General features: G+C 44.4%; 1 protein-coding gene across 1 annotated transcript; it reads left to right on the plus strand.

Moving 5' to 3' along the window:
- Positions 1-5,246: 5,246 nt before the first annotated feature.
- SNX8 (sorting nexin 8) lies at positions 5,247-58,164 on the plus strand. Its single transcript, XM_068244489.1, has 11 exons — positions 5,247-5,378; positions 9,951-10,120; positions 17,585-17,702; positions 29,389-29,510; positions 32,558-32,638; positions 33,406-33,566; positions 33,656-33,788; positions 37,004-37,072; positions 41,124-41,273; positions 44,458-44,607; positions 48,157-58,164. The coding sequence occupies exons 2-11, from the start codon at positions 9,980-9,982 to the stop codon at positions 48,268-48,270; spliced, it is 1,239 nt and encodes a 412-aa protein (XP_068100590.1). The 5' UTR covers positions 5,247-5,378; positions 9,951-9,979; the 3' UTR covers positions 48,271-58,164.
- Positions 58,165-72,089: the final 13,925 nt, after the last annotated feature.

Genomic DNA, 72,089 nt, shown 5'->3' on the forward strand with positions numbered 1-72,089 from the left:
TTTATATGTACCTGGGGCCACCTCCAGTCCTTTTTAGGCCATGGGCTCCCTCCCCATTCTCCCTGGCCATTTCCATCCTCTGCTGGCCGGCTAGATAAATCCTTCAGTCACGATCTACTGTGCACGCGCAGCCCCAGGGCCGTGCAGAGGGTCCTTAAGTGGAGGGTGCTCAAATTAAAAAAAGGGGCCTGGCAATGCCTTCCCCTGCATGCCCCCCCCCCCCCCCCCGCATCGTTTCTGGCTAGGGGGGTATTGATTGTCATGCTGCTGAATGCAGATGATGGGTGCCATGTGGGTTCTGGGTGTAAGTACTGAGTGTCATGTGGGTTCTGGCTATGGTTGGGTATCGAGTGTCATGCGGGTGTTGATTGCAAACACTTAGTGCCATGTAAGATCTGGGCGCATGTACTGGATGTCATGTGGGTGCAGGTACCGAGTGTGACATGGGTGAGAATACTTGGTGCCATGCCTGTACTGGGTGCTGACTATGGGTGGGCTTTGGGCATCACATGGGTTTTGAATGCAGGTACTTTGGGTGCGGGTACGGGTTAAGTGGATACTTGGTGCAGATAGTGGGTGCCATGTGGAAGCTGTGTGCAGGTGTGAGTACAGGGTGCAATTTTAGGCCTGGGTGCAAATACTTGGTGTCATGTGAGTGTGAGATCTGGGTGCCAGCTATGAGGGGAAGGGGTGGCTGATGGGAAAAGTAGAGGTCAGTGTGGGTGCTGCAGGAAGGGGCAGGGTCATGCAGAGGAACCTCAAGGGTGTGGTGCTCAAATTTGAAATCGTAAATCGTGCTAAATTGTGTATGTAATGCCCCCTCTCCAGAAAGCATAAGGCAGTCTTAACCCCCCCCCCCCCACACACACACACACACACACACACCTTTATAGCAGTATCAGGTAGACTTTGTCTCTCCAACCAACTCTTTTGGTGCTACCACCCTCAAATCAGCAGTGATAGGTGCCCACTGTTAGTGGGTTAGAGTGGGCACAGTGGAGCCCACTGTGGAGGCACAGACTCACCTTTCATTACTGGGACCTCTGTCCCTCTTGATCAGCATCCAAGCTTTTCAGGCAAAGGAGTGGTTACCAATATGCAGTGGTTGCTAAGCATTAGTAGATGCAAAACTGCAGTAAGTGCCAAGGTGCAGTGGGTGCCCAGATGCAGTAATGGTAAGACACAAAGGTTCACTTTGTGCTAAGTTGCAGTGGGTGCCGAGATGCCAAAGTAAAGTCTGTGTCAAGCTGCTTTGGGTACCAAGGTCCAGTTTGTATTGGGTGTTTATTTGCAATGGGTGCTATGCAGTATTGGGTGCTGAATGAGTAGCAGATGGTGATAAACAATAGTGGGTGCCATGTGAGTGCTAATTGGTACAGGGAGCCATGTGAGTGTTGGACATGAGTGAGTAGGGAGTGCCATGTGTGGTCTGGATGTGTGCCATGGGAGAGTATTGTGTCTCATATGGGTTCGGACCAAGGATGGGTACTGGGTGCTATTTGGGTGCTGGCCATGGACAGGTACTAGGTGCATATAATGGCTTTGGAACTTGGTGCTGTGTGAGTACTGTGCCATGTGGTTGTTGATTATGGCGGTATGTGGGTCTTAGGTGCAAATACTGAGTGCCAAGTGGGTACTGGGAGTGAGTACATGACGACATATGGGTGATGGGTGCTGGCTAGTGGGGTATTTGTTGTCATGTGGGTGCTAAAGGCAGATGTTGGGTGCCATGTGGGTTCTGGGTGCTGGCACAGGGTGTCATGTGGATTCGGCTGTGTGGGTGTGTATCAACCATCATGTAGGTGTTGATTGCAGGTACTCAGTCCCTTTTGGGTACACACGTACTGGATGTCATATGTGAGTGCTTGCTGTGGGTGCTGGGCACCAAGTGGAGGCTTAGTGCAACTGGAACTACTGCAGATGAAACATGTGGGTATTGGGTGCAGGTACTGGGTATCACATAGGTGCAAATACTTGGTGCCATGCCTGAACTGGGTGCTAACTCTGGGTGGGTGTTGTGTGTCACGTGGGTTCTGAGTGCAGGTACTAGTGCTAGTACTGGTTATGTGAGTGGGTGCCATGTGGAGGCTGTGTGCAGGTGTGAGTAGTGAGTGACATGTCAGAGCTGGGTGCAAGTACTGTGCCATGTAGGTGTGAGTACTGGGTGCCAGCTATAGGGTGAAGGGGTGCAGGTATTGGGTGTCTTATGGCTGTTTGATGCAAGTACTAAGTGCCATATTGAGGCCGGATGTGAGTATTGGGTCCTGCTTGGTGCAAGTACTGGGTGCTTGCTATAGTGGGGGTTACTGGTTGAGTGTAATGTGGGTGCTGAATATTGGTGGGATTGCTGTGGGTGCAGTGGGTGGGAGATCACTGTGGGTACTGCTATGAATGGCATAGTTGCTGCTAGGGGAGGTCGAGGTCAGTGTGGTTGATGGGGAATGGTAGGTCACTGTGGGTGCTGTGGAAAGGAGAGGTCAGTATGGGTGCTGGAGGAAAGGGAGGTCACTGTGGGTCCTTTGGGGGAGATCACTGTGGGTCTCGGGAGGTAGAGGTAGGGTTGCCAGGTGTCCGGTTTTACACCGGACAGTCCGGTTTTTGGCCCCTGTGTCCGGTGTAAAAAAACATGCTAAACCGGACAATTAAGTTGTCCGGTTTTAGCGCCCCCCGCAGCGCAGGAGGAGAACAGCGCAGCAGAGAGAGAGCTGGGAGCAGCGGTGGAGAAGGGGGGCAATCTCCCCCCCCTTCCCTCACCTTAGGGTGCTCTCTCTCCCCCGCTGTCTCCTCCAATATGAAGTGCAAGCTGGCGGGTGGCTGCGGGCGGAACTTACCTCTGTGTCGCTCCAGCGCCGGAAGTTCGGGTCCCGCAGCCGCTGAGAGAGATTTGACTCAAAAAAGATCCGGATCAAAGATCCGAATCATTCATGAGCCGGACAACACTATCAGTCTGAATAGTGTTGTCCGGCTCATGAATGTTTCGGATCTTTGATCCGGATCTTTTTTGAGTCAAATCTCAGCGGCTGCGGGACCCGAACTTCCGGCGCCTGCGACAGAGGTAAGTTCCACCCGCCAGCCTGCTGCACATGATGGAGGAGACAGCAGGGGAGAGAGACAGCACCCTAAGGTGAGGGAAGGCAAGGGGGGGGGAGATTGCCCCCCTTCTCCACCGCTGCTCCCAGCTCTCTCTCTGCACTGTTCTCCTCCTGCGGGGGGCACCTGGCTACCTATTCTGGGCACATATAGCCCCTGGCTACCTATTCCGGGCACATATACCCCCTGGCTACCTATTCTGGGCACAAATAGCCCCTGGCTACCTATTCTCTGGGCACATATAGCCCCTGGCTACCTATTCTGGGCACATATAGCCCCTGGCTACCTATTCTGGGCACATATAGCTCCTGGCTACTTATTCTGGGCACATATAGCCCCTGGCTACCTATTCCGGGCACATATACCCCCTGGCTACCTATTCCGGGCACATATATACCCCCTGGCTACCTATTCTGGGCACATATAGCCCCTGGCTACCTATTCTGGGCACATATAGCCCCTGGCTACCTATTCTGGGCACATATAGCCCCTGGCTACCTATTCTGGGCACATATAGCCCCTGGCTACCTATTCCGGGCACATATAGCCCCTGGCTACCTATTCTGGGCACATATAGCCCCTGGCTACCTATTCTGGGCACATATAGCCCCTGGCTACCTATTCTGGGCACATATAGCTCCTGGCTACCTATTCTGGGCACATATACCCCCTGGCTACCTATTCTGGGCACATATACCCCCTGGCTACATATACTGGGACATTTACACCCCTGCCTACATATACTGGGACATATATACCCCCTGGCTACATATACTGGGCACATATATCCCTGGCTACATATACTGGGAACACTGGCTGTTTGTCATTATGTGCATTTAGTGGTGAAAAGCTGTCTCTTTTGTGCATTTACTGGTGAAAAGCTGTCTCTTATTATGTGCATTTACTGGTGAAAAGCTGTGTCTTATTATGTGCATTTACTGGTGAAAAGCTGTCTCTTGTGCATTTACTGGGGAAAAGCTGTCTCTTATTATGTGCATTTACTGGCGAAAAGGTGTCTCTTATAATGTGCATTTACTGGTGAAAAGCTGTCTCTTATGTGCAGTTACTGGTGAAAAACTGTCTCTTATGTGCACTGGACCAGTACTACTGGTGAGGACAGTTAGTGACATGGCTATGTACTCTGTAATGTGCTGCAGAAGATGTCAGTGCGATATAAATACTATAAATTTTTTTTTAAAAAAAGCCCATTGCTTAGCCCCACTCTACATAAAAGTGCGCTTCTGACTCCGCCCCTAACTCCACCCCTAACTCCACCCCCTGTCCGGTTTTCTCCATCAGCCGACCTGGCAACCCTAGGTAGAGGTCATTGTGGGTGCTAGGTGGAGGGAGAGGTCATTGTGGGTGCTAGGTGGAGGGAGAGGTCACTGTGGGTCCCAGGTGGAGGGAGAGGTCACTGTGGGTCCCAGGTGGAGGGAGAGGTCACTGTGGGTCCCAGGTGGAGGGAGAGGTCACTGTGGGTCCCAGGTGGAGGGAGAGGTCACTGTGGGTCCCAGGTGGAGGGAGAGGTCACTGTGGGTACTGGGTAGGGAGAGGTCAGTATGGGTCCTAGGTAGAGGTCACTGTGAGTGCTAGGGGAGGGAGTGGTCACTGGGTACTAGGTGGAGAGAGAGGTCACTATGGGTGCTGGGGGAGGTAGAGGTCAGTATGGGTCCTAGGTGGAGAGAGAGGTCAGTATGCCACACTAGGATTCCTGTCTGGGCCTCTTCACTTGAAAGTGTCCCAGGTGGGGGTGGAGCTTCTCGCGGGTGGGCGGGGCTTAGCACGGTCAGGGGCGGGGCTTATTTTGCGCGGCGAGAGGGGCCTTTTTTAAGATTTTAAAAAGGGGGGTGCCTGGGCACCCAGAGAACCCCCCTGTGCACGTGCCTGATAGTAACTAACTGATAGTGACCAACTTTCACACAGTGATCTACAGGTTTCTCCCGTTATATGCATTGTACAAAGAAAACACTCTGTAAGTAGAACTGGCGTAGAGAAATTGCCACTTTCATTAACTTTTCTTACACATAATACACAAGCAGAAGTGTTCTGTGCATTCTGACCCCACCAGGCTGCCGTAGCTGGAGACAGCCAGAGGAGGATCAGCAAGTTTTCACCAGACATCTGCAGCTGCAGACAGACAGTGTGGATAGTGTCATGTGACGCGCTGGTTCAGGAAGCAGCACGGAGAGAGGGGGATCTGCAGCACAACTGAGCACAGAGAGAGGGGGATCTGCAGCACAGAGACAGCAGCAGTCACTGCTCCAGCCTGTTACAAGCCCGACCAAGTGGTAAGAGTCTGATCATACTCCTGCTTGCTGTATATGCTGTGGGTGTTTTGGCAAAGGGACAGCTTGGTACACGCTTTCAATTATGATTGTCCAGTCACCAATTTTACCATATCCATGTATTATGAGGGCTAACAAATATTGAGAACTATGAGCATGTTTTACAGGTAAAAACCCCCATAATACATGTAGGTGGTAAAATTGGTGATTGTCTAATCCTATTTGAAAGTGTGTACCAGGCTTAAAGCGAACCTGAGATGGGGGCTAAAACAATAAAATATAACTGAGACTTCGTCCAACCCCCTCCGGCCTGATCACTCCCACACCGTCCTACTCTGACTCCCTGCTCATCCACAATTGGCCCCAGAAAGTTCTCTGGTCTGGGGCCAACTGTGCATGTGTGGCCTGGCTGCATGCACACTCCTGCTGCGTTCATGCCGCCAGGAGCTTTCTGTGCCTGCGCAATTTTAATGTGCAGGTGCAAGGCAGAGGAGTGTGCCTGCGCCGACTGGCATTGACTGGAGGATTTTCCAGGGCCAGTTGCGGACGAACTGGAGAAGGAGGGCATGGGAGCGATCAGCCTAGAGGGGGCTGGACAAGCCCCAGGTATGTATACATTTTTTATGTGGCCCCCATCTCAGTTACACTTTAAAGGGGAACTGAAGTAAGAGGTATACGGAGGCTGCCACATTTATTTCATTTTAATCAATAGCAGTTGCCTGGTCTATTTCTCTGCAGTAGTATCTGAATAACACCAGAAACAAGCATGCAGCTAATCTTGTCAGATCTGACTTTAGGCCTGGTGCACACCAAAAACCGCTAGCAGATCCGCAAAATGCTAGCAGATTTTGAAACGCTTTTTCTTATTTTTCTGTAGCGTTTCACCTAGCATTTTGCGGTTTTGTGAAGCGCTTTTGGTGAAGTAGACTTCATATATTGTTACAGCAAAGCTGTTACTGAACAGCTTCTGTAACAAAAACGCCGGCAAAACCGCTCTGAACTGCCGGTTTTCAGAGCGGTTTGCGTTTTTCCTATACTTTACATTGGAGGCAGAAACGCCTCCGCAATCCAAAAAATGCCTCACCCCGGGAGTATGCGTTTCTGCAAAACGCCTCCCGCTCTGGTGTGAACCACCCCATTGAGATACATTGACCAAGCGTATCCGCAGCCGCAAGCGGCTGCAAAAACGCGACAAACCCGCTGGATGTGCACCAGCCCTTACAGTCTGAAACACCTGATCTGCTGCATGCTTGTTCAGGGGCTATGGCTAGTAGTATTAGAGGCAGAGGATCAGCAGGGCTGCCAGGCAACTGGTATTGCTTAAAAGGAAATAAACATGGCAGCCTCCATATACCTCTCTCTTCAGTTCCCCTTTAAGTGTGGGAAGGAACGGGAGAACAGGCCATTCCATGCTGCTGTAGACTTGTATACAATAAATACAATAATAGGAAAAGTGTTTTTATTCCAAGTGCTGGGAGCACAGGGACTAGCATTGAAAGTGGACCTGAACTCTTGCACAGGACAGATGGAAAACATAGAGAAATACACCCTGCATGTATTTAGAGAGTTTAGCCTGTCTGCTCCATTCTCACCTGTGACTAAGCACAAATTGTATTTTGATCCCTCAGCTGTGTCAGCTGACTGCCAAGGCATAGAGCTCATTTGTAAACCCAGGATGTTAACAATATGGCTGTTACCATGACACCATGTTTTTCTTTAAATGTTATTATGCTGTTGCTTATCTTTTAGAGCAGAGAGGAAGGTCTGAATTCAGGTCGCTTTTAAAATTATCTAAAGTGGATAAAAGATGCCAGTTTAACTTACACGGGACTTCTTTCGGCCCCCCGAAGTCCTCCCGGTCCAGTTGTGGGCTACTGCGCATGTATGACCCCGGCCATGCGCATCCTCAATCGCTCTCCTGTAGCCAAGAGCATTCTGTACATACACAGTTCCAATTTTTACAAACTGCGCACGGCCCGAGGAATCAGAGTCTGGCCTCAGAAAGTCTAGGAAGGATGGCATTGCAGTAGTCCAGATGGGAGATGACCAGAACATGGACCAAGATTTATATTACCAAGATTTATATAAGGCTGGTTTCACAGTGGGACGTTACAGGCGCACGTTAGAGCAGCCTGTAACGCAGCCCACCGCACAGTAATGAAAAATCAATGGGCTGTTCACAGTGGCCACGTTGCGTTACATTGTAACGCTGCGTCACAAGACAACGTACTGCATGCAGTACTTTAGACGCGGCTGAACCGCGTTAGACTGCTTGCACATGCTCAGTAATCTTGTGGAGGAGCGGAGAGCGGCCAGGCACATGGCTAATTAATATGCACTGCACGTTGTGACGTGCAGTGTTTACTTCCTGGAGCGGCCGCTCTGTGCGGCGATTGGCCGGCGGGACCACGTGATGCCGCATGCGCACAAGAGTGCGCATCACGGCATCACTGACGCCAGAGTGAGCTGCACAACGCGGCTCACTCTGACGTCCAGATCCAGCACCACCAGGCGTTCCGTTAGGAGGACGTTATGCGACCTTAACGCCCCCTCTAACGCAACGTCCTGGTGTGAAATTAGCCTTACTGTGCAAACTTGTTTTTGCAGTTTAAAAACTGTCAGTAACAAAGTTGTATAGCAGAAGGATTATGAAACCTGTATTGTGAGTGCATTGCGTTAAAGATCAGAGACTCGATATGTTATTTTAACGTGAACCTCCAGACTAAAAATCTACTTGGGAGAACTGAAAAGGCTTGGTGTTTCTTTATCTGTTTCACAGGAGCAGAACTTTGTTTTTCTTACCAAAGCATCATTTTTTAGCTGCATTTTTAGCTAAGCTCCGCCACATCAAAGAAAACTACCCGGTCATTTTTCCCCTGATGCTGTGCAAAGCATAATTGGATTTCTGATGTTGTTCTCATTGCCTAGCAACTGGGAGGGTTGATCAGGACACAGGACAGTTGGAACTGTGTCTCATGCTCCCTGTCACCTCCTTTTAACCAAAAAAGATGGCTGCCCTCATGAAATCACAAACTTTTGCCTGTTCTTTTAAAACAGGGTGGGTAAGCGATTATATTACCTATCTATTTTAATTAACATAACTAATGTAACTTAATGACACTATGCTTGTTTAGGCTGAAGTTCTTCTTTAAGCACACTTATGGTAATTATAAGTACACAAACACATTAGACATGCCAGAGAAAACCTGTCAAAAAGAGTCAATTTCTGACTCCTTTATAAAATGTTTGTAGCCTCGATGGAGCAGTGAGCCAATGACTAACATTTCTTCTGATTTTAAGCCTGCAGCTAGTACAGCCATAATCCCGCCCCAGGTGAGTGAGCAACAGCATTACAGCCAAGTGACTAGCACTGTCAGAAAGTGGTCAGCAATGGACACCAGAATATTTTGTTCCTGACAGGTTATTACTGTTGTTTTTATTTTGTATTGGCAGAGGAGCTATAACTGCAAGTTAAGCATTCCGGATGAGATTTTTTTCCCCAGTCCTGTCAGTCTGTATCCTGCCTGAGTGATGCAGGCATTTCTCTTGTAATGGTTTAGGGAAGTGTTGTGAAATCATGGTATCCTAGTTTAAAAGGAAGCAGTTACAATCAGCAGTTATCTCAGTAGCTAAATTACGCATTGACTGGATTAAGAGAACCCATGGTGGCATATTGAAATCCTTATAGGACCGAGAAGCATGCCGTGTGCACAATGACATGCCTCTGTGTCATTCTATCGCCGCTGCCAGAGCCCCCCACCCCCCGGCGCATTGCTGTCCCCCCTTAACAGATCGCCTGGTTAGTGACAATCTGCTTGTCGCTAGCCTGCTTTGTTTATGTGAGGCTTGTCATTCAGCCTCCTCCGCATCGCCCCCTCGATAACATGCTCTCCGCCTCTGTTAGCTTCCTCCAATAGGAAGCCAAGCCGCGACCCAGTACTCCTGGTACTGGTACAGGTGGGTTTGGCTTCCTATTGGAGGAGGCTAACAGAGGTGGATAGCGGTTGGGGGGGGGGGGGGCGGTGGTGTGCATGTTATCAAGGGGGCGATGCAGGGGAGGGGACCGATGTCGTTGGAAGCTGACATCAGTTCCCTCCGGTGCAGATGCCGGGTTGGCATCCACTGTGTCTGCGCGAGAGCCACTTGGTGCCATGCTGATGTCATCTGGGGTGTTCTGCACCGGCGCAGAACTACTGCATCTGCACAGTACACTCCAGATGACGTCACTCCCCGGGCCACCGGCTGGAAGCGGAGCTGCAAGAATCTTATGTAAAACTAGCGCATGGACTTCTTTAAATGAAATGGTGTACATCTGACATGGTCTTTCTATGAAATGTTTTGTATGTAACTGCGTTCATACAAGTGGAGATGCAGACTTTCACCTTTGTCTGGCTGCAGTGGTTGTCTAGTCTGTTAGGTGATCATTGCTGTTAAAGAACAACTTGTACTGGATTCCAGGTTTGTCCTTAGTGACGCCTTCTCTGGCTGCATTTACCAGCTTGGTTCTGTAATGAGATCTTTCGTGATGCTGCCAGCTTTTTATCCATTATACTGATATGAAACTGCTTCTTGCAGGTTGGTTGTGAGGTCCTGAATGCAGCAAGATGGAAGTGACCGCTGGGAGTCCGCTGATGCTGGGATACACTTTGCAGGAACTGCTCGGACATGACACTGTACAAGTGGAGCTAATCCCAGAGAAGAAAGGCTTGTTTCTCAAACATGTCGAGTATGAGGTGTCCAGCCAGGTGAGACAACTGGTGGATTTTATTGAAGTAAAAATAACAAACCGGTTTACTGCTTTATATGGAATTCCATACCTGCACTGCTCGGCAGTCACCCTACATATGAAGAGCTGCAGTCACCCCACATTATCCCACACCTGCACTGCATGGCAGTCACCTTATATATGAAGAGCGGCAGTCGCCCCACATCCCATACCCACACTGCACGGCAGTCACCCCACATTATTCCACACCTGCACTGCATGGCAGTCACCTTATATATGAAGAGCGGCAGTCACCCTTAGGGTTGCAACGGTATGAAAATTCACGGTATGATAACCGTCAAAAAAAATACCACGGTATGACGGTATTACGGTATACGGTATTACTCAATTATTCTCATTACAATTACCCTTATAAAAATGAGAAAATGTCAAAGTTGAACAAACTCTTCTTTATTAAACTCTTAATGGTTAGGGTCCTCCTGTCATGCTTGAAATATTTACTCTTCTACATGTCAAAAAAACAATACCAAAAGTAAATCTCAATCTCTCGTGTCACATGACTGCCTATGGCAGACAGGGCAGATAATAAGGCCATTTGAAAGCACAGTAGGTTAATATGTCGGCTTCCATAAACCAGGAAGTAGAAACTGTGCAGATTTATTTTAGGATTTGTATCAGCTGTAACAAAGAAAGAAATTGCTGTTGCATATCTTTTGAGCAGAGAGGACGTTTTGAATTCAGGTCCACTTCAAAAATGTTGGTGAAGCATAGTGAAAGTTTTATACATAACTGCGGCTTCCTCCAACCCATTATGCACATGGATCCTTCCCACGCTGCCATCCTCAGCCTTTTCTATCGCTGGTATTGAGTCCGGTAACTTGAGCCAGTCGCGGCCAGTCTGAGCATGCGCAGTGCGTTCTCTTCAGCGGAGAATAATACTACGCAGGCGTAGTACTATTTTCTGCCAGAGATGGAGGGAGTGCACTGCGCATGCGTAAAACTGGCCGCAACTGGCCAAAGTTACGGGACTCAGTAACAGCGATAGAAGAGGCTGAGGATGGCAGCGAGGGAGGGATCTGTGCGCATAATGGGTTGGAGGAAGCCGCAGTTATGTATAAAACTTTCACTATGCTGCATCTCTGGTTTCCTTTAAAGGATACCAGAGCTGAAAAATAAAATGCGAATGGGTGGAGCGGACATGAATTAGGTGAAGTCCTGTGCTAAGCCACTGCGGGCGATTTCATTAAAAAGTAGGGGGACAGAGTAGAACAGGGGGGAGCGTTGGGCATGAGCACACACACACACACACACACACACACACACACACACACACACACACACACACACACACACACACACACACACACACACACACACACACACACACACACACACACACACACACACACACACACACACACACACACACACACACACACACACACACACACACACACACACACACACACCAGACATAGCTCAGACATCACATACACATACACACACACACACACACCAGACATAGCTCAGACAACACATACACACACACACACAGCAGACATCACACACACATACATCAGGCAGACACTTCACACCCACATGCCATAGTACGTATACACACTGGCTGCATTCATACAAACACAGCACCTCTCACACAGTAGCACTGCTTATCTGGTGTCGCAAGCTTCAGCTCCCCACGTGCAGTGTGTCTCTCGCTCCTTCTCCCAGGCGGGCGGCATACTCATCATTTTCATGGGGGAGGAGCGCTGGACATTCCTTTGAACACTGATCTGTATCAGTGTTTATGTCAGCTCTGCAGTCGGGGGAGGCAGGGGGCTGCATGCATCTAGCAGAAGGGAGAACGGGCTGTAGCCTTTTCTCATTTGCCTATTTATTTTGCAGGAATGACCTGGTGACTCCCCCTCTGCCTTTGTGGTACAGTCCACAATACAAAAAAAAAAACACAAGCAGATACATTGCCGGGGAAAATCATTCGCCGTGTGCGCTCCAGCCGTGGCCGCGTCATTACAGGACGCGCATCACCGCCCAGCTCCTGCACTCATATCGGCAAGCCTCCCGCAATCAAGAACAAGCTTTGGGAGCTTGTCTTTGTTAGGAAGGGAGACACAGAGCAGGGCAATGCCGGAGCAGTGGCGGGGATGCGGAAATACAGCAAAAACCGGTATTTCATAAAAGTGCTTACCGTGATTACCGTGCATTGTAAAACCGTGATATACCGTAATACCGGTAAATCGCGGCAACCCTAGTCACCCTATATATGAAGAGTGGCAGTCACCCCACATTATTCCACACCTGCACTGCATGGCAGTCACCTTATATATGAAGAGCGGCAGTCGCCCCACATCCCATACCCACACTGCACGGCAGTCATCCCACAAATGCACTGTACGGCAGTCACCCCACATATGAAGAGCGGCAGTCACCCTATATATGAAGAGTGGCAGTCACCCCACATTATTCCACACCTGCACTGCATGGCAGTCACCTTATATATGAAGAGCGGCAGTCGCCCCACATCCCATACCCACACTGCACGGCAGTCATCCCACATTATCCCACAAATGCACTGCACGGCAGTCACCCCACATATGAAGAGCGGCAGTCACCCCACATTATCCCACACCTGCACTGCACGGCAGTCACCCCACATATGAAGAGCGGCAGTCACCTCACATTATCCAATACCCATACTGCATGGCAGTCACCTCACATATAAAGAGCGGCAGTCACCTCACATTATCCCATACCCACACTGCATGGCAGTCTCCCCACATATGAAGACTGGCAGTCACCCCACATTATCCCACACCTGCACTGCACGGCAGTTACCCCACATATGAAGAGCGGCAGTCACCTCACATTATCCCATACCCATACTGCATGGCAGTCACCTCACATATAAAGAGCGGCAGTCACCTCACATTATCCCATACCCACACTGCATGGCAGTCTCCCCACATATGAAGACTGGCAGTCACCCCACATTATCCCACACCTGCACTGCACGGCAGTCACCCCACATATGCAGAGCGGCAGCCACCTCACATTATCCCATACCCATACTGCATAGCAGTCACCCCACATATGAAGAGCGGCAGTCACCCCACATATGAAGAGCGGCAGTCACCTCACATTATCCCATACCCACACTGCATGGCAGTCACCCCACATATGAAGAGCGGCAGTCACCCCACATTATACCATACTTGCACTGCACGGCAGTCACCCCACATATGAAGACTGGCAGTCACCCCACATTATCCCACACCTGCACTGCACGGCAGTCACCCCACATATGAAGAGCGGCAGTCACCTCACATTATCCCATACCCATACTGCATGGCAGTCACCCCACATATGAAGAGCGGCAGTCACCCCACATTATACCATACTTGCACTGCACGGCAGTCATCCCACATATGAAGACTGGCAGTCACCCCACATTATCCCACACCTGCACTGCACGGCAGTCACCCCACATATGAAGAGCGGCAGTCACCCCACATTATACCATACTTGCACTGCACGACAGTCACCCCACATATGAAGAGCGGCAGTCACCCCCATTATCCCATACCCACACTGCATGGCAGTCACCCCACATATGAAGAGCGGCAGTCACCCCACATTATCCCATACCCACACGGCAGTCGTCCCACATATGAAGAGCGGCAGTCACGCCACATTATCCTATACCTGCACTGCACGGCAGTCACCCCACATATGAAAAGTGGCTGTCGCCCTACATTATCCCATACCCACACTGCTCGGCAGTCACCTTACATATGAAGTGCAGCAGTCACCTCACATATGAAGAAGAAAGGATTCCGCAGCACCACATCAGTAAATATAGCTTTTATTAGGATTAAAACAGAGAGCAGCCACCCCCAGCGACAGATGCTGTTTTAGAGCTGTGCTCTTTTCTCAAGCTGTATAGGCTATCACTAATGCAGTGATTCTCAAACTTTTTAGGGAAAGTGCTCCTTGATGGCTTTGACATGTTTTAAAGGCGCCCTTGGGCAAAAGCAACTACCAAAATCCTGTTATGACCTAGTGATGCTTATTAGGCCACATTCCCCCTTCAAGCAGTCAGTGACCCCCTATTAGGCAGCATCTCCCCTCCAAGTGGTCTTGGACCTACCCATTGGTGAGGACGGGGAGCATGAATATCGCATGGAGGTTGAGCGGATCAACAGGTGGTGCAAGAATTACAATCTCCTACTAAATACAGCAAAAACTGTGGAACTGATTGTTGACTTCAGAAGGAGCGCTCCGTCTCCCGGTCCGGTCTACATCGATGGTACTGAGGTCTCAAGGGTACACAGCGCTTGGTTTCTGGGCACCACCATCACTGACAGCTTAAAGTGGGATGAAAATACCACCGTAACTCAAAAGAAAGCCCAGCAGAAGCTGTTCTTCCTCAGGCAGCTGAGAAAGTTTGGAATGCCGCGGGAGCTAATGACTAGTTTCTACTCTGCCACCATCGAGTCTGTCCTTTGCTCCTCCCTCATTGTCTGATACTCTGGGGCAAATGCAAAGGACAGACGAAAACTACAGAGGGTAATCAGTGCAGCTGAGAGGATCATCGGGTCCCCCCCCCCCCCGACCTCTTTCACGCGTTTCACAGGTTTAGACCTGCTTCCTCAGGCAATAAAACATTAGGAGCATGCAACAGCAGTGGGTCCGGAAAACACCCGGCGCTTCTTTAAAAAAACTCAACGATTAGCAGATTTTTTTTTTTTCATCGATACAATTGTAATTTATTTCCACATCTGGAGCAGTTTTGATTCTTTAATGCTGTGGATCGTTTAAATGTAATCTTTTCTTGAAAATATGGTCATTGGCTAAAAATTGCACCGCTAATGGGCACCTTCACTCTTTGTGGCCAGCTCTGAAGCTCAGTGAGCATTAAAGCATTTGCCCCACCCCATACCCTCTTTGTGGCCAGCTCTGCAGCTCAATGAGCAATAAAGCATTTGAACCACCCCATGCCCTCTCCAGTTTATATATTATAGCTATTTGTACTGCTTATCACCCTACCCTGTCTGCAATAAGACACAATGTTTTACTGCTCTTTTACGTAACCGTTTAGTAAAGATACTGGGTTGAATGTGGGAAGGTATACATGCTTTATTACACATTGAGCCATGACAGGGAGATAGCTGTCTGCATTGCAGCACTTCAGTTCAACAGTTAAGAGGTAATCTTTCAGTGGAGATAGGAAATAGGAAGTTTCAGGTGATCAGAGGGATGGGCTGGTTGGTACTCTCTTCCATCATCTACTAGATTACGGTACATCATGTGGGTGTTGTTTGAAAGGGGGGGGGGGTAGTTTAGACAGCAACCGGAGACCTGATCTGTCCAATACCACTGCAATGTTGTCTTAAAATTTACCTGTAGAGAAAAAGTGCCTCTAGGTTGTACTTGCCTCTGGATCCTAAAGGGGCTTCCCTCGTTCTCTGCTATCCGTTCCAGTGCTGGCACCCCTGAAAAAGAGCTTGTCGGCTTGGTTTTCTTTGGAAGAAGCAGGGCCATATTAGGCGCGGCTATTTCCACAGTAAACATCTTGGTATTTTTTCTCTGGGTAGGAAGGGGAGGTGGGGCCATGTGCCGGAAGTTGGGGGTCTTCGAGACGGCTTCAGGGGAGAAGGTAGTGCAGGTGTAATGATCTGCTCAGCTGCCTGTGCAGGCAGGCAGCTTTTTGACCATTGTTTAGGTTTGCATGCTGCAGGACTCTGGAAAGGAGAGTTTCTGTCAGTTTTGCAGCTTGTGCTTGCTGAGGAATTTGCATACGTTGTCATGCAAATTGCCTGGCCACATTCATTGGAGGCGTGTACTATAAGTACTATGTGTTTCCCACAATGCTTGGCTGGTCATAAGGATTCCTTCCTGTGAAACACTCCTGGAGGAGTGTCAGCCTTACTCTTTGTTTGAAGTTCAGCTTAGAGTAATTTCTGAAACTGCGCTAGGCAGGTTTCCCTAGTGCAGTTAGGATTGCTATCTGTTTTGTTTGTTCTGTTGCGATTGTCCTGTCCCAGCGGTGGTCGACAGGAAATCGTTCTGATCTCTGTTCTTGGAGTATAGCTGGTGCAGCGGTTGCTACCAGCTATCTCTTCTGTTCTGTCTTCCTGGATCGCACTAGCCGCTTCGCGCTAGTGCTGTGGATCATTCTGTTCTGTCTGCCTGGATTGCACTCGCTTTGCGCTAGCGCTGTGGATCCTTCTGTTCTGCCTCCCTGGATCGCACTAGCATCCTGCGCTAGTGCTGTGGATCCTTCTGTTCTGCTACTCTGTACCTGGATCGCACTAGCATCCTGCGCTAGTACTGTGGATCCTTCTGTCTTCCTGGATCGCGCTAGCCATTTTCGCTAGTGCTGTGGATCCCATCTCTCGCTTGTCCCTGTTTTCGTTGGCTGTCTTGTCTGCTACGAACGCTTGCTGGAGGCTCGGTGAGGTAACCGTTAAGCAAGCGCTCGCGTCCTCTGTTACATGTTTGTCTGTCAATGGTTAGTTAGGCATGCTTGTCTCTATTGTGCTTATCACGTGGAGACTGCGCATGAACGCGTGCACTGTTACGAATGAGTGCGGTGTTCGCGTTCAGTTAGCGTTTGTTATTTTCTGTATCTCCTCATTGTATGATTTGCTGTGCCTTTGCTATCCTCATATTCTGTTCTGATCTGCCTTGTGTCACTTTTGGCAATCGCCTTTCTTGCGGTTGCGTTTCTGTTTCGTATCTGCTGTTGTGTGTGCGCTGTCGCGGGGTGGCGCACACACATACAACCTGTCCCTTTGCTCGTTCTCATTCGCAATCGCTTTTCTTGCGATTGCGTTCTGCACTTCGTACAATTCCTGTCTGGCATTTGTGGAGGTACAGAGGATTGGTTCCTCTGCACTCCTCAGCGCCATCTGCCGACAGGAATTTTCCTTTACGGGTGCGCAGCACCTTTTGCTGGGTTTCTGCAATTAAACGCTTGTGGAGGATTTCCGCCGTATCAGCGCACGCGTTGTGCACTGATCACGGAGAAAGTTCCACAATCGTTACAGCAGGTAACTAACTTTTTCAGGAAGCCTGCCGGATTTGAACTTATGGGCTGGCGATCCACTTTAACTTGCCCTTGTCACTGCCTCTGGCTGCTGCGCTCCATGTCGAGTAACCATGTTTGAATTATCTGCCATGTTTGGAAAGTCCTAACTGGCTGCACACTGTAATGTAAATGTGTTTTACATATAAATATTAACTTACATATTTGCTTGTTTAGCTTAATGTGTAAGTTATATTTTAATTGAATGTTTAGCTTTCCTTTAAAGCTGTTAAATACCATTCTCTGACAGTAGTGACGTGATAAATACATACCGTCTGCCTGTATAACTTATTAGCTTCCAGTTATTATTTATTAGCAGTGGGAGCTTGGCAGGCAGTGAGAAATGTGTTTACAATGGTTTCTTGTTTCTTTCTCTTTCAGTTTTTCAAGTCTTCTGTGTACAGAAGATACAATGACTTTGTCATGTTCCAGGAGATGTTGTTACAGAAGTATCCATACCGGATGGTTCCAGCTCTCCCACCAAAGAGAATGCTTGGAGGTAACGGAAGCTGCTGCTGCTGCCTGTAGGGTTTGAGCTTTGCTAGGCTGAAGTATTTAACACATGTCATAATAAACATGGGTACATATTGTACTGAGTAGCAGTGCAACATTATGGATAGAGTACAGATGGATAGTGTACTGGTTTGAGCTTTTGACCAGGGTTCAAATCCCAGCTCAAGCCAGTATACACAACAGTAAGTAGTCTTTGGGGAAGGCTCCTCTTAGTGGCTGCAGCTCTGGCATTTTAGTCTGTGTTGATAAAAGCACAATATAAATGTGTTGTGTTGTGTCTTGTCTTGTCTTATGTTGAGGATGACTAAAGGGATGCTGTTTCAAGTGTTATAAAATGCACATTTTAGACGCAGAAAAAGAATGGTACTGAAGAGCACCCCTCTTCAGTACCATTCTTTTTCTGCGTCTAAAATGTGCATTTTATAACCCTTGAAACCACATCCCTTTAGTGATTCAGAGACTGCCTGAATCAAAATGGAACAACCAACCTTAACCACTTTACCCCCGCGCGTACGTATTTCTCCGCCCCTTTTTCTATCCTTTAAAAACCAGGGACGGAGAAACACGTACTTTCCGCGTTCCCGACGCTGCCCGCGCTCCCGCTCGTAAACACGCCGCCCGCCGCTAGTAAAACCGCCGCCGCCCGCTCGCCCAGAGATCAATGAACGGGAAAATCTATTCCCGTTCGTTGATCTAAGCCCCGCAATGATCAGCTGCTCTCCTATGGGCAGCGCGATCATTGTGAGAAAAAACTCACGTGTCCAGCCTCCTTATTCTTCCTCCAAGCTTCCGGAAGGAAGCTTGGAGGTCGCATTAAAACAAAAAGTTACTGTGGCCATCTTGTGGCCAAATAGTAAACTACACCCTACACATTTTTCACATACAAATGACTTTTACACATAAAATTAACTCATTACCTCCCACACTCCCCATTTTTTTTTTTTTTTTGTAATTAAAAAAAAATTAAAAAATTTACAATTAAAAAAAATACATAAATAGTTACCTTAGGGACTGAACTTTTTAAATATTTATGTCAAGAGGGTATAACACTGTTACTTTATAAACTATGGGCTTGTAATTAGGGATGGACGCAAAACTGAAAAAAATGCACCTTTATTTCCAAATAAAATATTGGCGCCAAACATTGTGATAGGGACATAATTTAAATGGTTTTATAACCGGGACAAAAGGGCAAATATGTTTCATGGGTTTTAATTACAGTAGCATGCATTATTTAAAAACTATAATGGCCGAAAACTGAAAAATAATTATTTTTTTCCCCACATTTTTCCTATTTTCCCATTAAAACACATTTAGAAAAAAATAATTCTTGGCATAATGTCCCACCTAAAGAAAGCCTAATTGGTGGCGAAAAAAACAAGATATAGTTCATTTCATTGCGATAAGTAATAATAAAGTTATAGACGAATGGAAGGAGCGCTGAAAGGTGAAAATTGCTCTGGTGCTCAGGGGGTAAAACCCCTCAGTGGTGAAGTGGTTAAACAGAGGAGGGAGCCTTTTAAAATCATTTTTTCATCAACATACAATGCCATTTTTTCCTGTCTCCCTAGATGTTACAAGAAGGACAATGCACACCTTAAAGAGAAACTCCGACCAAGAATTGAACGTTATCCCAATCAGTAGCTAATACCCCCTTTTACATGAGAAATCTATTCCTTTTCACAAACAGACCATCAGGGGGCTCTGTATGGCAGATATAGAGGTGAAACCCCTCCCACAAAGAAATTCTGAGTACGTTCTCTTGGCAGTTTCCTGTCTGTGAACCTTGCTGCATTGTGGGAAACAGCTGTTTACAGCTGTTTCCAACTGCCAAAAAAGCATGCAGCAGCTACATCACCTGCCAACAGTAAAAATGGCGCCATGTAATAAATGTCAATGTAAATCAGGGATTTAAAAGATTTTATAATGGGCAAACACTGAATAAATCATTTATACATAATTATTGTAAAAATTAAACACTTTTTTGATACATTATTTTCACTGGAGTTCCTCTTTAAGCCAGACACCCAAACAGTTGATATCTGCATAATGAATGTCAATTAGCTAGACTGCTGGCTGAAGAAAGAGAACCACCTGGTACATGTATTAAATTGGCAGCGGTGGAAACCAATAACCAATACTTAGGGAAGGCAGTGTTTATCTTTGTTTTTGGACCATAAATGATCACCTCAGTCAAAAGCATCATAATTACATGTAATTCTAACTTTCCCCTTTAACATTAAATCCTTCCTGACAACCAACCTTAACACCTTCCTTTGACAGTAAACCCTTCCTGACAGCCAACCTTAAAGGGCTACTGTAGCGACAGGTATGTGAAGGCTGCCGTATTTATTTCCTTTTAAGCATTACCAGTTGCCTGGTAGTCCTGCTGATCCTCTGTAGGGATGATCACAGATATGCAAATTCTTCTGAGTTGATGCAAAGGTATGCACATTTTTATGCAAATATATGCAGTTTGAAAATGGACCAATCAGGTTGAACCTGGGTTTAAATTGATTGGTCCATTTTCAAACTGCATATATCTGCATAGAAAATTGCATAATTTCAGAAGCATTTGCATCTCATTGATCATCCCTACTCCTCTGCCTCTAATACTTTTATTAGAGGCACAGGATATTTTAGCCATAGACCCTGAACAATAATGCAGCAGATCAGGTGTTGCTGACATTATTGTCAGATCTGACAAGATTAGCTGCATGCTTGTTTCTGGTGTAATTCAGACACTGCTGCACTTCTTCTTACTTCAGTTGTCCTTAAACCCCTTCCTGTACCATTAAACTCTTCCTGACAGCCAACCTTAACCCCTTCCTTTAACAGTAAACCCTTCTTGACAGCCAACGTTAAAGAGAAACTCCGACCAAGAATTGAACTTTATCCCAATCAGTAGCTGATACCCCCTTTTACATGAGAAATCTATTCCTTTTCACAAACAGACCATCAGGGGGCGCTGTATGGCTGATATTGTGGTGAAACCCCTCCCACAAGAAACTCTTGAGTACGTACTCCTGGCGGTTTCCTGTCTGTGAACCTTGCTGCATTGTGTGAAATAGCTGTTTCCAGCTGCCAAAAAAAGCATGCAGCAGCTACATCACCTGCCAACAGTAAATATGTCACCATGTAATGTCAGAATGTATATTAGGGATTTAAAAGATTTTACAATGGGCAAACACCGACTAAATCATTTATACATAATTATTGTAAAAATGAAGCACTTTTTTTAGTACTTATCCGTTAGCCGGGCGCATCCGGCAGGTGGCGCTGTTGTAGCGAATTTCATTCATGCTTAGTTAACGTAGTGCTGTGTGAATGGAAGCGCCGCAGGGGCGCTAATTACATTGATACGGCACGTAACAATACAGTGTTAATGGGAACTAATATGTATTTCATGTGGCCGGAACTGTCATTTAATGCAATTAAAATGAAGGCGGCGGCAATTTAACAGATGAAGCCGCCACCTTCGTCTGTTCTTCTTCTTATCCCCCTTCGCCCTCCTCTCGCTTCTATTCAATGCTGTGTCCCCGACAGTCGTTCGTCGCAAGAAAACAAGCAGGATTCCCTGCCGCGACGAACTACTCTGGGGGGACACGCATGTCCCCGCAGGCTGCCAGCATTGTATAGAAGCGAGAGGAGGGCAAAGGGGGATAAGAAGAACAGACGAAGGCGGCGGCTTCATCTGTTAAATTGCCGCCGCCTTCATTTTAATTGCATTAAGTGACAGTTCCGGCCACTTGAAATACATATTAGTTCCCATTATCACTGTTATTGTTACGTGCCGTATCAATGTAATTAGCGCCCCTGCGGCGCTTCCATTCACACAGCACTACGTTAACTAAGCATTAAAATTCGCTACAACAGCGCCACCTGCCGGATGCGCCCGGCTATCGGATAAGTACCCTTTTTTTATTACATTATTTTCACTGGAGTTCCTCTTTAAAGAAAACCTGAACTGAAAATAAAAAGTGAAAATAACCATACACCGGTCATACTTACCTCCCATGTAGTCTACCCCTCAATCTCTTTCTCCTCTCCTGCATCCCATTTGTCCACTGTCATAAATGGATTTCTCCGTCCTCCATTTTAAAATTGGCCATTACCCCCTAACAGCTTCCTGGTCAGCACACTGTTAAGCTGTAATGTCAACCACATGAGCCATAGGGAAACATGAACATTACCTTGCACATTCAGTTGTAACTGACAGCTGCTGATATATAACTGACAGCAACTGGTATTTTTCAGTTCTGACAAAATCGTGTCAGAACTGGAAGGGATCACTGTAAGAAGAAAATGGTGAGCCTCTGAGAGGAACTGACAGGGAGGTTAGTATGTAATATTCATTTGCAGGTACGTCATGTGTTTATTTTAAATAATTTTCCTCGCTTCAGGTTCCCTTTAAAAAAAAACCTGAACTGAAAATTAAAAGTCAAAATTAAACATACACAAGACTTGCTTACTTCCCATGTAGTCTACTCCTCAATCTCTTTCTCCTCTCTCGCCTCCTGTTTGGCCACTGTGATCAAGGGAATTCTCCGCCTTCCATTTTGAAAATGGCCATTACCCCGTAACAGCTTCCTGGTCAGCACACTGTTAAACTGTAACATTGCCCACTTGAGCCATAGGGAAAAATTGACATTACCTGGAACATCAGTTGTCCTCTCAGCTATAAATGACAGCAACTGATATATTTCAGTTCTGACAAAATGTTGTCAGAACTGGAAGGGATCACTGACAGAAGAAAATGGTGAGCTTCTGAGAGGAACTGATGGCAAGGTAACTATGTAATGTTTATTTGAAGTTACCTCGTTTATTTTAAATAATTTTACTCAGTTCAGTTTCCCTTTAACCCCTTAACATTAAACCCTTCCTGAAGTCTGTCCTCCCCCTTTAATGCTAATCCATTTAACATATATTGCATAGTGGTTAACACCGAAATTCTCCTTGCCTTAAAGAGAATCTGTACTCTAAAATTTTTACAGCAAAAAGCATACCATTCTATTCATTATGTTCTTCTGGGCCCCTCTGTGCTGTTTCTGCCACTCTCTGCTGCAATCCTGGCTTGTAATTAACAGTTTTAGGCAGTGTTTACAAACAAACTAACCAGCTTGTGATAGGCTCACATAAGCAGAGTGTGTGAGTCATACAGAGCCTGCAGGGGGCCTGCAGAGGGTGTGTATCACTTCTATCCAATCACAAGCAGCCCTGCACATTCCACACATTCAAGCCTTAAGGCCCATACACACGTCTGATTTTTGCGAACGACGGGTCGTTTGAACGTCCCGTCGTTCAGTCGTTCGCCCGCCAAATCGGGCGTGTGTACAGACTGTCGTTCGCGTGATAAGACTGAGTTTGAGCGATCCGCCCGGCGGATCGCTCAAACTCAGTCTTATCACGCGAACGACAGTCTGTACACACGCCCGATTTGGCGGGCGAACGACGGGACGTTCAAACGACCCGTCGTTCGCAAAAATCAGACATGTGTATGGGCCTTAAGCCTGACAGAGCCAAGGAAACAGAATAGATCATATAACAGAGATAACACATCCACTGTACAATTAGGAAAGGCTGCAGTAAGCCAGAGCACGTTAGAACAGGCAAAGGAACTTATAGGATAGAAGAACTAAGGCTGAAAATCTTGTTACAGAGTCTCTTTAAGGAGTATATGGTATTCTGACCCGAAGATAATAAAACAAAAATGCCCACAGAGGCCAAGTAAAGGAGAAAGTGACTGTGAGGTTTGATGATTTTGTATTGGGGGGGACACCCACCAAGTGTGGAGACCACACAGAATTTGGAAGCAGATGGGCCCATATGCAATTCACTTTTTCACCTGAGTTTTCTCCTAGGTGATAATTTTAAATTTGCCAATAAAATTTCATTTAAGCCACCAGCAAGCAAAAAAATACTCAAAATAATTTTAATAGTACTTTCTCACCTACTTTTTGGTACTTTTTAAGTTGAAAAGTGCTGGAAAGTTATTTTAAATTGAAGATGAAAAATTATCTCCTAGGAGAAAACTCAGGTGAAAAAGGCAATTGCATATGGCCCATGGTGTCTTAGGCCAGACTAATACACAACATTCTAGTGGCTTGAGGCAAATTTTCCGGCCAGTTAGTCAGTGTGTGTCGTCTGCATCTGTCTTTACATAAACGAACTAGGTCTCCTAATAGCACAACAGCTGAAAAGGAAAGGTCTCATTGCGTGCGAACCACACCCTTCAGGAGACCTCCACAGCTGTGTATGGGCCTTAAACTCAACCTTGACCTTAAATTCCTACAACCACCTATAGAAAGTTCAACACAGGCCTCATTTGCCAATATCAAAATTTGTACTTTATTGTGAATAGAGCAATCGAAGAATGTGACAGCTTCACTACATAAAATATAAAACCATTAAAAACTTAGCGAGCATCAGAGATTTGCACAGCATACCCTCATCCCAGTATCCACTCCATACACACATCCATGCCATTCATTCCACAGGGCGCCACGCATGCATTAATGGGCTTCTAAATAATTGCACGTGCTGGCCAATAACCTACTAGCTTTTGAAGAAAAACCAAGCTCAAAAACCAATAGGGGGGACACACTATCTCCAAAATGGAGGGTACTGGTTAGCAATAACTGCAGTCCTTGGCTAGTAATAGCACTAATGTGTGCAAAGGATATAGTCCAGTATTAACCACAGCCAATTTCAAAACTCGTGCATTCAGCACAGCAGTCCTAGTAGTAGACTTGAATAAGCAGCAGCCAATAGTTTCAGCGTAGCATTAAGTAAGTATAGCATGCATAGGCAGCATCAGACAGTCCATTCCACAAGAAAGCTCTGGTTAGATAAGCATAGCATGCATATGTAGCGTCAGGAAGTCCATTTGGCAGGGGGACCCTGTTTAAGGAGTCACCGTATTCCTGTTGTGGGTATACAGTACCTCTCTTCCCGGGCTGTCCACACTGCAGTGTGCTCCTGTGGGTGATGGCGGTTGGTGGTAACTCGTGAAGTAGATCTACCCGTGCGTGCCGTCACATCAGTGCACCAGCGGGGATCACACTCGGAGTAGCGTGGAGATCGAGATGATGGGTGAGGCCGGCCTCATGTAGCTCTGGTCTTGTGGCGTGAAGATGATTATCTAGAAGAGATGCATCGCCATCTGAATGATGAGAGGACATATAAAATCATGACACGTGACCCATTCCCCCCTCTGATTGATAAAATAAATGATAAACTGCAAGAAGCCTTTGGAGAGGGTTTACTATCCAAGGCAGAACTTGAGTTTTTGAAGGTAGATGAATACATTAGACCCACCCTCTACCTGATCCCGAAGCTACATAAGAATAGAGAGCATCCTCCTGGCCGCCCGATTCTATCTGGAATCGGGGGACCGACAGAACGAATTGGACAATATGTGGATCGAAAATTGAAAAATTTAGTCCAAAGCCTCCCTTCATACGTCCAGGACACTCGTGACGTCCTGAAGGTCATTAATGGAGTACAGATACCCTATGGGGCCCTCCTGGTGGGGATTGATGTGGAGTCTCTCTACACTTCGATTCCCCACCAGGCGGGCTTAGAGGCTGCTGCCTTCTACCTTGAAGAGGCCCATCCGAGGATGGCTGATCATAACCAGTTTGTAGTAGATATGTTACGGATGGTCTTGACTGAAAATTACTTCCTATTTGGGGGAAGGTTCTATCACCAGGTGGCTGGAACATCGATGGGAGCGGCGTGTGCGCCGGCTTACGCATGCCTCCACCTAGGCCTATGGGAGAGGCGTGATGTGTATGTACTTGACGCATTCCGGCGACACGTCGCACTATGGATTAGATTCATAGATGATGTGCTGGTGGTGTGGAGAGGTACTAGAGACGACCTGGATAGCTTTGTGAAAATGCTTAACAGCAATGATAAAAATATCAAGCTGACATATGTCTGCAGTGAGCATGAGATCCCCTTTCTGGACCTAAGAGTTGCGGTCGGAGATGGGGTTCTCACGAGCTCAACATACAGGAAGCCTACAGCAGGTAATACTATCCTCCACGCCGCCAGCCATCACCCCAGCCACCTGGTGAGGAATATACCCTACGGGCAGTTCCTCCGCTTAAGGAGGAACTGCTCGAGTGAGGAGGAATTCAGGAAAGAATCATATGAATTGTATACACGTCTGAGAGAACGGGGATATCCACATAGAGTACTTAGAAGAAGTTTGAAAAAAGCATGGAATAGAGATCGAAATACCCTCCTTACCTATGGGAAGAGGGATGGATCAAACACCCAAAACAGAGAAAGGATTATTACCCAATATGGGTCACATTGGGAAGCAGTGCGAGACTCCCTTCAAAAAGCTTGGCCTATCCTTATGGCATCCCCTGATATTGCAGAGATCGTGGGGCCTACCCCCACAATGACAGCAAGAAGAGCAAAAAACTTAAAGGACCAATTGGTGTCCTCTGAATTTAAAAATACAAAACGAAGTGAAGAGAGAAAAACATGGTTAGCAGCCACCCCACCCCCAAATGGTATGCACAAATGTGGGAGATGCAAGGTGTGCCCCTTTCTGCATAAAACTAAAACTTTCTGGGACACTAAATGTAAAAGGGAATATAAAATTGGGGATTTTATGAATTGCGAGACCACGGGGGTAGTGTACATGGTGACCTGCCCCTGTGGCCTGCATTACGTTGGTATGACAACTCGAGCATTCAAAACGAGAATCTTGGAACACATATCAAATGTAGGTAATAAAAATGAAGAATGTAAGGGCCCTTTAAGAGAACATTACCAACAAATGCATGGAGGAAAGTTCAAGGGTAGCTTGGTTAAAGTTCTGTCCTCAGTAGCAAAAGGAGCAAGAAAGGTCAATGTGGAGAGAGAGCTTTTGCGCCTTGAGACCATGTGGATCTATAGGTTGGGGACCTTGACACCACATGGCCTCAATTCAGAAATCGATTTCTCTGTATATTTGGAGCCATATGGCTAGTATACATGACACCATAGGGAATGTCTTCAGAGCTGTATATTGCTGTAGCTGTACCGATACCTATAAAGAGAGGTCCCTCCTGGGTGGCTTAGTGCTGCCTGTGTGATTCAGATAGTTGTGAAAACTGAACGAAAATGAAAAGAGGGACCTCCCTCTACCTGGGATGTGTATGGCTGTTTAAGAGAGGAAGTGACATTGGAGTTGGGAAATCTATATGCATGTGGAATGGATGTGTGCATGTCCGCATAATAGCGAAAAGCCACCTGTTTATATATATTTTTTATATATTTGTTTTGATTTGTTTTGAAAAAGGTTCCCTTACTCAGTCGCTTGCCATGTATGGATCTTAAACTTATAAGCCAGCAATGCTTTTATAAACAACTACAAACTGGTCGCCAGGAACAGCTCTATACATATTTCTCTCGTCTTTTTGAAACTATGGAAAGCTAAACATAGAGTAAAACACAGCTGCGTGAGGTGTGGGCAAAGTTTCCAGGAAGTAAGATGGCGCCTGTGGAAATGTCAGGTGACTGAAGCTTTTTTGAATAAATAGGGAGCAACCACCCCCCCGTACTCTAAGCCACACCCTGAGGAAGGCCGTTGGCCGAAACATGTCGGTGGGAGGAGCTACATGAGGCCGGCCTCACCCATCATCTCGATCTCCACGCTACTCCGAGTGTGATCCCCGCTGGTGCACTGATGTGACGGCACGCACGGGTAGATCTACTTCACGAGTTACCACCAACCGCCATCACCCACAGGAGCACACTGCAGTGTGGACAGCCCGGGAAGAGAGGTACTGTATACCCACAACAGGAATACGGTGACTCCTTAAACAGGGTCCCCCTGCCAAATGGACTTCCTGACGCTACATATGCATGCTATGCTTATCTAACCAGAGCTTTCTTGTGGAATGGACTGTCTGATGCTGCCTATGCATGCTATACTTACTTAATGCTACGCTGAAACTATTGGCTGCTGCTTATTCAAGTCTACTACTAGGACTGCTGTGCTGAATGCACGAGTTTTGAAATTGGCTGTGGTTAATACTGGACTATATCCTTTGCACACATTAGTGCTATTACTAGCCAAGGACTGCAGTTATTGCTAACCAGTACCCTCCATTTTGGAGATAGTGTGTCCCCCCTATTGGTTTTTGAGCTTGGTTTTTCTTCAAAAGCTAGTAGGTTATTGGCCAGCACGTGCAATTATTTAGAAGCCCATTAATGCATGCGTGGCGCCCTGTGGAATGAATGGCATGGATGTGTGTATGGAGTGGATACTGGGATGAGGGTATGCTGTGCAAATCTCTGATGCTCGCTAAGTTTTTAATGGTTTTATATTTTAAGTAGTGAAGCTGTCACATTCTTCGATTGCTCTATTCACAATAAAGTACAAATTTTGATATTGGCAAATGAGGCCTGTGTTGAACTTTCTATAGGTGGTTGTAGGAATTTAAGGTCTGCATCTGTCTTAGCTGGTTTTGTGGCTGTATTTAGTCACCCTTTCCTCTGAACTGTGTATTAATAATATTATTATTATTATTATAATTTAGCATTTATATAGCGCCGACATCTACCGCAGCGCTGTACAGAGTATATTGTCTTGTCACTAACTGTTCCTCAGAGGAGCTCACAATCTAATCCATACCATAGTCATATGTATACTGTATATTGTGTAGTGTATGTATTGTAGTTTAGGGACAATTTAGGGGGGAAGCCAATTAACTTATCTGTATGTTTTTGGCATTACCTAGCATTACTAGGTAATGCCAATGATGTTGATCCAGGGATTTTATCTGATTGCCATCTGGAGTCGGGAAGGAATTTTTACCTTGTAAGGGTTTTTTCGCCTTCCTCTGGATCAACAGGGATATGTGAGGGAGCAGGCTGGTGTTGTACTTTGTACTGGTTGAACTCGATGGACGTATGTCTTTTTTCAACCAAAGTAACTATGTAACTATGTAACTATGAAACCGGAGTGCCCGGAGGAAACCCACGCAGACACGGGGAGAACATACAAACTCCTTGCAGATGTTGACCTGGCTGGGATTCGAACCGGGGACCCAGCGCTGCAAGGCGAGAGCGCTAACCATTACGCCACCGTGCTGCCCAATATGTCTACTTTTACCGTAAGGACATCATGGAACCCCTTTACAACCCCTTTATCATAGGGGCGTAATCTGATTCTGGCTGCTTTATTTTTACTTTGCAATGCAAGACCTTTTGCTCTGCAATTCAGTATTTCTCCCTTCAGAATTCTAGCAGGTTGCTAAAAAAATTAAAATGTTGCTTACTTGGCTGTTGTGCTGATACCATACCTTTTTAAAGTCTTTCATATTCACTGACCCGGAACAAGTAAGTAAGCAAGCTGCTGAATCACATGCTAGAGTCGCTCCCGATTCTCGGCCAAGGCGGTCTTTATTGTCCACCGCGGCCAGGTTCATTCCAGCGGGCGTACGTAGCTTAAGTGGTTGGGTGTGCAGATGACTACTTATTAACTCTAGAAATTATTCTGGGAGAAGAACAGATTTAAAAGTAGTTATCCATTCAAAAAAAAAAAAAAAAAGTTTTAAAAATGGTGGACGGAGAGCAACCTATAAACTTGCTAAGAAAGGAAATTCTAAAAGACATTACTTTGAATATAACTTAACAGTGCATTTTCTGCTTTTATATTTTATCAGCTGATCGTGAGTTTATAGAATCCAGAAGACGGGCATTAAAAAGGTTCATCAATCTGGTAGGCAGGCACCCCTCCTTCTGGGACGACGTGCTTGTGAATATATTTTTATCCTATAATGGCCAGGTCAGTATGTCTTGTTCATCTAACATATTATTAGCTGGAAATCTGTGTAGCTGTGTAACCTGTTAGTATGATTTGATTTTGTTTTGAGTTTGACTGACACACTTGAGGACCTTGTAGCCTTGCAGCCTGTTGTACTGAATTTCTGAAAAGTTATTTGCTGTAATAGACCACTGGCCCAATCTCCAGTTTTTTTTGTTTTTTTTTAGTTATTGGCATGGAGCTTTCAGTATAAAAAACAAGTCCAACAAAAAGATGTGCATACCAGTATGTTACTGAAGCCTTTTTCACACTATTGGTGTTGCTATGTGCATTTCTGTAACATGCACCCCCCCTCCCCCAAACACACACACATTTTGGAGCCCGCCCGGGGCTGTTCGACCTTCCCCCCCCCCCCCCCTTCCTTTGCAGAGGCAGAGTGCCCGCAGCAGAGCGCTGTGTGGTTATTAGCCTAGCTCCTGATGCATGTCATGTTATCTGGAGCCAGAGAGGGCAGCATAGAGCTAGTGGCTGCTGGGAGGAGGAGACGCGATGAGTGCAGGTAAGTATTTTTATGCTGCGCTACTCGCCATGTGGGTAGGGAGGGGGAGCAGACCCACACAGCCTCCGGACTTCCCCCGTTATTGCAGGGATCACGGGGGCTATTGTTGCACCGCTGACCATGTCACAAAAGCAGTTTTCCCACAGGAATTAGACACACTTGTGCACTTAGTTTCACTTGACCTATTTGTGTGGTAGGTCTGAATTTTCATAAATAACTGACATAATCTGCTGTTAGTGCATTAGTGTTATTGTTACATAAGTTATTTACCAACGCCTCTTTCTTATCCACAATTAGCCACTGCATGTACCCTCAAATACTTTGCTCATTTGGGGAGCACATAGGGCTGGCAGGTGGAATAATACAACCACCCTCTGCACAGTCAGTGGAGTATGTTCCCATTTCCCTAATACACTTTTTGTGGTTACTATACTGATTTGAATATGGTACATAATTGTGAGCATACAAGATCACCACTACCTGGCAATTCCATCACTATTTTGGAATACTACACTAGACTGGACTCTTGTTACTGTGTTTTTCCTTTGTGGTTTCCTCTTAGGCACTGATTTACTGGTCTGTGGTAAAAGGATGTAGTTAATGTTTTCCAGTTGGCAGAACATCAGTCATCTATTGGAATGGTGCTGTTGTTTTTCCTTTAGGTACAGTTATCATGTAACAACGCCAGCATCACAAGGAGGAATATTTTGAGTTCTTGGTCTGGTTCATACATCAGAGTAGTTCTCATATGTACAAAGACTGATTTAATAACCATTATAAAAGTCAGCATATAAGTATGCACATTCAGTTTGGTCAAGTTGTGTGCTCATTACTACAGTGAGTGAAGAAAGCAACAGGAGGCCATATACTGGAGGGGGTATATCTTAAGGCTGGTTTTACAGTTGTGGTGTGCATTTGTGGTGTGATGCCCTGCCCCGCCACATCTCCCCTCAATGCGCAAAAACCATAAACATATGACCCTGTGGCAGAGTGTGCCGACAGGGTCCTATGCATAGCGCCCCCTCTCCCAGTGACGTACTCCCTGCTGGACAGGAAGTACGTCTCTGGGATTCCCGTTTTTTTACGTCGTCCTGCGCATGCATGCCGCCAACCTTTTTACAAGGTATGATACAAATTGCTGAACTGCGCTCTCGACAACTCCTAAAAATCACAAAATAAGCTCCGCATATCGTAACTCCGTTATAAGAATCCCCAGACACCCGTGTCACAGTGAATAGAGCAGTACTCGTGAATCCTCTCCCCAATATAGATTGCGCTCGCCGGATTCTAGCCACTACAAACATCAGGTGGATCTAGTGTTTGACTTAAATCACCCCACTGGCACTTTCAATCTTCAACTTCTCTTTAATATCAGAATAAAAGCTCCAATGCATAAAAAACATAAAAATACAGACCCATCATAGCGTAAAACTGCATACATAGTTCAGCAATTTATATCATCTATATTTGGAAAAGTGAAACAGCTATCCCACGAACAGTTTATTCTTAGAACTTGTTGGCTGCAGTATGGTCTGACAGGACTCTGTCAGTTCATTTGGCTGCAGTGTGATCTGATTTGTAATTGAAGGAGACTAGGGGTAACTAGCATTGAAGGCAGCGCAGCCCTGTTAATATTGATATTTTTACAAGGTATGAGTCACCCAATGACTTACATTACTTCTGTTGCTGCTGTTGCAAAAGTCCAGCAGTAACACGCTTTTGACTTTGCGGTGGCTTGGACGTGGATCAGGCACTTCTGGCACGATGAGGTAAGTATGCTAGGCCACATTGCCTTGCATTGCCATTGCGTTACTCTGCGGGTAAAAAGGGTAATGCAACACACACTTGCAATGCATATGTATATGGTGGCTGCCATATTATTTCCTTTTAAATGATACCAGTTGCCTGGCTGTCCTGCTGACCTTTTTGGCTGTAGTAGTGTCTTACTCGCACACCTGAAACAAGCATGTGGCTAATCTTGTCAGATTTTTTGTAAGAAACATCTGATCTGCTGCATGCTTGTTCAGGGTCTGTAGCTAAAAGTATTAGAGGCAGAGGATCAGCAGGATAGCCAGGCAACCTGTATTGTTTAAAATGAACGTAGCAGCCTCCATATACCTAACACTTCATGTTCTATTTAATTCTTATAGCACTAGGCATAATTAAGGCCTTTGTCTATGCCTATAATTTTACAAGACAAGTGCAATAGCCCATTATAACCAATCAGATAGTGATCAACGGAATTCTCTTTGATGATCAATTTTATTTAGCTGCTATAGGTTAATGCTCTTTGTAAGTATAATGCTCTATACACTCAGTATGCATTATTTTTCATGATTGTTTTGGTTATATATTACTCTAGTTGCATATTGTCGTTTTAAAAAAAATTATGCCAGTTCAAGATAACCTGTATAATGAAGATATAAATTGGATTTAACACTTTTAATGTTTGCAAATCTAAGTTAGCTTTCTAAAATAATGAGCATTATGTGGGTTGCTTCTGTTTTAGGATGTTCAGAATAAAATGCGCGAGTCTTCCCGTGGAGTGGCGGATGAATACATGATCTCTAAATATGCTGCACAAGCAAAGGTGCGTATCAGCAGAAGAAGAACATGTACTGATGATACAATATAAACAGTAAATCCAAAATAAACTTATGAGATAATGAATTGTATGTGTAGTATGGAATAATTAATAGAACATTAGTAGCAAAGAAAAGCGTCTCATATTTTCATATTCAGTTATATAGCCTTTTTTTTTTTTTAATAACATTGCATCATTCTGTCATATTTTCAGTTTAGAAACAATACTTTTGTATTTTAAGCTGTTAAATAAAGCAGAGCTAATGACCCTTTAAACTTCCCACGCTGTCTCTCACTGGTTCTTGGCTGTTAACGCAATTTAGAAAAACGGAATGAGCTGAGTTGGTGGAATAGCTCAGAAAAGCTCCTTTTGCATAGACAACAAATCAAGTGTTTTAATGCTGGGAACAAACGCTGCAATTTTCCATCCGATCGAGGGGTGATTGGATGGGAAGTTGTGCCGTGTGTACATGTCCAAACTTCTCCCGATCGATAAAGGTATACATTTTCTGATGATAACTTTGCAAAATCGATTCCTCTCTCGATCGGAAACAGATCGGACGAGTCGGAAATAATCGCCCAATTCCCATCGATCGGACGGGAAATTGCATTGTGTGTTCCCAGCATTACTCTCCCTGTACTGGGAAACAACATGAGACTTTTTTCTTTGTTTTATTTGCTGCCCCAGTATTCAGTCCACAGTAGTGATGTAATTCTGGCAGGAGGCAGCTTCACCTTGTGATGTGGGACACATTTTTGTTGCTCTCTCGCTAGGATTTCCTCCCAGCTGACATCCAAGTCCAGTTTGCAGCCAGCAGAGAGCTGATCAGGAACATCTTCAATAGCTTCTACAAGCTGCGAGATCGAGCAGAGAGGATGGCTGCCAGAGCCATTGACAATGCCACAGATCTTCTGGGATTTGGCAAAGAACTAAGGTAAGGCAGAGCACATGCTGTGAGTGCCCTGTTACAGCCTAGCTGCTGTTTATCACTGATGATGTAACCTGCCTATTGTGTCTGTCTAGTGCTCTGGGCTCTGACACTACACCACTGCCTTCATGGGCTGCCCTGACTCACAGCACTTGGGGTGCCCTGAAGCAGGCCCTGAAAGGTTTGTCTGTCGAATTTGCTCTGCTTGCCGATAAAGCTGCACAGCAGGTATGTTGTACATGTTTTAGCTGATGTATGTTTGTTACAAATGATGTTTTGCAATTTCCATCATTGCCTTGCTATGCAAATTCTGATTATTGTTATCATTATTGATTTACCAAGCACCAACATAATCTGTGGCGCTGTACAAAGTAAGAAACAAACATGGGGTACAAAATAATACAGACAATACACCAATAGACAAAATACAGAGTTGGTACAAAATACAGAAAAGGTACAACATATACAGAATTGGTAATTTAAAGTGACAAAATGAATATGTATAAATGTGTAACAAATTCCAAGACACAAACGGGTGAAAGAGCCCTGCCCTTGCAAGCTTACAATCTTAAGGAATAGGGGGAGAACAAGAGGTGGGGCAGCATACAATAAACATGCTTAGAGGCAGTATGTATTAGGTTATCTAGTAGGAGTGCAACTTGGCCAGAGGTCAAAGGGGAACTGGCCTATGGTAGAGCGTATGCTGGATGGAAAAAGTGAGTTTTTAATGCACATTTAAATATATCAAAGGTTGGAGAGTGATAGATATGGTGTGGCATTGGATTCCAGAGGAGGGGTGAAGCACATGCGAAATCTTGTATATGTGAATGCGAGTAAATAGTATAAAAACATAGGTATGTGTAGCGTTAGTGAAGAATTTTGAAGCATTTTAGAGCAGTGGAAATATCTGCCAGAATCAGTGGAAAATGCTTCAAAATGTTTGCCTAAGCTGTGTGAGGCATTTTGAAATCCCGTAGCGGTGTGTAAAGAAGCCTGAAATATCTATATTGCAATTTGTTTAAACACGCTCTGACAATAACCTTAGAGGGCGAGGGGTGAGAAACATAGAGCAATGACAACTTCTCCAGGGTGATAAGAAAGATGAAAAAATACACTTTAATAGTGACCATATTAAGGCCCATACCAGTCCGGCAATTTTCACGGACGATTTTGTACAACAATTTTTTTTCGTGATATCATGCAACATCGTTTAACTACACACGAAACCTGCGGCGATCATTGGTTCTTGAATGACGACATGTCCGATTAAGTCGGTGAGGATCGTTACGTTCCTCATTGACTTGCACGGGTCATTGCCACTGCAAACTATGCTTGCCGATTTAGCCAGATGAATTGGGCAATGAGCGTTTGACGGGGAAGTCCCCTATCCCATCTGGGTATTTACCTTAAAGCGGATCCGAGATGAAAAACTAAATATAAAAAGTAACTTGTCTATATATCACTGACCTTGTCTGAGAGGATGCCAAAGAGTATGTTGAGCTGCAAAATACATCATAATCATTACACAAATCTGTACACAAGACTTGCCTGACCTACATCTCCGAACACAAACATACACTCCGCTGCCCCCTCCAGTCCTCTACAACCTGTGTCTTCTCAGGGCTTCTCAATGGCTGCCCCACTTTCTTGAAATCCCTTCCACCACCCATCAGGCCCGTCCCATCCTTCAACACCTTTAAATAAGACCTCAAAATGCACCTCTTCAATATTGCCTTTATAAAGCATTTATAACTTAACCTAGGGTAACTTCAGGAACCTTGTCATACCTGCACTGATGCTGCACCCTGTCAAGTTCACTTAGAGCACATGACATACAGATCCTGCAAAGCACTGAAGAGATTTTAGGAATTTAAGAAGTTGCAGTCACAAAGGCCAGATGCCAAGAAGGAGCTCGGAATGTGAAGAAAAACATTTGTCTTGGATCTTGAGGCACAAAGAGAGAAATAATATGCTAAATAAACGTTCATTTCAGTTCATGGGATTGATGGCATTCTGTAGAAGATGGTCAAAGTGCAAATGAGAACGTGGACATGTTTTGTTGTACGTTGCTAGTATAAAATTCGTAACACTGGCCTCTGGCATGATTTTAGTCCCAATAGACAGATGGAATAATAATGTGAGAATGCCAGACAGGACACAAGAAAGCTGTCGCTAGAATTTATTTGGCTGTCTGTCCTTCTTATTTATTTCAATATATGATGTGGCCATGGTTGGGGAATGTCTGCAGTATTGCAGTATAAGAAGACATCTGACGCCACTGTAGTAAATTATGCTGTCATCATCAAACAAATGTTGATTTAAGTAATACCTTTACTGTACATAGCTTTCTTGCAAACGTTTGAAATTGCAAAGTGTACGTGTAGGGAAAAAAGTGCCCCTAGGTGGTACTTCGGGAGGGGGAAGCCTCTGAATCCTACAGAGGCTTCCCTCTTCCTCCTCAGCAGAGGCGATCCAGTGCTGGCACCATCCAATAATCCGCTGACAAGCGGTGCAGTAGTGGATTACTGATGGGCTTCGGCTGAGCCTGATTGGGTCTGCTTTACTGAGTAGACAGTTCGCGTCTGAGCTATTTCCACCGGAGCCCGAGAGGTAAGTTGCTAGTGTGCCCGCGTGATCTGCCGGTTGTAAATATTTTGGTCTGTGTCTCTGCATGGGAGCCGGCGCTGGAACGAGCTGGCTGCGGAGAATGGGGGACGCCTCATTGGGATCCGGTGGCCCCACCCTCCCGAGTTAAGTACGACGCCAGAAGCACTTTTTCCTCTATAGGTTTACTTTAAAGTGCTACCCTCTGCATCTTCTGGTCCTCTGTCGCCAAGCAAGGACCTTCCTAAGATTACAAAGGATTGTTGTTAACCTAATCAAGGCGAGTACAGCCGTGCCTTCACAGTAAGTCAGTTGCTTGTTCACAAGTGACTCCGTGCTACTGCGCAGGCGCACCTGTGTTCGTGAAGCTGCAGCACGGCCTCACTCATGCCGACATAACATTGTGGCCCCAATCATCAGTAGGGCCCCAGAAAGCAGGAGAGGACCGTAGGATGGTGAGGGAAGCCTCATTAAGATCCAGGGGCTTAGGAAAGTGTTTGTTTCTCTTTGAGTTTCTTCTTCAGGCATTATACAGCACTGATCTAGTTCTGTATCATGCCTGAAGAAGAGATTTAACATTTCAAAAGCTTGCAAGAAAACTATGTACAGTTAATGATTGAAGGTATTGCCTGAATCATCGTTAGTTGGTTTAAAGTCAGTGTGAGTTATGGGGCATAACTGCCCCATAACTAACACCAGAACATACATCACTTGCTCTACAAGTGTACAGTGATTTGAAAAAAAAAGTAAAACACTTAAAAAAACTTAAAAAATACATGTATCAAAAACTGAAAGGCATAGTAATGATTTTAAACTACCTACTGTCTGATTTATTTTAGGGTAAACTTGAAGAAATTGATGTGGTAGAGAAGCTGAATCTCTTCCTGGATCTCTTACAGTCATATAAGGTAAAATAAAAGGAGAGTTAGGCCTCTTTCACAGTGCGATGTTAAAGTCACACGTTAGAATTTTTTTTAACGCAGACTAACGCACAGCAATACCAAGTCTATGCAACATTCACAGTGCACACCAGGGCTGTGGAGTTGGTACCAAAATACTCCGACTCCTCAGTTTATGAAACCACGACTTCAACTCCGACTCCGGGTACCCAAAATGGCTCCGACTCCTCGACTCCGACTCCTTAGTCTAATACTTAACAGGGCTGTGGATTTTGTACAAAAATCAGACGACTCCGACTCCCGACTCCTCAGTTTATGAAATCTCCGACTCCGGGTACCCCAAATTGCCCCGACTCCTCGACTCCGACTCCACAGCCCTGGTGCACACGATGTGTTGTGTGTAACGTGTAGCAATATTTAGAAAGTGCTGCATGCTGTGCGTTTAGCAATAAATCTGCTGTGTTGTGTGTGTTGCACATGCTCAGTAATTTTTATTTTTTTTTAATGTAACGCTTGCGCCGTTTTCGTTCCATCACTGTGCGACAAACGGTGCACTAAACGCTAAAGAATGTACTATAACGTCCAAGTTATAGTCTTTCAATGCATTGCATTAGGAGCCCGTTATGCGACCTTACCGTCGCATCAAACGCACCATCCCACTGTGAAAGAGGCCTTGAAGGAATAGGATTGGGCACCACCAGAAGCCACACTCTGTTGCATTACTCTACTGAAACTGTGCACTTTATTTCAGTTAGATGCACCATAACGACATATAATAGAATGTACTACATTATTCTACGCATGACCTTATTTATAGTCCAACTCTTAACAGCCATATGTTACTTCTGGGAAGACCATAGCTTTAACTATCCTGATCTTTGTGAAGTGACATCTCTATACTTAAGTATAATATTGTCCAAATTTGACATAGCTTTCCTTCCAATCAACAAGAATCTATAAGGCCTCTTTCACAGTGGAACGTTGCGATTGATGCGACGTTAAGGTTGCATAACGTGCCCCTAATGCCACGCATTGAAAGACTATAACTTGGACGTTATAGTATATTCTTTAGCCCTGCATTTGGTGCACCGTTTTCGTCGCACATTGATGGAACGAAAACGGCGCATGCGTTACATTACAAGAAAAAAAAAATACTGAGCATGTGCAACACACACAATGCAGCAGATTTGTGGTAAACGCACAGCATGCAGCACTTTCTAAATATTGCTACACGTTACACACAACGCAACGTGTGCACTGTGAATGTTGCACAGACTTAATATTGCTGTGCATTAGTCCACGTTAAAACATTTTCTAACGTGACTTAAACGTCGCACTGTGAAAGAGGCCTTAATCTCTTTTCTGCTGGCCCCATCTCCAATCCCAGGAAGATGAAATATGTTACAACTTCTACTTTTTCCCCATGTGTTTGCAGATCGTTAATCGGAGCAGATAACGTACATTTAGTTTTCTTGATGTTAAGCAGTATACCAGCTTTGGCACTTCCTTGTTTGACATTCATGACTGGGCTGTTCAATTCTTCCTCAGTTTTAGCCATCAGAGTGGAATCATCGGCAAATCTCAGATTAATATTCCTGTCCACTAATTTAATTCCAGTATGTGAAACTAGCTTTCTGCACTACATATTCAGCATAAAGAGAAATAAGGAGACGAAATGCAACCTTGTCACACAAAGCTTAAATACAAATATATCAAGGAATAAAATATTAGTTTATACACTTAAGAAAATCTAAAGTCTAAAATCTGACATCTTTTTCCAGTAATGCATAACAATATAGCCAACAGTGTGGTTTTCATAGACATTTGTCAGGCAGAAATGCTTTACTGAAATGTATTCAATACCATTGTAGAGTGCTGTCATTACTGAGAGGTTGCTTAGAATTATATGTCCATTACACCTTTAAATGCCAGCCAGAGAGACAGCAGCAGTGTGTAGGAGACAAATATTTCACAACATTGTAAGATATAATACATTGACAAAGTCAAGATGAATAAGGGCATGCTGTCTAACAACTTACATTTCACAAGAGGATATGAAAAAGCAATAGCAAGGTTTATAATCTAAACATTAAATGTTACTCGGCTTAAACCATTAAATCATGTAACCTAAAGGCCATGTGCCTTCTATATGTTATAAATAAACCTAGCCATGCGTTTATTATGTACATTTAAAGAGACACTGAAGCGAAAAAAAAAAATATGATATAATGAATTGGTTGTATAGAACGGATAATTACTAGAACATTAGTAGCAAAAAATATTCTCATATTTTTATTTTTAGTTATACAGCTTTTTTTATAACATTGCATCATTCGCTAGTATTTGCAGTTCACACACTACTCCGCATTCTAAATGTTTTTACAGAGCAGGCTAGGGAACTTTTGAACTTTCCTGAACTGTTCTTTGCAAAAGAAAAAACAATACAGTTAAGATAACAGCCTTCAGAACACAGAGCTCTCTGCAACTTTGAAAGTTGTGGAGTTCAATGGAAATTTGCATAGATAACAACAGGAGTTTCGTAACTCTTCCTGTACTGGAAACAATATTAAGGCCCATACAGACGTCGGATTTTTCCGGACGACGGGTCGTTTGAACGTCCCGTCGTTCAGTCGTCCGTACGCCAAATCAGGCGTGTCTACAGACTGTTGGCGTGCGGACGACTGAACGACGGGACATTCAAATGACCCGTCGTCCGGAAAAATCCGACGTCTGTATGGGCCTTTAGACTTATGTCTCTGCTCCTAATGCTTTATTTCTTAGCTGTACTACACATACAAATCATTATATCATCTTTTTTAGCTTCAGTGTCTCTTTAAAGCTCCTTCCCAGGCTCAGGTGTTACTCATATGTTATCTCTTCTTCCTCAAAGTTATTTAACATAATGTACGTTTAAAAGGACAGAAAATCAGATACTTGCCTTGGTAGACAGAAGCCCCCGGATCCTCCAGAGGCTTTCCACATCCTCCTCCTGACCACCGATGGACGCCGGGAGACCCTGGCAGGTCGAGATTTGGTTGCACCGCACAGGAAGCCTCGTTTACACGCAGTAGCACGGAGCCGCTCGGGCTTTGCCTTTTCTGCCGAACCCAAGTAGCTCCATGCTACTGAGATAAGTATGTATTTACAGCACTTTATTCTCTTCAGCTTTACTTTAAAGTCATTAGCCTTTTAACAGCCAAATAAAGTAAAATGTTATTTGGCTGCAGGGCGGAATTTTTCCTGCCCCTGGGGACGCATGCCTTCCCCATCCTGGCAGGCTGTAGTTAGCTGTTCTGGATGCTGGAATGGCTTCTCCTCTTACTCCACCCGTAGTGATACACTACCGACATCCTCTTCTGACTTCCAATCACGTTATTACATGTGATCGGGGCTCGGAGGATAGTGTCAGTTGTGCAGTGCCACCTGATGGTGAAAGAGGAGTGATGGAAGAGACTCTAACATTACCCTTCTTCCACCACCGGGTGGCACTGCACTGCTGATACGTTTCTCTGAGCCCCGATCACATATAATACTGATTGGAAGTCAGAAGAGGATGTTGGTCATGTATCACAGCGGGTAGAGGAAGAGGAGGTCCCCGTCCTGCGTCCGGAACAGGTAATTATAAAAAACGCTCCCTGCACCGCTCTGCATGACCTCAGTAGGCAGAACAGCAAATTCTGCCAGCTGAGGTTAAAAAGAGTGCAGCATCTTCAAATGAATTATTCAGCTGCCAAACCCCTACCCCACCTCCATTGACATCAGTAGGAGGGGGGATCGAGTTGCAGCTTAACCACACACTGTTTATATATCCTACTTGGGAAGGACAGCTTGGCCACTCCTCCCCTTTCAGAAGGCAGCACTCTTCCACTAGTCCCCAAGAAAAGGCATGCTATCCTATAGCAGCAGTCAGATGACCATACTGCAGAAGAGCATGATCTTTCCAGGGCTTATACCTTTAAAAATTCAGTTATTCGTACCATTAGAAATGCAGCCCCATGAGGCGTACTTGAGTGTGTGAAGTCCTGTCCCAGTGGTGATGCTGTGGTGTTGTGTCTTGTAGGATCTGTGTGAGAGGCATGAGAAAGGAGTGTTACACAAGCACCAGAAAGCTTTGCACAAGTACAGCCTGATGAAGAAACAGATGATGAGCGCCACTGTCCAGAATAAGGAGGCGGAGTCTGTGGAGCAGCTGGAATCTCGCATTGTGGAGGTAAGTGCAAATGAAAGAATAATTTTTTTATCCTCTTCTGTGTAGATGAGCAGGACCGGCGCTACCATAGACTCAAAAAGGGGCAAATGCCCCGGGGCCTCTGACCTATGCTGGACCCCCCAGGTGGTCTTTCAGACTGTTCCCATATGCTTGCATGTTCAGTTCAGCTGCAGTGGCAGGCAGACCCACATTGGCCAGGGGGGAAGGGGGGCCACCTTTCATTCAGTGATTTAGGGCTGGTCTGGTGTCTGGCGTATTCAGGTTTGTTGTTGTAAGGCAATGTGAAACACAAGGCTAGCTGATAAAAGTGCAATTAGAGGGCAGGCAAGCTGGTAAATATACACAGCATGATGCAGAACTTGCCTGGAGGGTCCGTGGGCAAACCTCTGTCTTATCTCTCCCCATTGTTAAAATAACTACAAGTGTGGATAAGGTGTTATACAAGTAGAAAAGTTTTTGACAGTCCATAGACTCCAGGAGGGCTGCTTTCTGACTTGTGTGAGAGAACGACAGAGACAGGAATCCTATTACAGGCAAGTAGCCTCTGTGTGTTGTGAGAATGCAATACAGATGAGCGCTCTGCTCCATCTCAGGCTATTCTCAATTTCTCTCAACTCCTCCTCTTTCTGGGCTAGTGCAACGCCAAAATCACAATAGAAATCACTAGCAATTTGTGAGTGCGATTTTATGAAACGATTTTCAGAGCGATTTTTGAATGAATCGCTCAAATGCTACATGCAGTGTGTTTGTGATTTTGAAAAAATCACAACGCTGCTGTGCGAACACCTTCATAGGGTAACATTAGCCAAGTGCTTTCCAAATCACTGTCGATTTGAAAAATGCTCAGAAGCCCTCTAGGTTGGCACCTGCCCTCCTTCATTCACCTTTGTTTCCCTCTTCCCCTATTGCTGGCTGGCTGTGTCTTCTTGTCATACAGGAAAGCTAAATAAAAGTGCAATCCTGGTGATTTTTTTTTAAATGTCTGAATAGTTGACTGAATAGCTTGTTGGAACATGGCATACGTAGCTTTCTGGGACATTCTTGGGCGACACTCTTATTTTCTTTACTTATTGATTCTGCTAGTATGTCTCTGTTCTGGTCCAAGGGGGGTGTCCACCAACAAATCTCTGCAGAGGGGCCTGATGTAGTTACACCCCTACCCAGCTGCCTTGTAATAACTCACCTGTCCCTGCAGCAGCTCCATCCCGTGCTCCCTCTTCAGCCACACTGCCTGCCTCTATGACCCTGTGCATGTTATTTACACGTAACGTGTGCCGGATGGAGGAGACACGGGCAGCAGGGCAGCAGGGTTGAAGGCAAAGCACGGGATGGAGCAGCTGATACAGGTGAGTTATTACAAGGCAGCTGAGCTACACAATGTGCGGGGGCCATGGGAGAAGTCTATGCAAGACCACAAGGGGCAGCAGTGGGTTCGGGGGCTAACTTCGCTGGGGGGGGATGTAGGGGGACCCCAAGTTACTTTTGCCTCAGGGCCCCCGTGTGGCTTAAACCGCCCTGTAGATGAGCTCCCAACTGAATTTATAAACTTTGAACTGATTATGGTAATTTTTTGTGTGCAGAATCATATTAGTATTTGTAGATTTGTCTTCAGCCAACATGTATTTGAAGTGGTTAGCGTGCTAAGTAGGCATGTTACTATTAGATACTCACCTAAACAGAGTGAAGGCTCTGGAACCCATAGATCCCATATAGAGCCTTTTTGGCCCCGTCTCCACTGTCCAATCGCAAATTATTTGACCTGCAGTTTGAGTACGTCTTTGGCGCTCCTCGGGCAGCCTTTGGAAATACTTGTATCCCCATACACCCCATACATTCGCAGTGCAGATGCATCGGTCTTCAGAAGCACTTGGGATGTGAGTGCTTTTTAAGCCTTCAGAGGAGTCCCAAAGTTGCCAGTTTTGAACGGGTATCTTTTTGTTTTGCTTTTATAGATTGTTGTATTTTTGCAATGCATTGTTAAATTGTATTTTTCTTTTGCACAAAGGTGAATGAATCAGGGTTCAGTAAATAAATGTAAAAAATGAATGGATCCTTGAACTGTTAGAAAGTGGTGGAAGACACCACAGCATGATCAGGGAGCAGAGTGGAAATAAAGCGTCTCCTCCTCTTGAAAAAAGCAGAGTGACGCCTGCTATACTGGTGGGGGGTCTATCAGGGGAGTCCTCTGTCCATCTCTGCGGAACATGCGGAATCCAGCGCAGGAGACTTGGGCGCAGGCGGCGCCACCATAGGCCGTAATAGGTATTACGGCTATAGTGGCGCACAGGGAGTAACTTCGGCGCTGTCAGAAGACGGATCTGAAGTTACTTTTAAACTCTCTAATTCGGCCTCCAGCAATTGCTGGAAGCCGAATTATATCATTCCCCACCATCCATGGCAGCCTGGTGGGGGAATAGTATTTATCACGGCCGCGACTTGTGCAGCAGCAGCAGGATAAGCCATATACCGGCTGTATCCTGCGCCCAAGTCTCTCACGCCGATTCCTCTCCTGCGCCCAATTCTCCCCCGTCCATTCATCTCAGACGCCTGTCCATAGTCTGCACAAGTACCTTTTTATCCTGGATGAAGTATTCCTTCACACTGTGCACTTAATTTACACTCTATAGGCTGCTCCCTGATTTTGCTGCAGGGTCTTCTTCCACTTTGATTTGCTTATTTGTTGCACTAATAACACTTGTTGCATGTGCACACATTCCTGTACAGCACAGCAGTGGCACACACAGGCACAGGTGGACGCAGACACCTGCAGTTTTATTAGATATGATTTTTGGTTTGTGCACGAACACTTTAAAACTGCTCAAGGACTCATTCATTTTTCATGTTTTCACTGTACCTGGGTTCATTCACTTCAAGGATCAATTTTGATCACCTGATGACATACGTTTATTTAATCTATACGGATTGCAGGGCGCGTACTGACATTTGAAGGTTATGCGCATTGTGGCAGAGACTTTTGTGGGCTTTTATCTTGTTAGTTAATATTATGAATTGATTAATCATGGAGTATGTGCTGTATTTATTGCTATTATTATCACGTTTGTACCTATACTTTTTGTGGTGCTATTTTCATGTGTTAATTTTTTCTAGTAGTGCATTTTTACTTCCATTTGCTATATTTCTGCCTTGTATATCCCATGGATCACAATCCTGATTTCTCTTGCAGCAAGAGAATGCCATCATCGTTATGGAGCTGAGGAACTACTTTTCCCTGTTCTGTCTGCACCAGGAGACACAGCTCATCCACATCTATCTTCCCCTCACCTCCCACATCCTGGGGGCATTTGTGAATTCACAGATCCAGGGGCACAAGGAGGTTTGTTGGCTTCCTGTTATTACACCTTAGATGTATTGAGATGGGGATAAGGCACATGAGCTGTTCTGAATATAGATTCCTTTCCCTTAAATGCACTTGGAAACTTTGCTGCACAGTCTGATGATTAATGCAAATTTATAGCACTATTGCTTTTGCCCTCTTGCAGTTATTTCTGCATCAGGGCTGTGGAGTTGGTACAAAAATCATTCCACTCGGACTCCTCAGTTTATGAAACCACGGACTCCAGGTCCCCAAAAATTACTCAGAATCCAACTCCACAGCCCTTGCAGGGCTATGGAGTGGGTGGAAAAATCATCTGACTCCAAGTCAGACTCCTCAGGTTATGAAACCACCGATTCCAGGTACCTAGAATTGCTCAGATTTCCACTCTAAAGGCTCATACACACCTCAGACTATAGTCTTTGGAAAATGAAAGATCACAGACCAATCTTACCACCCTTCATGTAGTATGAGAGCCATACCTTCACAGTCTTTTCTATGGAGCTGAATTCCACATCAGAAAAAAATCTTTGTAAGATGCTGCACACACAGATGCTGTACAGACACAAAAGATCAGTAACTGCAAAAGATCTGTTCCTGCCAAAGATCCGCTCCTGCAAATTGCATTCATAGTCTATGATATCTGCAGATCATCGAACACACCTTGTTTAACTGACATTCATCTGCATATCTGACAATCATCTGCAGATCTGAAAATCCATCCTGGTGAATCTGATCTGCAGATGAATGCCAGTTAAACAAGGTGTGTATGGTGATCTGCAGATATCTTAGACTATGAATGCATTTTGCAGGAACAGATCTTTGGCAGGAACAGATCTTTTGCAGATACTGATCTTTTGTGTCTGTACAGCATCTGTGTGTGCAGCATCTTGCAAATATTTTTTTCTGATATGGAGTTCAGCTCCATAGAAAAGACTGTGTAGGTATGGCTCTCATACTACATGAAGGGTGGTAAGATTGGTCTGTGATCTTTCATTTTCCAAAGACTATAGTCTGATGTGTGTATGAGCCTTTAGACTATGTTGGCTTAAATTGAATTTTCATTCAGGAAGAGGCAAGCTCACTGTAATGTTCCCTCCCATCAACTCAACATGATGGGACCTGTGGAGTGGAATGGGACATCACATTTAGGATAAAATGCATTTAATTTCATGTAATGAGGTAAATATTCCTAAGCACACTGTTTTTCCATAAAAATATCATTGTTACACAGGAGATGCTTTGTTTCTATTATTATTAATTATTATGTAATGACATTTTCCATAGGGTTTACAGAGTTTACACTAAATATATTTCAGGTCACAAACTGTCCCTCGGAAGAGCTCTCAATCTAATGTTCCTAACACAGTCATAGTCTAATTCCCTAATAATGGGGAACCCAGCTAGTCTATCAATATGTTTTTGTGATTGTGAGGAATCCGAAACCAAAACTTTGGAGAATATACAAAGTCCATGCTGATAGTGTCCTGGCAGCTGGAGCTGAATCTAATGTTCCTAACACAGTCATAGTCTAATACCTCCACCACAGTGTTCGGTCAATGTAGGGGGAACCCAGCTAATCTATCAATATGTTTTTGTGATTTGTGAGGGGTCCGAAACCAAAGATTTGGAGAATATACAAAGTCCATGCTGATAGTGTCCTGGCAGCTGGAGCTGAATCTAATGTTCCTAACACAGTCATAGTCTAATACCTCCACCACAGTGTTCGGTCAATGTAGGGGGAACCCAGCTAATCTATCAATATGTTTTTGTGATTTGTGAGGAGTCCGAAACCAAAGATTTGGAGAATATACAAAGTCTGTGCTGATAGTGTCCTGGCAGGGATTGAACCTGGAGCTGAATCTAATGTTCCTAACACAGTCATAGTCTAAAGCCCAGTCTACACGATACGATTCTGTGTACGATTCAATTACGATTCTATTTACGATCCGATTAAATCTGACATGTCCGATCGGGATTCGATTAAATTCGTCTTGCCATTGTTTTGCAATGGCAAATCAAATTAAATTGAATCGAATCCCGATCGGACATGGTGGATTTAATCGGATCGTAAATAGAATCGTAATCGAATCGTACAAAGAATCGTATCGTGTAGATTGGGCTTAATACCTCCACCACAGTCTTCGGTCAATGTAGGGGGAATCCAGCTAATCTATCAATATGTTTTTGTGAAGAGTCCGAAACCAAAGATTTGGAGAACATACAAAGTCCATGCTGATAGTGTCCCTGCAGGGATTTAACCTGGAACTCTAGTGCTACAAGGTGATCAATTTCAGCAGCCTATGTAGTATGAGGGTTTACCCACACAATCTGCACATACTGTAGTATTCAATATCTAATGGCTCTCAAGCCGCATAGAGGTAGTAAAACTGATGAGTGATTGGCCAATATTAACTGAAAGTGTGTACCAGGCTTTAAGGTGCATACAAACATCCAATTTTGATAGGTCAATGTAATACCCCAGCAGATTTTGAATGCTGTGGACAGATTGTGTAGGTAAGCTCTCATACTACATAGAACTGGTAAAATTAGCCAATCATTGGCCAAACAAAATTGGATGAGTGTGTGCACCCTCAAGTAGGTAAAGTAAAGACAAAAACATAATTTAGTAAAGACAATAACAACAAGAATAACTCCCATTAAGAGGATTTGGAAGAGTTTTAGAAATGGGCACACATGTTCTATAACCTACATTTTGAAGTCTGCAAGGTAATTGGCTATTTTTTATTTCTACAAAAATGGGCCATTTAACTAGTGTGGGTGGAGGGAAAAGTATGCCACAGATGATTTAAAGGGATTTTGAGCAGTCAGTAAAAATGACATTGGTACTTACCTGGGGCTTCCTCCAGCCCACCGAAGGCCATTCGGTCCTCAGGCATCCTCTTAGCTCCTCTCCCGGTCCAGCTGGTGGCTCCGTTACCGGCGACTTTCAGGCTGAAGGTCTGCTGTACACTTCCTGGACGGGGACGTTCCGCGTCATCATGCCAATCCGCGTCATCATGCCAACCAGCGTGACAGTCCTGCTTGTTTATGGTTTTCTAGCTCTGAACCGGGCATGTGCAGGACTGTCACGCCGGCTGGCGTAATGACTGGTAGCAGCCGGTGTGATGACGCGGAGCGTCCCCGTCAGTGTTGCCAACTCATCCCTTTAATTACTGACACATATGAATTATACAGGTTTTGTGGCTAGGTAGATGTAGTTAAGGCACTGATTATGTGTAAGAAGCCCCAGAACCTGTATGACTTAGATGTGTCAGTAATTAAAGGGATGAGTTGGCAACACTGGTCCCCGTCCAGGAACTGTACGGCCGACCTTCAGCCCGAACGTCACCGGTAACTAAGCCCCCAGCGAGACCGGGAGAGGAGCTAGGAGGACCTCGCGGCCTACAGTGGGCTGGAGAAAACCCCAGGTAAGTACCAAATTCATTTTTATTGACTGCTCAGGGTCCCTTTAAAAAACATCTATACGAAAATTGAATGTTTGAATGACATTTGTTTTTTTGTTTTTCCTGTTTGTTTGTTTTTTAGATGACCCAAGTCTGGAATGAACTGAAGCCAAAACTGAATTGTCTGTTTGTGGGATCCTCCAGTTTGTCCACCCCCCCTCTGTCGCCAGCGGAGCATAATTTCTTTGCTCGTTAGAGCCATATCCAGTGTGACACAGATGGAGAAGACTCTTGGAGAGTATTTTTGTCATATATTATCTATCTGCCACATTGCTTGGCTCTTACTCTGCCCAGGCTGACTTTGAGGAGTTCCGGTCAGTGTGAAAATGGATCCTTGTGATCGCTAAGGCACATGATGACATCAGCACTTACACATTTAGTGAAATGTAACTTCTCAAGATTCTTAAAATGGTAATCTGCCATCAAATTGTGTTCCCATTGCACAGATGCCTTCTAAACACCGGAGGCATCGCATTCCACAGGGTACCCATACATCTGGCTGACAGACCAAGAGATCTGATCTAATCTGTTCGGAGAGAGATCTGTTGGCTGCCATAAACCGCAGGGTGATTCAGCCTCGTTACGCTGCATTCGTCGCTGCCCCCCTAATGTTACCCCCCCCCTGTGTGCATGTATACTTTACTAGTCCGCTGTTGCCTGCTGTAGTGCCCATGCATTTACCTCTTCCTCCATTTGCGTCTCACACACTGCCAGGGTATCACACATGCCATGTGCTATACACCAGCAGCGTGTGAGGTGCAAATGGAGGGAGGTGGATGGGCACCGCAGCGGCCGACAGCGGACAGGTAAAGTGTAAATATGTGTGTGTGGGGGGGGGGGGCACATCGACAGGGTTCCGTCACGTTAGTTGATTGCCCCGATATCGCACACTGTTCCTACTGCGCATCCAATCGAGCACGTCGGCCTGAGATTTACCAGCATGTCCGATCAATACATGCGACCAATTTCGGCCCAAAATTGGTTGCATCATCGATCAGGCATTCTCCTGGTGGCACCGATTTTTATCCGAGTCGGATGGTCATTTGGCCACCAAGTTGAGTAATGTATGGGTACCTTTAGTTTCCTAAAAACCTATGCATACAGTAGAATGTAAGTTATCTGTTGGGAAATGTTGCAACACTAGACTCTTCCAGCAGGTGGAGCTGTAAATGAAGTTGGGAATGTCAGCTCTTGGTTCCAGTAAAGGTAGCTGGAAAGCTGATGGATGGAGATGTTACAAATAATCTCTGGGAGTGATGTATGAAAATACACACTAGCAGTAACACTAATGATAAAGTAATATAAAAAAGAATTTAAATATCCATAATTATTATAAACTGTGCAAATGATATGTAGGGAAATAATGCAATGAATACACTAGCTTCCTGTTTGTTCGGAAGATTAAAATGCTTGGGTCACTTCTGGTGCTCGTTCGGAAAAGGCAGCCATTTTGTTGGTTAGATTAAAGTGGACCTGAACTCTTCCACAGAAGGAAAACATGTAGAAATGCACCCTGTATATATTTAGAGAGTTGAGCCTGTCTAATCCCCCCTCATCTGTGACTAATCATCACTGTAATTTGATCTCTCAGTTTTGTTAGCTGGCTGCCTTGGCAGAGCAGCTCATTTGTAAACACAGGATGTTAACCCTATCTCTGCTTCCATGAAAGCAGAAAGTAGACACACTGCAGATTTATTGCAGGATTTGTATCAGCTGTAACAAACAATTTTTCTTTAAAGGTTAGTATGCTGTTGCTTATTTTTTTTTTGAGCAGAGAGGAAGTTCTGAGTTCAGGTCTGCTTTAATTGTACAGCAAATCAAGCCTAGGAATTGATGGCATAGCAAAATCATTTGACAGGAAAGGTTTCTTCAATTTATTAGAACAAACGGCTGCTTTGTTCTGGCGAACAGGGAGGCTAGTTAAATACAGAAAAGTAGATTTGCCTTACACAACGAACCTGTATGCATTTCCAATAGGGTCCTTTAATGCTATGGCTTTTCCTACAATGAGAAGCTTAGAAACTGATCAAATATATCATTGTGGGCTAGAGGCAATTCTATCTATACTGCTAATCCTGATGCTGGATATTTGAAGAGATGAAATATATAATGTATATATCCTTAACAATGCACTTGGCGACAGATGGAATGAAGCTATTACATATATAAATAGACTGGTGAGTCTAATTTCAGTATTACTTCAGGGGACCTCTAATGCTGGTGTTCTCATTATTTCAGTAATTATCTACAATGGTCTTTTAAAGGGGATTTTACCTATCTAGCAGAAATGGAATAAGATGAACTGGGGTCCTAGGCAAGATAGCAGAGTGCCCACTGCCGATGGTCTACTGACTTTTTTTAATAAGACTTGGTGGGGGCTAGTATCTACCAGACCCCTAATTTCTCTCCAGGCCCTAGGCAACTGCCTAGAATTGCTTTGTGGATGATCTGGCACTGCCTCCTACACCTTGAGGAAAGGCATATTCATCCCAAAGCCTAACAGCTTATTTGTATATTCTCAGTTCTACCAAACAGGGCTGTGGAGTCCGAGTCGGAGTTGAGGAGTCGGAGCAAATTTGAGTACCCAGAGTTGGAGTCAGTGATTTTATAAGTCGGGAGTCGGATGATTTTTGTACAAAATCCACAGCCCTGGTAAGTATTAGACTAAGGAGTCGGAGCTATTTTGGGTACTCGGAGTTGGAGTCGGTGGTTTCATAAACTGAGGAGTCGAAGGCTGAAGATTTTTGTACCGACTCCACAGCCCTGCTACCAAAGTCTGTATATATTACAGAGAGACTTTTTTTTACAAATATTTCCTCTGTTGGGAATAATCTGTCATTTCTATTAATACTGACTGTGGCAGTGGCAGAGGAACCAGCAACTAACGGTGCGGATCCTGTGCATACAGTCGTGCTATGCATTACTGGACTGGAGACTTGGAATCTGGTACACAGAGTCAGTGCTGTGTTCTGTAACCATGGCAACCATATCAAACAAATTTATTAATAAAGACTGTACAAAGGAAAAGAGTGTGCCTTAGGCTGGCCACTAACGGTCCAATTTCTAGCGAAAAATCGTTCGAGCCATCAGAAATTCTGATTGGATTGGTTGTAAATAATCTTCATTGGTAGACACAATCGATTATGAATGAGTGAAAAAAATGTCGCCCAAATGAATTTTCGTCGAACGAAAATTTGGATTTTCTTGGTAGTCGTGATAGATAGGAAGCAAAGATTGGTTAGTTGATGGTGTAGTGAACGATTTTTCGTCCGATCAGAATTTCTGATCGCTCGAACGATTTTTCGCTAGAAATTGGACAGTTAGTGGCCACCTTAAGGCTGTGTTCCCACTACACTACCAGCGGGAGGGGATGATATATTGTCCGCTCTGCTGGTTCGCAGTGATGTGGTTGGACCCTGGGGCAGATGCGTTACCTTTATAGGCTATATTGGGGAATGCATCCGCCTAGCCTGGGATTTTTGCAGATGGCACAAAGTCCGGCCCACTTCCTGCCACGCATACTGCGGATCCATTACAGCGTGACAATGTGAACGGCTCCTATACTGTATATAACATTGGATTTGTTCACTCTCCGCTTAGCAATTAGAGGAGAACGTATGAAGAAAGTCCGCTCTAGTGGGAACAGAGCCTTATTGCAGAGTAGATTAGTAGGTTGAAAAGCTGTGCGTTCAGAATCTGTGGTAGTTTACATCCCCTTTAAACTCACAGTTGTGTTTGCTGAGATAATATTGCGGTGCACCAAGTGCATTATTTAGCGCCAATCAGAATGACACTTTTACGACAATCTGATTGCTTGCTAGGAGATGCTGCAGATCTTATTTTCATTGTATCATTATTATGCTGCATGCTGCCTTAATAATTCTGCATAAGCACAATCTTGTGTCTGGGAGATGCTATGTCCAGGCTGTGCTCGTGCAGGAAGTGACTTATTTCTTATTCCGGTATATGTATCTTGCCATTTGTGCCTTTTCAGTGCTGTTACACATTAATGACTGCACAATACACACCTATGAGATAGTTAAAGGGAAATTCTGCTTTCGTTTTATGATTGCCATGAACCAGCATCAGTGTTGCATAAGTTGTGGTGTTTTTTAATGTTTTTGAAATGATCTTTTTTTTAAAAAAATTGCAGCCATTTATGAACATCTAAACCTCATTGAAAGGTCATTTTCTGAAACTGATAGATAGGTCAGGTTGTTCCTCTTTGCAACCATGGCAGTAGCATTCTGTTTGGAGTACTTACTAGCCAGACTATCCCACTTAGCTGCACAGAGCAGGACATATTCCTCATTTTTTAACACCTGCATTAAGCTGATGACTGACAACTCGGAACACTTACGTAGTTGCTGATAGAAGCATTATGAAATAACTATGTCTTATATGCACATAACAATTATGCTAGCTGGAATAATGCTTTATGTTGATCCCTGCAGTATTAAGGGCTTAAAGAGGACCTCAGGTAAAAATGACAGAGCCTTAATGATGGAGGAGGAGGGGGTGGGGGTATTAGGGTTAAATACGTACCTCTTCTGGCATCGTCCCTCCAGGCAGGTGATCGCTCTGCCCCCCTCAGAGATGTGGCCCTGGCATTTTTTTTTTTCAATATTGCCCCGAGGCTCTGGCCAACCCCGTCTGCGTTGCCATGGCCTTCCCCCAGATCGGCAGCGGCTGCCTAACTGGTGGCTGTCAAGCTGGGGGACAGGCCACAGCAACGCAGGTGGAGCATTCGTCAGTCTCTAGAAACATGGCTGCAACTGCTTTCTTCCTATGAAAGGGGTGGAGCGTCGCCTATGACCCGATGACATCAGATCGGGTACGTATTTCATTTAAGCCTGACCACACACACGGCAGGATCTCTCATTTTTACCGAGGTACTAAAATAGTTTTGGTTTTTTTTTAACAAAAGTGGAATACCCTTTTACAGGGAGCCTGGTGTGAGGTGAGGTGGGGTACCACTAGTGTCCTCCTTCAGAAACTACCAGCTGCCTGTCTGTCTGAAGTCAGGGCTCTTAATCTGGAGGCTGGTTACAATTCAGTAGATGGTGATTCTGAAGGATCGGCCTGACACACAGACAATCAGTAATAAATCAGCCATGTATTTCTTTCATAATGGGTTTCCTAATTGGAGAATAGATCACTTTATAAGTGGCAACCCTGAATCTCACGTTGGCTCATATAAGATTGCATCGTGATTCGCTGTTACAGTGCGCCACTGCCATAGATTACATGGTAAATACAGTGTTATCCCTAATCATAGTTGTCATTTCCATCTGGAAGTCATGTTTTTTTGGTATGCAAATTATTGTATTGTTGTTTTATGCATCTGTATTCTGTATTACCTCATTGTTTGTATTGTTGCGTTTTGTAGTTGTGTGTTTTTTTTTTTTAAGGAATAGCTGTATATTGGTATGTAACCATGCCCTCCCGGTGATGCTTAGCCTAGGCTGTATAGCTATGCGGAATTCTCCTCCCAGGGCATTCTGGGAGACCAGGCATTTCTGCTGGCTTCAGAATTCTCAGAACAACAAACATTCCATGGAGCTGCACCGAACAGGGCTAAAAATGCCATCGCCTGTGATAAATTTCAGAATGTACCGGTAAATCAGTGTGTGGAAAGATTTTAGAATGGGCAAACAGACTAAAGCATTTATAAAAAAAATATTGTAAAAAAAAATTGTATTGATTACTTTATATTCACTAAGTAATACCCAGATAGCTTATGGTGACCCAGAACCACTAGGAAAGTATTAAGGGCTAAAATAGATCAAAAAGCCCTCTATTAAAAAGCAATGCCAAATGGCAAAATGACATTCGTTCTATTTACTACAGTTCCTCGTTAAGCTAAATGGCTGCATTGGAAGCAGTGGTGTTTTTGGAAGCCAATACCTTCTGATGACAGCACTATACTTAGATGAATTAATGTTATTTATGGAATTTGCATTTATTGTATGGCATTAGAATACCAACACAACCAATAACATGGCTGCCTCCACCATGTAGATGAAGGCTACCATTAGAATTTTTGAAGGGGAGACTCTCTTGAAGAACCAGTTATCGTAGATCATTTTTGCAGCTTTGAAATTATGAACATTATGGCAAAACATCCCTTTTTAATTGGTCACTACTACAGTGTTACAATTCAGCTTCCTAAATAGTATTTGCAAAAAAGATTTGAGTAGTGCTAAGGACTTTTTTTTTTTTTTTTAAGAAATATTAGTGTTATTACAGCAATACTGATTTTTTTTTTGTGCCCTAAATTAAGTTTTAAGGCGCTAATTATACCATTGCTACACCATTTGCTTTACTTCACTGGTAAAAAAAATCCTATTGCCAATTTTGTATTGCCAGAGCTAAAATGTTAATAGTGCAGTAACCAGTTTGAAAGCAGAAATTCAGTTGGCTGCTACAGGTTATTACAGGCATTAATATTACTATTATGCAGCCTCGCTACCCAAACACAACCCACAAGCCACTTTCTGGTGAGTCTGGTACCCGCACCCTGATTAAATCAAAAGGGGTACCTGAACCCGATCCACATTTCAGGTAACCTGCGGGTACCCGACCTGATGCCCTGTGTGGGTCTAATTTTTCAGACCTGCACCCACAGCCCCTCTACCGCATCCGACCAGCAACCCGCTTTTTGGTGAAGCTGGTACCTGCACTGCATCCACAGACCCGCTACCCGCACCCGACAAAAATCGAAACGGGTACCTGAACCCGGCCCGCATTTCGGGTAACCTGTGGGTACCCGACGACAATGCAGGCCTCTAATCTGCAGTCCTTTACCGTTTGTACCGTTAATGGGCACCTGTACAGCCATGGCAACCTTCATAAATAAATAATAATTTATAAAAAAAAAAAACACAACTTAAAACTTGCCTTAAACATTCTTTGCTGCCACACAAGTGTATTGCTGGCTTAGAAATTATTCCACTTTCTAGCCGAAGCAACAACGCCCTCTGTACTCTGTTTGAAGTACTTTTGCAACAAGTCTACAGAAACTCCAGCCTTGTTGCTGCAGGAGTAATTCTCTAATCAAGCTTGAAGCAAACCTGAAGGATTAAAAAAAAAAAAAATAGACATACCAAAAACTGTAGAGGGAAGCCTCTGGATGCTCCCTTGATGTCCACAATCCCTCCTCTGTAGCCGGGACTCTCTTCCTCTTTGCCGCCGTGCTCCCTTCTGTGTACGGGTGTGGCCACGCTGCGCAGGCGTGGCCGCAATCCTACACTGGAGAGCGCAGCTGTAAGCGATATTTAACATTGACAAGTATTGTAAAATTAGTCCCAGGGTAGGAAGATGGGGGAGCCTCGGGACTACCCAGACGCTTTCCCCTACTGAGGTATCTAACTTTTTTCCATCACTTCAGGTACAGTTTACAAAATGTTTACCATAAATCCTTTTGACTTGGATGTCCTTCACAGAAGGAGAATTTCCCTTTAGTGCAAAAAAAAAAAAACACTACTTGTGTGAAAGGTTCACTAAATCAGGGCCATGAGCCTTAAGGTGGCCACACACCATACAACTTTTTATATATTTTTTTCCTGAAAATTGCAATAAATTTTTCTGGTTGATTGTAACATTTGAAAAATCTGGCCAGTGTATCACACAGGCGTTCAATTTTTACCCAATTATGAAAAAAAAAGATTGAAAAAAGGCCACCTTAAGGCCTCTTTCCCAGTGGGACGTTGCGTTTGATGTGCCGTTAGTCGCACAACGTGCCCCTAACGCAACGCATGTTGGTTTTGAAGTTGGACGTTATTCTAAACTGCGTTGTGTCTCTTGGTGTGCCGTTTTCGTTGCATACTGATGGAACGAAAACTGCGCATGCGTCACATTTAAAAAAAAAACATTACTGAGCTTGTGCAAACAGTCCAACGCAGCTAATAACGCTTATAACGCACAGCATGCAGCACTTTCTAAATATTGCTACACGTTACACACAACGCAACGTGAGCACTGTGAATGACGCACATACTTTGTGTTGCTGTGCGTTAGTCTGCGTTATTACTTTTTATAACGTGCGACTTTAACATCGCACTGTGAAAGTAGCCTTAAAATGTCCCTGAAGTGACATATCTTGATGATTTTAACTGCAGTTTCACATTAAGACCTGGTTCACACATAAATCTGCTCATGTCTGGTCTGGTCCAGTTCTGTCCTGCTAGTTTTGTATCAGTTTAACCTGACCAGACCAGAAATGTACACCTTTTATGTGTGAACACACCCATAGAAACCCATGCAAAACTGACAGGACTAGACCGGACCGGTAATGTACAAATTTATGTGTGAGCACAGCCATAGAAACAAATGCAAAACTGATGCCAACTGTCAGAAACTAACAGGACACCTTTGTATGTGTGAACCCAGCCTAGCAAATATGTTTGCTTTGTTTTACTGTAGCTGGATGCATGTAAATACAAAGTGTGCTACTGGAATTGCAAAGTAGAATGCACACATAGAATTCTATATAGAGGCTTATATCAGGGACCAAAAAAAGACAATTTATATCAGAGTTATACACATTCTATTTTTTACTTGTACATAATAAATATATTCTATTTACCAGATCTGTGCCTTTTTAAAAAGTATGGAAATGTTCTTTTGGGAATAAGAGGCAAGCTAAAAAAAATTACAAATGGAAGGACATGATATACAAAACAGTCTGTAATCATAATATAACGGCTAAGATTGGCTGCTGAAAGGACTATATCTAATGGGCTTAGCTACTGTATACAGTATATCTGCTATGCTATTAAAGGGTCAGTCCATTCTGATATTTATTTGGTAGTTGCTATCAAACTGAGTTTTTATGGGCAGTGTGCTCAGATTTCTGCTATTTAGACCGCTAGTGCACCTGAGGCTGAAAGACGCCCCAAGTAAGTATAAATCCTTTCATGCAATTTGTTTCAGGTACACTTTGGGGCCCGTTTCCACTATCGCGAATCTGTATGCGTTTCCTGCATGCAAATTCGCGCAGCCAATACAAGCGGATGGGCCTGTTTCCACTTGTCAGTTTTCCTGAGCGTTTTTCTGTGCAGGATTTTTCTGCACAGCAGAGCCCTCAGAATTCGCTTGCGTGTGGAATGCATGCGAATCGCCGCTAATGTATTTGATAGGGAAATCGCCTGCGTCTTGGGTATGCGAATTTTCATGCGAATTCGCATGGAAATCAATGGAAAAGCACACCGGCACTGCCATGGTTAAATTCGCATACAGCGTCATTCGCATGAAAATTCGCATACACCCGCGAATTTTTACCGCGGCGATTCGCACCGCACAAGTGGAAATGGGCCCTTAAACAGAATTAACTAGGAGTGAGACTCTGATGTAGGTGAAGTAATGTTTGGAAATGTCAAGGAATGATCACCTATGGGCCCATATACAATTAACTTTTTTTCTCCTGAGTTTTTACAAGATTTTTTTTTGTCTTGTATTTAAAAATAACTTTTCAGTCATTTGCAATTGAAAATGTACCAACAAATAGGTGAAAAGTACTATCGAAATTATTTTGAGCATTTTCTTGCTTGCTGGTGGTTTAAAAGGCATTTTATTTACAAGTTGTGAAAATGTTAACTAGGAGAAAACTCAGGTGAAAAAGTTAATTGCATATGGCCCATGGAGTCTCCAATAATTACTTCTGGGTAGCAATATAAAGTCAACCCCCGTAGAGCAGGCTTACAGCAAAATGGCTATGAAAAAAATAGCTGATATGCAACTGCTTGTGTGAAAAAACGCATTCCACTTAGTTTTTTTGTTTTTGTTTTCGTCTTTATAGAAGGGTTTTTGAAAGAAAAATGAAAAGGTTATAACTTAGAATATTTTGTTTGAGTAAAAATAATAAAATGGGAGCAGCTGAATTGCTGATTGTTGCCTATTCCTTATATTGTCAGTCTAATATGCCAAGCACTATCACCAGTTCATAAAGTATAGTACTGGTTATTGCACTCCAAAGAGAGATGAAATACTGCTAGACCTATATAAGCTAATGAAATATTAATGTATATAAAATATATTTGTAATAAATGCATATATAAAATCCTGGAATAAAATATAGGAAGTCTGGAAATGTTGTGTGCTTTATTTTTGTGAGATTTTCCTGGGAAAAAAAAGTATGTAGTCTTTATCCTGTGACATGTAGAATTATAAGACTTGGATTTAAAAAGAACCGGAAGTGAGAGTGATATGGAGGCTGCCATATTTATTTCCTTTTAAACAATACCAGTTGCCTGGCAGTCCTGCTGATTTCTTTGGCTGCAGTAGTGTCTGACTCGCACACCTGAAACAAGCATGCAGCTCATCTAGTCAGGTTTTTGTCACAAACATCTGATCTGTATGCTTGTTCAGGGTTTATTGCTACCTTTAAAGGGATACTGTAGGGGTCGGGGGAAAATGAGTTGAAGATACCCGAGGCTTCTAATGGTCCCCCACAGACATCCTGCACCCGCGCAGCCACTCACCGATGCTCTGGCCCCGCCTCCGGTTCACTTCTGGAATTTCAGACTTTAAAGTCTGAAAACCACTGCGCCTGCGTTGCCGTGTCCTCACTTCCCGTGATGTCACTAGGAGCGCACGGTGCAGGCACAGACCACACTGGGCCTGCACCGTGCGCTCCTGGTGCCATCAGCGGGAGTGAGTACATGGCAACGCAGGCGCAGTGGTTTTCAGACTTTAAAGTCTGAAATTCCAGAAGTGAGCCAGAGGCGGGGCCGGAGCATTGGGGAGTGGCTGCGTGGGCGCAGGATGTCTGTGGGGGACCATCAGAAGCCCCGGGTAACTTCAACTCATTTTCCCCCGACCCCCCTACAGTGTCCCTTTAAGTTGGGGTACATCAGAACCTCCACCTAATGGCTGCCCATGACAAATACTGCAATTTATATAAGTATAGATTTGTCAAGGCACCTTGTAATGGGAAGGGCAAAAACACTCATCCCTTCATAGGGTAGTCCAGTGCACCCAATTTCGACACTTGTATGGTTAAATAGACAATTTCTTTGAAATGCCACGGCAAACTTCTGCAGTACAAACTTGATTAAACGTTATTGGCACAAAAATAGTGCCTTTATAAAAACTCTCTTATCAAGAATTCAATCCTCATGATCAGCAATAGGACACATCAATAACCTTCATGAGACTGACAAGATATGTAATCTGGCTTGACGTAATGAGCAGTTAGTTTCAGGCAGAAACTATAACTGCTAATTGAGATTGAACTCCTCTACTATTTTTGTGCCAATAAAGTTGAATCAAGTTTGTACTGCAAAAGTTTGCCGTGGTGTTTCAAAGAAATGGTTGTCCTTTTAACAATACAAGACAAATACTGCTGCATTAGACCATGGCATCATTCCCTTTAATGTAAGGATGACCTCCAAAGCCATCTGGCTAAGTTGTGGGGGAGGGGGGTGCTGATGGTAAAATGAGGGAAAAAATGAGGCTCATTTCCTCACTCAATGCCTCCTCTAAAGCATCCCGAAGACCTACCTCTGGCGTCTGATTGTGCCTCCTTGTCAGCTTGGGCTGTGCATCATCACATGCATGCATAGTATCTTTCTGCTCTCTGTAATGGCTGATGATCGGCTGTTTCAGAGATATGCAGTAGTGCCTTTTTTTTGTATTTAATTGTGCTGTACTTGATCCTTTTTCAGCACGCATACCCAGAATCCTGTGCAGCTCATATAATGCTGGCCAAAGGTCTGTTCATGCACATTGAAGGGGGAAACTGAAATGATACCAGGGATGCCTCATCATACTGCAGCTACTGCAGCTACCACACTGATTTCTATGGGTTTAGGGCATTCTAGGTGATAACCAGGGGCCCAGGACTCAAACTTTTCACAGAATGTGTTAAACCCCCTAAGGGCCTGTTTCCACTACACGCAGATTCTGCATGCAGAAAACTGACTCCAATGAATGTCTATGGGCCTGTTTCCACTGAACGCGATTTTTCTGATGCAGATTTCCCATAGGCATTCATTGGAGTCAGTTTTCTGCATGCAGAATCTGCGTGTAGTGGAAACAGGCCCTAAAGCTAAAGCCTCTGCTACTTTTGGAGAGCAACATTGTAAATATTCTCCCCCAATTCACTACATTTGTGCCCAAAGATGGCCATACCCAATTGCAGACCACTCTAGAGAACCAGCGAGGCTGGGGGTCTGCTATTTGGCATGGAAGTACATATTTGGTTCTGTAGGTGACATGGTTATGGAGATCTTTCAGCCTCAAATGGTAGCAGGCAGTGGAGCTGGCTACTTCCATGCACTACCTGCACAGATCCTGTATGTGGATGAGGCCCACAACACCAGCATAACACTTCTGCTGCTGTCCATTATGATGGGTTTTATTCTATAGAAGGGGATTATAGGACACAGCTATAGATTTATTGGGGACAGTAGTGAATTGGGGCAAAAACAGAAATAAAACAATTAAATCTGAGGGAAAGTGACACTGAAGCAAAAAATAAATAAAATGATATAATGAATTGCATGCATAGTACAAATAATTAATAGAATATTAGTAGCAAAGAAAAGTCTCATATTTTTATTTTCAGTTAGCCCTTTTTTTTATAACATTGCATCATTCTGTCATATTTGCAATTACAAACCACACATTATTTTAATCTATGAAACAGAGCAGAGATAATTACCATTTGAACTCCCCTGCTGTAAAACCTTATGTGAAGCTGTCTCACTGTTTTTCTTTTTTTTTATGTATAATGTGCTTCAGAAAATAGGACTAGCTCTGACCCAAATTGGGTCGAGAGCTCGTGCAGCTCTTTTGCATAGATAACTGAAGTTTCTTAACACTTCCTGTACTGGAAACAATATGAAACTGTTCTTTGATACTAGTGTTCTATTTCTTAGCTGTACTACACATACTATTCATTATATCATAAGTTTGTTTTCACTTCAGATTCCCTTTAAAGCCAAATGTCTTGCTAAGGGTGAAGTCTGCTTTCAACATGCAGCCTGAGGATGAAGAGACTTTCTCTTAGGTCAGGCTGATGGTATTATTGAGTTGCACTACTTAATAAAATCAGATCACATGAACCTCGCTAAATCATGTGTTGTACAAAGATTATACAGTACATCATTCTTGCTTTGAATAGCCTAGATTTCACCAAGTTTATAATTCCTGTTTTGAGCTTATTCTTACAGACCAATTTGTGAAATAAATTGTACTTTATCCCTCCCTCTCTATCCTAACCTACACACATATCACCACTCTAAATCATATAAATAAATGTTAGACTTTTTAAAATATAATTTGACCTCCAGGGTTAATAAATAAATGTCAAAGGCAAACATGAGAATAACATAACCACTAGGATGCATACAATTTTTTGTGTATTTAAATGTCTTGCCACAAGATGTCAGTATCATACTACTATCACAAATACTGTTAAACCAGTATATTCTTTTACATTTAAAGTAAAAGGGAACCCCTGATTTAAAAAAAAAAAAAAGATCCTTACCTAAGGAGAGGGGGAAGTCTCTGGGTCCTAATGAGCCTTCCCTCTCCTCTCCCGGTGCCCTCGGTACAACACTGTCCCCAGGAGCGGTATTTGACTAATTTAAATACTGCTCGCTCCGCTGGCGAAGGTGACTTCGGGAGCCCGGGCGCTCTAATCTGCGCACACAGTATGGAGCCGCCTGTCTTTGGAAGGACTCGGCTCCAAAAGACCGGATCAGTTCATTTCGGTGCGCAGCTCTCAGAGCCAAGCGCCGAAACTGAGTGCCGTCATAGCGGTAATTCGGGGTCTGGCGGCTGCCAGACCCCGAATTACATCTCCCTCCGAGTTGCGACAACTCGAAGGGGGAATAGTATTTAACGCCGCCTCGGAGTTTAGCGGCAGTGGGGAAAGCCGACACTCGGCTCTCCCTGCGCCGAACTGAGCGGTGCCGAAATATGTACCCCCCCCCCCCCCCCCAAAGACTTCCCTAGTCCCCCGAAGCCGGGGATTAGAACGGGGGAGGAGAGAGAAGGCTCATTAGGACCCAGAGCCTTCTCTCTCCTTAGGCAAGTATCTGTTTTCTTATTCCCCCCCCCCCCATTCCCGGCTCTGCTGTCCCCCCAGCTAAAGACCACCAGGCTAGCGGCAATCTGCTTGTTGCTAGCCTTCTATTTACCTGCGGCTTGTCAATCCATCAACAGGTTCCCCTCGCAGTTCCCTGCCTCTGCTAGCTTCCTCCAATCGGAAGCTAAGCCGCGACCCAGGAAGTAAATGCCACCTCGGGTTCTCTTTACTGCTGGATCCACACTGTAAGCACTTTTCTGAGTGCTTTTTAAAAATCACTCCCATTCAGTTTCATTAAAATCGCGATAAAAATTGCAGCATATGCAATTTGCGCGATTGCAGTGATTTTTACGGTGATTTTAATTAAAGTGAATGGGAGTGATTTTTAAAAAGCACTCAGAAAGTGCTCAGCAATCACAAGCGCTCAGAAAAGCGCTTATAGTGTGGATCCAGCCTAAAGCCACCAACAAGAAAATACTCAGAATAGTTTTAACAGTACTTAGGAGAAAAAGTGAATTGAATAAGGGCCATTTTAAGGAAAGGGTGGGTAGCCCTGTCTTGTTCCTCTGCCAATCCCCCCAAAAATCAGAAATAATCTGAAGCTGCAATATTTTTTTATAAAAAAAAAAAAAAAGTCTGGCCTTGAGATGTACAAATCAGACTAACCTTATAAAGCTAGCACTAAATCCCCACTTCTCTAGGAATGAGGAAAGGCCTAGGAAACACTATCAAAGGCCATTCACTTTGTCTAATGAAACTAGGATTGAAAAAATAAACACTGCCTTTGCTGTATATATTGTCATCAGGCCCGGATTTTCCTCACAGGAGCCTATAGGCTCAGGTGTCCTGGCACCTTAGACTTTGGCCTCCATTACCTACAAACCCCTACCTAACTGCATCACAAGTGTCCTGGCTGTCCCAGCCTTCACTCCTCAATTGCTTCCCTAGCCCATTATAGGTAGCTGCAGGTGCCCCTTGGTATTAGATAGCCAGAAGTTCCCTCAATATTAAATAGCTACATGTGCCCCCAAGCATTCGGTAGCTAGAGGTGCCCCCGACTGAAGGGAAATCTCAGCAGTGGAATGCCAAGAGCTGGGTAAGTAGCCACTCCATTACACTCTCATCAGGGTTCTGCATCCGGAAGAAGGGAGGGAGGGGCGTGAGCCGCCTTTCCATCATCAGGCGCCTGTAGGCACGTGCCTACAGCGCTTTATGGTAAATCCGGCCCTGATTGTCATGTGAGAAGAAACCCACCTGGTTTATTGCCATTACAAAAGTTAGGCTGAAATTTAGCTAAGTAGCTAAAACTTTACCAACAATTTGATATCCATATTAAAGAGAATCTGTACTCTAAAATTCTTACAATAAAAAGCATACCATTCTATTCATTATGTTCTCCTGTGCCCTTCTGTGCTGTTTCTGCCACTCCCTGCTGCAATCCTGGCTTGTAATTGCCAGTTTTAGGCAGTGTTTACAAACAAAAGACATGACATGTGATAGGCTGAGAGGAGCTCAGTCTGTGACTCATACAGAGCCTGCAGGGGGGCGTGGAGAGGGTGTGTATAGCTTCCATCCTATCACAAGCAGACCAGCACATTCCTGCCTGAGTCCGACAAAGCCGTCAGAGGAAAGAAGATTAGATTAAATAACAGAGATAATATAGCCACTGTGCAACTAGGAAAGGCTGCAGTAAGACAGACCACATTAGAACAGGTATAGGAACTTATAGGATAGAAGAAATAAGGCTGAAAATTTTGTTACAGAGTCTCTTTAAAGTGACTCTGTAACAAAAATTACAACGTTTTTTTCTACCATCCTACAAGTTCCTAAACCTATTCTAATCTGTTCTGGCTCACTGCAGCACTTTGTACTATCACGGTCTCTGTAATAAATCAATGTATCTTTCCCCTGTCAGACTTGTCGGCCTGTGTCTGGAAGGCTGCCAACTCTTCTGTGCTGGTCTGTTCCTCTATGCACACTCCAGTGTGTGTTTTATTTACATAAGCCAGCAGCTTCTCTGCTATCTTATCAGTGATAGAAGAGTGCTGGATAAAAATCCTCCTCTGTTAGGCTGTGAAAGTAGCTGGCTGACACATACTGAGGCATTACAAACACAGGCACAGACAGAGCTGTCTGCAGGAAGCCTGTAATGTTCAGTGCATGAGAGAAGAAGGGGACAGAAGGTAAACACACAAATTATCTTTTGAGATTCAAAAGGAAAGCTGTATACAGCCTGCTTGTGTATGGATGTATTTTCTATGTGTGGACATATTGTACATCAATCAACTTCCTGTTTTGGTGGCCATTTTGTTTGTTTATAAACAAACTTTTTAAAACTGTTTTTGACTACTTTTAATGCAGCGGGGAGCGGCGAAATTGTGACAGAGGGTAATAGGAGATGTCCCCTAACACACTGGTATGTTTACTTTTGTGCGATTTTAACAATACAGATTCTCTTTAAGGCCTGTATGCAATTAACTTTTTCTCCTGAGTTTTCTCCTAGGATATGATTTTTCATCTTTTATGTAGAATAACTTTTCAGCCATTTGCAATTGAAAAAGTACAAAAAAAGTAGGTGGAAAAGTACTATCAAAACTATTTAAGGTATTTTCTTACTTGCTAGTGATTTAAAAAGCATTTTATTGACAAGTTTGAAAATATCACATTGGAAAAAACGCAGGAGTAAGTTAAAGTGGAATATAACCCAGAATTTCTTCTTTGCTGGAAGCATGAAGTGCTCCAAAATCTCCTGATAGCTAGCTGCATTGACCCTGCCCTTGATAAAACACAGTGGACCAACACCAGCAGCTGACATGGCACTCCAGACTATCACTGACTGTGGGTACTTGACACTGGACTTCAGGCATTTTGGCATTTCCCTCTCCCCAGTCTTCCTCCAGACTCTGGCACCTTGATTTCCGAATGACATGTAAAAGTTGCTTTCATCCGAAAAAAAATTACTTTGGACCACTGAGCAACAGTCCAGCGCTGCTTCTCTGTAGCCCAGGTCAAGTGCTTCTGCCGCTGTTTCTGGTTCAAAAGTGGGTTCATGCTTCCATCTGCTGAAAAGCTTTATGGAGATGAAGATTTCATTTTTCAGCACGACCTGGCACCTGCTCACAGTCCCAAAACCACTGGTAAATGGTTTACTGACCGTGGTATTACTGTGCTCAATTGGCCTGCCAACTCTCCTGACCTGAACCCCATAGGGAATCTGTGGGATATTGTGAAGAGAAAGTTGAGAGACGCAAGACCCAACACTCTGGATGAGGTTAAAGGGAACCTTAACTGAACGGGGGTAAAGAGTTTTACTTACCTGGGGCTATTACCAGCCCCCTGCAGCAGTCCTGTGCCCTCGGCGCCGCTCTGGAATCCTCTGGTCCCCCGCTGTCACTTAGTTTCGTTTTTGACGACTCACCAGTTGCCGGCCGCCATGCGTATTAATGGACGCATTCAGCAATGCAATTAGCGCTATTGCGGACCGCAACGCGTACAAAAATACGCGTTGTCGCATTCCGCACGCGTTGTGGTCCGCAATAGCGCTAATTGCATTGGTGAATGCGTCCAATAATACGCATGGCGGCCGGCGACTGGTGAGTCGTCAAAAACGAAACTAAGTGACAGCGGGGGACCAGAGGATTCCAGAGTGGCGCCGAGGGCACAGGACTGCTGCATGGGGCTGGTAATAGCCCCAGGTAAGTAAAACGCTTTACCCCCCGTTCAGTTAAGGTTCCCTTTAAGGCAGCTATCGAAGCATCCTGGGCCTCCATAACACCTGAGCAGTGCCACAGGCTGATTGCCTCCATGCCACGCCGCATTGAAGCAGTCATTTCTGCAAAAGGATTCCCGACCAAGTATTGAGTGCATAACTGAACATAATTATTTGAAGGTTGACTTTTTTTGTTTTTAAAACACTTCTTTTATTGGTCGGATGAAATATGCTAATTTTTTGAGATAGGAAATTTGGGTTTTCATGAGCTGTATGTCAACATCATCAATAAGAAAAACAATAAAAGGCTTGAACTACTTCAGTCGTGTGTAATGAATCTAAAATATATGAAAGTCTAATGTTTATCAGTACATTACAGAAAATAATGAACTTTATTACAATACGCTAATTTTTTGAGAAGATCCTGTAAGTGTTAAAATAGATCTGAAGTTAGGGCAAAGGCCCTTGTAAGCTATTATACTGTCAGCCACTATCAAAACATAAACCCATCTAAAATACTGTTTAAAATAGACCTCAAGAGTAAAAAATAAAACGCGCATGCGATCACTACAGGCAGCAGAACTTCTAACAGAGTAGCAGGAAAAAATAATTAAAAACTGATCACTTGTGCCATAAAATCCAGGTTTTGTTGGTTTAGTCATGCTCCCTTTTTGTAAAAATTCCATGGCAGTTTTCTGCCTTTGCAAAGACTGCCAATAGATTGTCATCTGTGAGTTGGAGGTGCTTGAGGGGTACTCTTCTTCCACCTGTGCCACTGAGCCATCCAGTAACAAAGAAGAGAGAATTATTGCAGTACCAACCACAGTATGAGGTCAATCAGAGCTTCCATTGCTGCACTGGGTAAAAAAAAAACAAGTCAGTGTCTTTTTTGACTTTTTTCACTTTGGAATTTAAAGCGGAGGTACATGAGATAAGAACACAGGAAGTCTGGGGAAGGTAACAGGGACTCGAGGCAGGTAGAATCCTTACTAAAATATTGGTAGTATTGACAATATACTACTAGCGGCTTAGCCTGTCAGACAAATTTTCCTGGCAACTTTTTTTTTTTTTTACATGTATGCCAGGGACTCTCAGCAATCTCTGCAGTTTTGCATGTTTCTTACAATCTCTGTTTTACAGAGATGAACTCAGGCCCAGTGCACACCAAAACCGCTAGATCATCAAAACGCTAGTGGTTTTTGGAGCAGATTTCAGAGCGATTCTAGGCATGTTTAGAGACGTTTTCTAAACATGCCCCCAAACAGGACCTGCTCTAATTTAAGTTGCATTCTAATACTACTTTATGCAATTCTATAGTTACCTGGATGTTTCCTTTTTTGTCTAATTTTAAATGCTTCCCCTAGTATAATTTCTGAGACCTCACCATTATAATTTGTGCTAAAATATCCCTTTAAAACAATCGTCTATTTTTTGATAGGTTGAAGAATTAGTTCAAACACTTGTTCATCCTTTCCTTTTTTCAAATGCATATTATAGAAAATTAACATAAATTAGCAATGCGCAAAATTATGTGGATTGCATGTTTGATATTTCATTTTATTTATAGCAAAAAGTATAGTCTGGCTAGATCTTGTACTTTCTTACTGCCAGGATAATGGTAGTCGCTTCCCCAGCAAGAAGCAAATCACCTGACCCCACCCACCTCCTCCCACTGCTGTTGAGGAAATAACTGTAGCCAGCAAATAACACTCTGTGGCCAGCACTGCAGTAGCGCAACTTCGCAGAATCTTATCTCCCTGTCCCTGCTCAGCTCATAAACATTTATTTAAAGCAGTATACAACCCTGACATAATATTCAATAAAAACATGTTTTCCTACTTTTTATATGCCATACGGTTATCATATATGCTTTTGTGCATAAGTATTAGTATTCATTTAGAAATGATACGTTCCCAAAGTACACTTTTTTTGCTCTGAAAGCTGACTTTGCATTTTATTTATAACTGCTTTATTCATGTTCTAACAAGCAGAAATGCTTTCTGAATTGTCTGACTTTGTTCAGGGGACTCGGCAGTGTAGGACAAGTGTTTATTTACATTCCTCACTTGATACAATTAAACACAAGATAACATTATCTACAACTCCGGATGCGTCCAGAGTTCTCGGCACTGAACTTTCAAGTCCTGTGTGTAACCCTTTGAATGCTGTTCTATTAAAAAAATGCTGGTTGTATATAATATGCTGTAAATAATCTATTAGAGCAAAGAAGAAATGTTGGGTTTTATTCCGCTTTAACCCTTCCCACACCCTCCCTAATGTGTTTGTAAATGACTAGCATATCTATCTTCATCCTGCCCTGCCTGCAGAAAAGAACTGTGTTCATTGTTGATGTTTTTTTTTTTTTTTCTTTAACCTTTTTTAACACTCGGTAGGGAGTATGACAGGTTACATTTTTTTCTCTTTTGTTTTTTGCTTGCTCTCCCAGGATGAATATAAAGAAAAGTATTTACCACAGTGCCATGCCTCAGACAGAAGAAAGGTGTTACAGGTACAATACATTTATTGTGAGGGGGCTAAATAATTTTTTTTTTATTGGTCGTAAAGAGTTTAATCCCACTTTAAGTATACATTTTCAATTTCTAAAACCTTTTAATCTCATGTTGTGGACTATTTTTGATGTGATAAGTAGTTTTATTATTTGCTAATATTCATGCACAGCTTCCATTTTACTAAATGACTAAAAAAATTACTCTCAAATGCTTTTGAACAGAATAAATATTGAATCCTGCCTCCGAATACACCACTGTATTGTGTTTTTGGCAAACTGTGGATTATTCTGTCAGAGAACAAGACAATGGGTGTCGCAGACCTACACCACACTGCTAATCTGTAGTGTGTGTTGGATTTCCATTGATAAATTCATGATGGCAGATGTGTGTGTGAATACTACGGTAGGATTAAAGGACAAGTGAAGTGAGAGAGATATGGTGGTTGCCATATTTATTTACTTTTAAGCAATACCAGTTGCTTGGCTGTCCTGCTGATCTTCTGCCTCTAATATATTTAGCCAAAGACCCGGAACAAGCATGAAGCAGTTAAGGTGTTTCTGACATTATTGTCCGATCTGACTACAATAGCTGCATGCTTGTTTCTGATGTTATGCGGACACTGCTGCAGCCAAATAGATCATCAGGGCTGTCAGGCAACTGGTATTGTTTAAAAGGAAATAAATATGGTATCCTCCATTTCCCACTTATGCCTGTGCTTTAAATGGAACCTGAGGTGGGGACAAATAAAAAAAAGCTACCTAATCTGGGGGGCTGGGCAGATCAGCTAGCCACAATCCCCGCCACTCTCCACCGCTCCGTTGCCCTCCATTCCCTCACTTTTGGTTTCGTGACCTCTGGGGTCACAACCCTGGAAGAAGCTGCTCTGTGTCTCACACACAGAGCAGCGTGCAGGAAGGTGGGGGTGCTACAGAGCTGCCCAATGGCAGCTGGGGAAAGTCTGCAGGAACGCCCCTAGTGGGCATTTGAGCAGGGAATACCTCTCTCCTCCTTTACCCCCCGGAATAGCGACAATCATTGTAGCCAATTTCAGGGGGTTATAGCGCAGAGGTAGGGGGAGGCATGTCCTGCAGCAGGGAACGTGCCTCTGTGTCCCATCTGACCCCCCCCCCCCAAACACACACACACACACACACACTGCCTCGGGTACTCTTTAATGTTTTAAAGGAATACTTAAGTCAAAAAAAAAAAATGACATTTACTCACCTGGGGCATCCCTCAGCACCCCGAAGCTGGATGGTGCCCTCGCAGCCCCGCTCCGATCGTCCTGTCCCCGCCGGCGGCTACTTCCGGTTCGGCGACAGCCGGCGACAGGCTGGGAACGCGGCTGATTTTCCGCGTTCCCAGCCGCTGCTATCACTCTCTATGCTGCTATAGCGTCTATATAGACGCAATAGCAGCATAGAGAGTGATAGCAGCGGCTAGGAACGCGGAAAATCAGCCGCGTTCCCAGCCTGTCGGCGGCTGTCGCCGAACCGGAAGTAGCCGCCGGCGGGGACAGGACGATCGGAGCGGGGCTGCGAGGGCACCATCCAGCTTCGGGGTGCTGAGGGATGCCCCAGGTGAGTAAATGTCATTTTTTTTTTTTTGACTTAAGTATTCCTTTAAGTAACCTTGCCTGTGATGCAATCTCTCAGTGCTTGAATTGCTGTCCAGAGTGCTGGAAAATCTGTGTGCAGTGTGAAGCTAAAAGGACAAATATTATAGGTCTGTTTGGCCAGAATTATGCACAGAATTATGATGGCTCAAGGCTAGAGCTCTAAGCAGTTAGTGTTGCCTGCATCTGTGTTAGCTCAGTTTTGTTGCTATATGTTGTCATTCTTATCTCTTTAACTCTGTATTAATTTGTCTGCTCCTACCATAGAGATGATATGGAACCTTTACTTTGATCTCATCACAGTATGTAACCTGATTCTGTCTGCTGTGTTATTATGGAATGCCTGTAATACAAGGGATTTGCTCTGTAGTTTGATAAGCCTTTTAGAAGTGGCAGAATTATATAAAAAAATGCTTCTGGAAGCTTTCTTCATGTTAGTCTTTAAATATTGCCTGAAGTGAGAGAATTATAGGTGCCGTTAAAATAGCTGTTTTTCTGATTATCTGCTTTTACCTTGTAACAAGGTATCACTAGCAGGGCCAGACTGTAGGTAGGCCTTTTAATTACATCACGTCACGTGACGTCAGTGCCCCAGGGGCCCGAGCACTGCAGGAGGCGGCACAGCTCAGGAAGGAGGAGCAGCGGTGGGCACAGAGCAGCGGGGGGGGGGGGGCAGCCCCCCCCCCCCCCTCACATGGGCCCTCCTCTTCCACGCTCCCCCCTCAAGACCAGAATGTACTGCAGCGGTAGCAGCAGGGAACAACTAACTACTTCCTGGTTCCAGCTCTGCATGCCACTGCTCTGGTCTTCTCTATTGTCTAATCACGCTCTAACTGTACTTCCTGTGAGAGGGTGATTGGACAACAGAGAAGACCAGACTAGAGCAGTGGCACGCAGAGCTGGAACCAGGAAGAAGTAAGTCGTTCCCCGCACGTTCCAACTACGGTACATTCTATCCTGGAGGGGGGGAGCGTGGAAGGGGGAGCCCCCAGGTGAGGGAGGGGGGAGGCAGCCCCCCCCTCTCCACTGCTCTGTGCCTGCCGCTGCTCCTCCTTCCAGGCTACAGGGGACACCTATATACCTGGCTTCCTAATCTGGGGACATCTATAGTCCTGGCTAACTAAACTGGGGACATCTATAGTCCTGGCTAACTAAACTGGGGACACCTATAGTCCTGGCTACCTAATCTGGGAATACCTATAGACCTGGCTACCTAATCTGGGGATACCTATAGACCTGGCTACCTATACTGGGGACACCTATAACTTGCTACCTATACTGGGGACACCTATAGCTAACTACCTATACTGGGGACACCTATAGTTTGGCTACCTATACTGGGGGCAACTATACTCAGGCCCTTCATATGACACTTGCCTCAGGCCCTGCATACTCTAAGGCCGCTCAGCATTGCAGGCAGGAGCACCCAGCAAAATCAAAATGAACATCCGCACACTCATGCAGCAATCAATGCTGTCCCTACAGCTAAGTTAAAAGCTGGGATATAATTAGAAGAATAAAGTCACTTGTGTAGTCACATATACCGCATAGAGGTATCCCAGTGTAGAATGTGTTCTAACTCTGGCCTTGCAACATGCAGAGTCAGGGGCGTTGCTAACCCCAAAGATCAGTGGCACGTGCCCCTGATCTATTCTGGGATGCTGTTTTTAGAGGGGAAGGGGCTCCGACTGAGATGGGGGCGCTATTTCAGTGTTTGCCATAGGCGCTATATTACCCAGATACACCCCTGAGTATGCACAGTAACTACCTACAGTGCATATGTGATGTATAACTTCCTGATTGAAGTACCTTTCTCCATTAGCTGGGTTGCAAGTAAGCTTATTGTGGAGTGGCGGAATGACCATTGAAAGGACCTGGGAGTCCAAGCATTCCTGCTGTAACATTTATCTATACATATAAAGTACAAGTGTTCCTGCGTCTGCGCTTTTGCGCTACTGCACATGTCAAGCACTGACAGCCGTTGGGACAGGACGGCGGGCAAGCTGTCCGGCTGGGTGTGTGTGTGTGCGCATACGACAGACCTAGAGCCCGTTTTCAAACGGGCTTAGGTCACTAGTAGATACATAAAGGACCTTTATATGTGTATCCTAACATTCATCTCCTATGGAGGATTGTTTCAGAACTC

The sequence above is a fragment of the Hyperolius riggenbachi genome, chromosome 7 (genome assembly GCF_040937935.1).
Source record: "Hyperolius riggenbachi isolate aHypRig1 chromosome 7, aHypRig1.pri, whole genome shotgun sequence".
NCBI classification, from domain to species: Eukaryota; Metazoa; Chordata; class Amphibia; order Anura; family Hyperoliidae; genus Hyperolius; species Hyperolius riggenbachi.

Coding starts and splice junctions, on each gene's coding strand:
- SNX8 (XM_068244489.1), top strand. CDS start 9,980: ATGGAAGTGACCGCTGGGAGTCCGCTGATGCTGGGATACACTTTGCAG. Junction 32,639..33,405: donor AATATGCTGCACAAGCAAAG/GTGCGTATCAGC, acceptor CTCTCTCGCTAG/GATTTCCTCCCAGCTGACAT. Junction 41,274..44,457: donor TGGAATCTCGCATTGTGGAG/GTAAGTGCAAAT, acceptor TTTCTCTTGCAG/CAAGAGAATGCCATCATCGT.